The sequence below is a fragment of the Syzygium oleosum genome, unplaced genomic scaffold, assembly GCF_021117445.2.
Source record: "Syzygium oleosum isolate NSW1041296 unplaced genomic scaffold, Sole_v2.1 Sole_v2.41, whole genome shotgun sequence".
Lineage (NCBI taxonomy): Eukaryota > Viridiplantae > Streptophyta > Magnoliopsida > Myrtales > Myrtaceae > Syzygium > Syzygium oleosum.
In genome coordinates this window covers 537892-590675 of record NW_026607525.1, presented here as the reverse complement: position 1 = coordinate 590675, position 52784 = coordinate 537892, and the positions used below count along the sequence as shown (strand labels likewise).

Here is a 52784-nt window from a genome sequence, read left to right as displayed (position 1 = left end):
GGGTCCTTGTGCTTACACCACTCGTTATGATGTTTCTTGACCAATTAGGACATTCAATTTCCAAGTCGAGGGTGGTCATGGGTGGTCATGTGGCGACACTATCTAATATGTGTATTTCTAGCGTACTCCTCTCGCAGTGTAATTCTTTTTTTTTTATTATAAGAGGCGTTACCAAACCTTGATCTGAGAGGTTTTTTTTTGGTCGAATTTGATTTGAGGGTTTTGACCATCCACTTTTTTACCAACCCTTAAATCATGGGTGGATGAGGCTCCTAGTGTAAGTTTTTCTTTACACCGATGGTGTATGGTCTAATACTCTGTCTAAAGTTCTGGTTGTTGTTTGTTTTCTTTGGACTTTCGTTACTGAAACCTCCTCTTTTGCTCTGTATGTGTATTTCTCTTTTGTTTAATTTCTCCTTTTGACAAGCATGGTTCGGTCATTCTTTCCTTCCATAGTTATTAACAAGAAATCCTTCATGCCAATTTGTTTGGAGATTTTTGTTAATAGGTTGCCAAGTTGCCATTGTGGTGATTTTTGGCCACTGGATTAGAGTAGCCACTCGTAGGTGTTCTTTTCTGGAGATCACATGAGAAGCTCTTCGTGAATGTGAAAAGTGACATTAATGGCATTTGGGATCCCATATCATAATCTTGCTTTCTGCTTGACTACCTGGATCTCTTTCATGGGAAGATTTGTACTCTTTGTCCCACAGGTTTAAATTGCTTAATATCTAAGGTTTTATGCATTTCCTTTCACAACACTCGGATCCCGTTTTAATGTCTGGCCTCTATACTGATTTTCTTTCAGGTTCGCACCCTGGAAAAGGGTGTTGACATTTTAGTTGCCACGCCTGGTCGTTTAGTGGATATGATTGAAAGAGATAAAGTCTCTCTTAGAAAGATTAGATATTTTACTTTGGATGAAGCTGATCGTATGTTAGATATGGGCTTCGAGCCCCAAATTCGGAAGATTGCGGAACGGTTGGACATGCCACCATCTGGAGCAAGGCAGACAATGCTATTCAGTGCTACTTTTCCAGATGATATACAGGTTTATAAATGCTCTCTGATAAGCTGCCAGCATCTGTGGGGGGAGCTTAGTTATTAATTAATCCTAAAGTACGTAAAAACTGGATTTTATGGCTGATATATGTAACTTATCTTCTCTTTCCACATTGCAGAGGCTGGCGTCCGATTTTCTCTCTGATTATATATTTCTTGCTGTTGGAAGGGTAGGCTCCAGCACGGATCTGATTGCTCAAAAGGTTGAATTTGTTGATGATAAGGATAAGAGAAGCTATCTTGCGGATCTTCTTCGTTCCCAATCAAAAAATGGATGTCTTGGCAGCAAGGTACTAGAATTACCGAATTCAGTAGGCACATGTTCATTTATCGCAACATTGCTGTTTACTTAATTACATTCTGATTTACCATTTCATAAGAAGAAAAGTCATTCTGTTTTTTTTCTCCCCAATTATGTGACCGTTTCAATATGATACTCTAGTGACTTAGTGAACATAAATGGAATCATCGTTTGCTGCAGCAAGCTTTAACTTTAGTGTTTGTTGAGACCAAGAGAGGAGCGGATGCCCTCGAGAACTGGCTGTCGAGAAGTGGCTTTCGTGCTATAGCTATACATGGAGATAAAGTTCAAAAGGTTAGTTTTTATAATCTGAATTGCATTTATTCTCTTTATGGTACAATCTTATGCCTTTGCTGTACCTGGTGGCATCAAGTTGCCTAACCCATGTTTGTTAAAAATCCTGCTTGAAAGATCTTTTGTCTACGTTCCTTTGTTGCCTGCTTTTCTTGTGGGGTGTTTAATCCCTCATCTTCTTCTCTGAAGGAAAGAGAGCGAGCTCTGAGATCGTTCAGAAGCGGAGCCATTCCCATTATGGTAGCGACGGATGTTGCCGCACGAGGTCTTGATATCCCGCACGTTGCTCATGTTATAAACTATGACTTGCCCAGAAGTATAGACGACTATGTGCACAGGATTGGCCGAACAGGCCGAGCTGGTAAATCTGGGTTGGCAACTGCATTCTTCAGTGGAAAGAATATGTCACTTGCAACAGAGCTCGTGCAACTTATGCAAGAGGCAAAACAGGAAGTCCCTTCTTGGCTCAGTGAGTGTGCCGAACAGTCATGTAATGGTAGCCATGGCCGGGCTCGGAACCATAGGGCGAGCAGGTTTGGTGGCAATGACTTCCGAAGGGGTGCGAAATCTAGCTACAGGGGCTACTCTTCTTCTAGCGGTTACAGAGATGCGCATGCTTATGGTTCTAGTGAAGATTGTTATGCTCACCCTCCCAGCACCGATGTTTACGGCTACGCTGCTGCTGATTCGTACCATTCCGCAAGTCACGGTTACTATGATGGTGCTAATAACGATTCTCACGCTGGTGAGTCGGACGGTTACGGCACGAGTCATGGATCAATCGTGGCCAGAGGTTGGGAGTAGCCTCGCCTCGCCTCGGTCCCGCTTTTGCATCTTTATGTGTTGACACAGCACATTCACATATGGGGTATATATTTTAGCTTTGGCACCGTGATAGGAGAGCTATTTCAAGAACACATTACAGGTTGGAAACTGGGAAAACAAATTTGGGCTGTTCAGGCTTGGGCAGCTTTTTTACTGTCTCGGAGTTTTTGTTTGGGGGTTTTTTACAGAAGTAGCTTCCAACTTGTGTTCATCACACTTTACCTGACCTGTTACTGCCTTTACGAAAAGGCATGCTTCGTTCTCCTCAAGGATCTTTAACTTTTGATGGATGGCCCCATCTTGTGCTGATATATTGTCGTTAGAAGATAACCCACCTTCCTATCGGGTTCCCTGATTCTTTTGGTCGATCTTGTGAGGGTGATTAATCTTTTGAACGTGGTTCTTTTTGCGAGCATGCCTATGGTCGCGCGTAAGTTCGATAGTTGATGGTAAGTTTTACAAACCGGTGATTTCGCATCTGACGGTTGACGTGGTATTCTTGCGTCCGATGATGGAGACAAATTGCAACAACTTCGCCATGCAAAGGATCACCTCAAGACCGATTGTTCGAAAAATGAAAATATTCTCTTAAATATAAATTAAATGAATAATTTAAAAAATATTTTCTTAAATATAAGTCATTCATTTTCCGTGAATCTCTATTTGTTTCGCGGAAAACATTTTTCTCATTTTTAGATGTTTGGATCGTTTAGGAAATGTCAATGGAAAATTATGTTTAAATCATTAAACATAAATTTCTCCTTAGAAAATAGAAATTATTTTTCAAAATATGATTAAATATCTGTACCTAGACAAAAAATTTTACGTTTGGGCACAGAAACACAACGCTTGTTCCCAAGCCCTTGACAGCAACCTCCGGCTTAAGCCGAGTCTGCCGAGGTCCATCGAAACCAAGCCTGGATCCTAAGAGGCCGGGCTCGAAACACGGTGCCCAAGCCAGGGCCCACAGAGGAGGGCTTGAGACCCTAGTGCTTGAGTCGGAATCTCTTAACACCCACACCTGGGTCCATTAAGGTTGTGCTCAAGTCCACCACGCCTAGGCTCAAGACCCGTGCCCGAGACCACGTCCATCAAGGTTGGGATCGCAACCTTAGTGCTAGTGCTTGAGTACCCAGCGCCTAGGCCCATGTCCATCTAGGTTGGGCCTGGGTCCTTGGCACCCTTGTGCATGTCCATTGAGGCCGGGCTCAGGACCTCGGTGCCCGTGCTCGAGACCCCAACGCCCGGGCTCGAGTCTCGAGTCCATCGAGATTGGGTTCGGGATGCTGGCACTCGCCTAGGTCAATCGAGGTTGGGTCCATGTCCATCGAGGTGGGTCTTGGGACCTTGGTGTTCGAGCCAAGGACCTTGACACTTGCTCTCGGCACCCTGGAGCACATGCCCTAGTCCCTGGCGCTCGAATTGAGGTCCATCGAGGCCGAACCCGAGATCCTAATACTCGTATCGATGCCTTAGTTACCTATACGTAAATCACTAGCGCCCGAATAATGTCTGTCTATATAAGAAAATCAAATCGGATTTTCCTTACCCAGCGACGGAAAATATTTTCCTGTTCATTTTCAAGTTTCAGCTAAACATCAGAAAAATATCGTCATTGTCGTGAAAACTATTTAAAAAAAATGTCATATTTTTCGTAAAATAAATGGAGCATGACACAATAAATATGTATGTTGGTTTTCATTTTTGTAATAACCGATTTTATTTGTAGCACGCATGAGTGGGATTCAAAATGACCGAAATGGGTAATTCACCTTCACCTGGCACTTCCTCAGTTCCTACTCCTCCTCAGCACCCATGCCCGCCGCACGATCAAACATCAATCGACACACGATCCTACGGCGGCGCAAGAAGGCGGGAGGGGGCGCGTGAACGGCCGGGATCGTCGCGACGCGCGGTACCATGCACCGGCCCACACCCGAACGCGACCCACTCTATAATGGCGACCTCCTCGAGCGATTGACGATTCCAGAGGACCATCGGCCTCTCTTCTCTCCCTCCCTCTCCCTCTCTCTCAATTCGCCCCCGCTCTGATCTTCAAAATCCAACCTCTAATCTGCTCGCATCTCCGGCGAATTCGACGCCTCATCGTCGCGAATTCGCAGGTCCGATCCCGAATCCGGCGCGGCTTCTTGCGGCCCTCCGACGATCGCCGCGCGCGTCTAGGGTTTTCCCGGCTCCGAATCCGATCGGTTCGGCGCCGCCGCCGCTTCCGACGATGGACGGCAACAAGGACGACGCGCTCAAGTGCCTGAAGATCGGGAAGGAAGCGCTCGAGTCCGGCGATCGCGCCCGCGCCCTGAAGTTCGTCGCCAAAGCTCGCCGCCTCGATCCGAACCTGCCCGTCGATGACCTGCTGTCGAAGATCGAGGGGCAGTCCGAGTCGCAGCCGGAATCGACCAACGGCGGTGAAGGGCCGGCGCCGGACCGATCTGGCCCGGCGCAGCCGGATCAGCAGAGGCCGTCGGTCCGGCACCGCGGTCCGTCGGCCGGCTCCTCGTCGTCGTCCTCCTCGTCGAGCGCCGCGGCGTACACCGAGGAGCAGATTGCGATCGTGAGGCAAATCAAGAAGAAGAAGGACTTGTACGACGTACTGGGGGTGGAGAGGAGCTGCACCGTGGAGGATGTGAGGAAGGCCTACAGGAAGCTCTCCCTGAAGGTTCATCCTGATAAGAACAAAGCTCCCGGGGCCGAGGAGGCGTTCAAGGCGGTTTCGAAGGCCTTTCAGTGCCTGAGCGACGGGGAGAGCCGGAAGAAGTATGACGTCACCGGTTCCGATGAGCCCGTCCACATGGCTCGGGCGGCCAGGCGCGGCCCGGCGCAAGGGTTTAATGGATTTTACGAGGCGGAGTTCGACGCCGATGAGATATTCAGGAACTTCTTCTTCGGCGGAATGCACCCCGCGACCACGACGCAGTACCGAGGGTTTAGCTTCGGGAATGGAATGGGGCAGAGGCAAGCGGATAACGCGTCGAGTGGATTCAATCTGAGGATGTTGATTCAGCTGCTGCCCGTCATTTTGATCCTGCTATTGAACTTCTTGCCGTCTTCGGACCCGATTTACTCTCTATCGAGGTCGTATCCGTACGAGTACAAGTACACGACGCAGAGGGGTGTGAATTATTATGTCAAGTCCACCTCAAAGTTTGATCAGGATTATCCCCCGGATAGCTACGAAAGGGCGAGGCTTGAGGTGAAGATCGACAGGGATTACATCTCCATCCTGGCGCAGAACTGTAGGGTTGAGATGCAGAGGCGGCAATGGGGATTTATAAAGGAGATGCCGCATTGCGACATGTTGCAGAAGTTCGAGGGAGTGGCTTGATGAGCGTGGAGATGAGGTTGTTTTTCCATAAGTTTTTTTTGCATTTGCATGAATCTGGCCTGTGTTCTTGGCCTAATTTATATGAGTATTAACCTGGTCACTGCTGCTCATCTTGCCTCAGCTATGCAGACTCGTGCGTTTTGTTGTTTAGGATCTTTATTTAGAGCATGCACGAGGTTATCATTTAGGTGGCTCCGAAGAGCAACATTCTATGGATGCTTTCAGTATTTGGAAACTTCCCTGTTGAGAGGATTTAAATTATTTATTGGCTCTTCTTTGAGGAGTAGCATTTGTAATTGCTCTATTTTTTTTTTTTTTTTTGCTTTGAATTGCTTGATGTTGCTGCTCTAGTGCTCTATGTGGAATTGATGCAACTACTAGCTGGGCTATGATCGATGCTAGCAAGTAGTAGGAATACCTAGGTTTTTTAGAATTCCCATTATTTCTTCTAATGCGTAACACTGCCCTTTTGTATGGGGAATTCCATGTGTTTGGTACTTTTTGTTTTTACATAATCTATATGAATTTGCTTTGAAGTCACTGTGGTCCCTAGCTGAACATGAGTTTTTCCTGTAGCAACGGCTTTGATGATTGAGTGGCGTCTATTAGGGATTGCCAAGACTTTTGAGCTGTTGTGTCTGTTCTTTCGGGTCGAACTAACTGCTTATTCTTCAAAATTTAGTTTATGTTTGATGGGATAATCTTCAATTCTTTCTTGCATATATCTACGCCGAAAGCCAGATTTTCTTATCTTTGTTTCTGCTGTCTCTTTTGCAGATTGTCCAATGGATACATTTCTTCCATTGTCTCTCCCAAGGAGATGTTGGCTTTCATTTGCAAGCTGATGCGATGGACCTCAAAAGTAATTTTTGTTGTGAATGCGGAACTGAACTTCCCCCTTACCCCTTTAGCTAGTAATGCCCTGCGGCCCGGGGTTGAGACATATAATATGAATTTCTGCCATAGGTTATTCTTGTTTGTTTAACTATAATAGTTTTGAACAGTCAATGGGACTCCGCCTGAGTGTCGATTCCTCTGGAGTCGTCATTATATCGGAATTTAGATATGAAGCTATCGTAATGCTCTTAATTCGATCGAGTTCCTTGCACATATGGTACTACCAGGCTCTATTCTCCAGCTAACTGCCAGTATGGCTGTTTATATGGAAGCGGTTGTTGCTTTGCTGTGTAGAAGACTTGTCTTCATACAATAAATTTCTGTGGTGGGATGCCATGGACTATGCAGAAGATACTTATTAGCATTTGTTTTGCTGCAATGCAGTTTGTCTCCTGTTATAAACATATGATTTAGTGGGAAACATCATTAATTTCATCATGTGAGTTGTTTGGATCTGCCTGTTGGTTTTTTATGATTAGCTCTTGCACTAGGGTACGTTCAGCCCTATCCGTGAGGCTAGTAATCTCTCTCCCTCCTCTCCCCCCCTCTCTCCGTATGCATGTTCATCTTTTAAACGTTCGAGATCATGGAGAAAACAGCAGTCTTGATATGTTTTGATTTCTGCGATATACCGCATCAAACAGTTACAGGATTGGCAATGGTAGATCCATTATTTTCTTCTAAAGTTCAGAAACAAGAGTGAATAGGTCGATAGTCTTTCCTATTTTTCCTTTTCTGGGGCTGGTTATATCAAACACTCATCCCGGAGGTTGCAAGTTGGATGCTGCAATGAGCAGTGTAGGTACACTCAACAATCTACCCTGACAAGATATGATATGTTATGATTCATGATGAAAAATGTGATGAAGGGCATGCCGTGTGGAGTGGTTCGTCCTTCAAATCAGTCAGTAATCGGGATTATGTTGGATGTGAGCTGAATATGATATAAAGTGACCGGCCAAAGATCTCATATGAGATCGGTAGAGGCCCTCTAGGGCTAGGTCACGTCTGCTGCACTTCGATAGGTTCTTTTTACCTTCAACATCGCCGGGATAAAGAGCAGTGAGAGCTGTGGGCTTCTGATGGGTCGCCATAGTTCCGACTAACTCAGACGTAATGGAGTAAGCAATACGATTTTCTAGGCGAGTCGATGGTTTAACAATTGTGCAGTGAGGTTCCCGAATTAACAGCATACATCGGGTTTCAGAAGCCTAGCTGTGGAGGATGGCAAATCCAGATTTTGAGAAGTAAAGTCGTGGTAAAATTAGACGCATGCACTGGGATTGTACATTTCCAAACGACGATATTCGTTGGATGGAGATATGTCTCAAGGAATCAACAACTGAAACAACATTCCATTTTGACAAGTCAGACAGACCCTCGTACATCTTCACATAGTGAATTGCTTTGTGACAATAGTCAACGCTGGTTGTGACTCGAGACTCTTGTTTCTGACTCCAGAGTGAACCCCCGTTTTCGGTCTTAACGGTGCGTAGAACCGGAAGCTTGGCGAATCCTATTCCTTCGAGGTTAGAGCAAACAAGCCCAATGCACCTATTAATACGTACTGCAAGAGATTTACAGAGCGTCTTCAGGTAATGTTTGAAAGGCATTTCGACTGTATAGAGATGACGAGTAACGACGGCGACATCGAAGGAGGAGCTCAAGAAAAGACGGAAAAATTAAAAGACTCGATGTTCCTAAGGAGAGGCAACAAACCTTGATAATAGGCTTGTCGGTCATGATAATTGTCAAATACCCAATATAAGGTAAGTACCTGCGGGTTCAAAGGAAATTGCACTTTCACATTAGCATCATTGGCAGAAGAATTGAAGTATTTAGATGATTAGTCAAGCGTTTGGTAAGCTCTGTTTATCCTGATATGCTTCACAATGCTTCTATAACCGGTGAAACCACGGAATGCTAGGGTCTCTCCGGTTGCATCATTTTCAAGGAGACGACGAGTTCTTTTTTCCCCCTTAAACAACAAGCCAAGTTTACTTTATCAACTACGAAGTGAGGCTTGGAGAACAAGGCAGAAAGAAAAGTATTCTGGGATCCAAAGAGCCTGTATAGCATGGGAGACGGAAAATGCCGGATTTCTTTGCAAATGACCCCTAATTCCAAATGCTAAATTTGCCAACAAAATGTTCAAAGGAAAGGCAGAATTACCCAACGGCTCTCCCCATGATATGCTGCTGCTGCAACCAATGTTGGCCGGGCGCATACATGATCCTATCGTTTACATCGTTATTGTCACCTGATAATTTAGCCAAACAAAGAGATCACGAAGCTGGGTAAGGTGGAAGGCAAATAAGAACAAAAGGAGCATCATGCATAAGAATCACAGCAGGCTGCTCGTCAGCCACTCCTCATATTTTGATTGACTTCAGGAAAGAAAGCATTTCAGGGTGATAGATACGAAACAATGAAATTACAGCTCGGCGCTTTCCCTGGGAATGGTTAGCTTGTTTTTGCCAAGGTACAATTGGATGATCTCTAGTCTTGTGCTCTACCTTTTGTTAAAATGTCGACTTCGCCAGTGCCGCGATGCTCATGAACCTAAACAAAAGAAGCGAATTTTCGGCGTTCTATCAACTGGCTTTCGGGAGCACTAACAGGCCCTAGAGAATGTGATGTGCGAGTGCGCATGAGAGTCGAGAGAGAAAGAGAGCCTTACTTCAATAACTCGATGCACAATTGGAATATCACGTCCCTGGATGATGAAGCAACCATGTCCGCATTTCAGAAACAGAAAATGATGTTCAGTATCTATGGGCCAAGCGTACATGACATGCATAAGAAGTTAAGGATATATCCAGAAAAGAATTCATGAACTAATGTAGCTAGCGACCTATTGACACAATGCCTTCTTTTTTCTGCTCATCGAAGAAATTTCACAAAGACTTATCATGGTAAGGAAGAAGGGGGAACAAGCACACTTAAAGAGCGCATGCTTTAGGGAAGGATGAATTGCTCCTAAAACGAACCTACTGAGTCTCTCCTAATTAATTGGATTGTAGTTGTGATGATTTGCTTCACGGGTGGAATAAAATTCCATGAGATGTTTGTACCAGCCTATGATTGTAGGTCAATGGCCAGATGAACACCAACTAATATTACACTAAAAAGAAGTAGGTCCAAACCAACTGGGATGTTAGAGACCATTCGTTTCAAACAATTTTCTGCAACTAGAGAGACAGAGAGGCCTATGCCTCTTTTCCAGCAATGGTTTCTGATTTCAAGGCTTTCAATGATGCTGCAGATTGTAGACAAGTCTTGTGTGAAAGGGTTCCTCCTCATTTAAGTGCATCAGATGTCAAAAGCATTCAAAGGCATATCCAAACTAGATACAAAGCAAGTAAATTGGTTATAAATGCCAATTAAATGGACGTACGTCTATATTGAAAACAACAATATCTCCTGTCCGAATGGGATCCTTGTTCTTATGCAAGAATAAAATGTCACCCTGCAAGAGAAAGTTGTGTATGCAGATTAAATCACCAGGCAGACGAACAAGGTAAACTCTACTTGCTTTCACTGCAAATTTTTTAGGATCAGGTGGGACGAACAAAGCACTGTAAACCAGATCTATGCAATTTGTCCATAACATGTCACAACGTGAGAGGAGTTACTGGTTTTGCAGCTTTAATTTCTCTTCTTCTTGCAAAATTTTCATGATGCGCAAGTGAAGGGATGATGTGCGATGGATGGTGAGCAATAATCATCCAGATAAATCCCAGTTTCTAGTTTCTTGGGTGAAGTCATTTTCAAGCAAATTAGCCAGGCTATGGAAATCTGAAGGGTGGGTAAGCAAAAAAGTTTAAACTAAAAGTTGTGCTTTGTTACAGGCATGGGCATCAGAATCTATACCTTGAGAGATTAAAAAACTTAGTAATCAAGGAATGTTCTGAAGTCTGAATGGAAGAATTCATTCTTCATCGTCAGAGAAATAAGAGCAATTAGTGTTGATGTACATTCCAAAACAAAAAGCACCATCTTTGGCATTATAAACATCAGACATGATTATATACAAATCTAGATCAATTGCTTATAAAAACTACCATTGGAACAGGAGAAAGACAGCAGAACCTTGCTCCAATCAGCTGGTTCAAGTCCCTAACATTTACTAGTGCCAATAAAAACTATACTCACTCTTTTGAAGCCAGGTTCCATGCTTTCAGAGAGCACCACAACAACAGGCGATTCACTACCGGTAAAGTACATCAAGCCCATCCATATCATCAAGGCTGATGTCGCTATCATGCCTGAGAGAGTTGAGCATATCGGGAGCAAATTAGAGTTTCAGTATTCACATCCTAAATATCCTAGAGCACACACTCAGAGCATTGATTCAGAATGATTATGCCACCATATTAGAGCAAAGAATAACTAATGCGTTCTCGTCTCCCAAATAAAAGTAACCCGCTCTATACTGTAGATTGAAGCTCGACTTTCATCATGTGTAACAAATGGCACCCAATAAGTTTCGGAGAAAATGGAGAACTTCTAGTCGTTTACTTAACATGCGATGCTATGACTTCTAGTTGTTTACTTTAACACAACGATGCTATTCAGCAAACAGTAGGAGCTAATACTCTTGAAAGAGATTATAGCTCAAAGTAATGAAGCTTAGGGACATGTTTAGGCGTTCCACCCCTGCTTTCGCCAAAAAGCAAAAGAAACGGGAATTAGGATCAATCTTGACAAGCAGCACGTAATGTTCCCAATTGGACGTATCACAACTTGGATCTCATGTTTTGAGGGACTAATCAGACATCCCATCCGTAGCAAGAACAGTTAGGAAAGAAGCCTAGAGATCCTGCCGTAGAGGCATTCCATGGTGATGAGCTTCTCCATCATCGAGTGCACTTCATAAAGAAAAGTTAGACCAACTGTACGACAACTCCCCACAAAAAAAGAACAAGAACTAGCCGTGAACGCGACAACCGCGGATTCATCAATTTCTTATAGAAATGACGCGGGACTAATTGTGCCTTTGTAACCGACTCCCTTACAGCTCTTACTTCTAGGTGGCTACACTCTATCAGCAAAGCACAATGGCTTTGCAACAGGGCCTAAACTTTGGAGTACCTGGGAAATCTCCCGGCGGATTGCCGGTCCGGAGAATTCCTAAAAGTAGCCGCACTCTAATGACAACTAACGCCACCCGACCAACGCTGTCTCATCTCTTCAGTCTACAATTTAAATAGATAACAATCATTAGGATCAGTCACTGCCGAAAGCTACTATTCCAAAAGGCGAGAGAGGGAGATCTCGGATCCATCAATGCGCACGAAATCCATGGGACCCAACTTAAGCCCGCCGCGGCAAAAGAGAGACAGACAGACGGTAAAGCAGCAAGCAATGTACCGCACGATCTCATCACCCACATAACCATAAGTGAAAAACCAAGAACCACCCCCTTCAACTACCATTCACTCAATCACTCACTCACTCACTCGCAATGAACGAATGCCTCTAGAGTCTCGATTGAACAGTACAAATTACAACGAAAAGAATCCAAGAAAGCGCATGCTTCTCGACAAATGGACTTCTGAAAAGCTAGAGGGAGAGCAACAAACCAAGAGAGATGGCCTGAGACAGAGCTTGCCTGAGCTGCGTGGGCTTGAAGGAGTCCAAGGTTTCTCCTATGAAACCCATCCTCGTGTCAACCTCTGTTCTGTGATCCCTTTTTCCTGAGACCAACCCAGGAAAGCTCCGGAATTCCTTTGGGTGTGCGTTGGGTTGGTGCAAGAATGCGCAGAAAATTCAAGTTGACAGTTGCATAGAACTGGAGCTTTCTCTGTCTTTTTATAGGCTTGCGAGAACTGGAAAGCGTCTCTCGCTTCGCACGACTCATCTAGCCAATCACAAACCTTCGTTGTATGGACAGGATGGCCACGTGTCGTTGTTTGAGTGGCCGAGACACGTCCCAACCCAACTGGACGAGAAAATATTAGGTGGTCCGGGACCGCCAAGCCAGCGTGGTCCCGGACCACTCATGAAGCGCCACGTGGTCCACGTGGCGCTTGTGGGGCCGGCTCGCCCGGATGGAAATTTTGCACAAAAAAATAATATTCATTATTTCTCCTTAGCCCTGCACGCTAGCCCCTCTCTCTCTCTCTCTCTCTCCTCTGCACGCATTTATTTCTTCTCTCTCTTCTCCTCCTTCGTTTTCGCATCGAAGAGGAAAACCCACCGCTCTTTCCTCTCTGGCTTTCAAATTTATTTTGAATCTCTGCGATTTCGCTCTCAAATTTCGCTCGGCTTCCTCGTTGCTCCGGCGATCCCTCCGTGGCGTTGTTGCTGCTCCGGCGATCTTTCGCTCTCTGCTCAATGCCATACCGTCGAGAAAGGCGCCAGCCGCAAGCAAGGTTCCCCTCTTCTCCTCTTCCCCCGCGCCTGGATTCTTCGTCGATCCATTTTTTTGTGTGCCCGCGTTGAGCGGTTTTGATTGGTCTTTTTCTTTTACTTTTCTCTTTGGTGGTGGTGGGTTCGGTACAAAATGGGTGGGGAGAGGGAGTCCCCTTCTGGTTTTTTGCCACCATTGTTACTGCAAATGAAAACAAACCCAAGCATGATGCTCTGTTCTAAAGGTGCTGCTAGTGAATTTGCTTCGTGCTCTCGTTTGAAGGTTTGAAGGGATGATGGCTCCGAGCCAAGGGCAAGCGGCATTGCTGACATTCTGCTCCTGCATTAGCCTCACTAGTGTTGGCCTTGTTCTTGCAAATTGTTCTGGACATTGGTAACAACTGGTTTTGGATCATTGCATTAAGCCCCTTAGCGTAAGTGAAGATTGTTTTTCGTTGAAGAGTCCGATTTCTAGTGTTCCTCATTTCTGAAGAACAAAAATCATCTGTGAATATGCTAAACCCTTGATATGATATTTTGCAGTGGAGCACACTATTGGATGCGGGCATCGTGGAAGGAGCAAATTAAGGTAAAGATGATGGTGGCGGAAGATGCCTGGTTGGAGCAAGCATTTTGATGGCCATGTTGGACAGGGTGAGTATTACTGCGAGATTTTTTTTTTCCAGCTGCATCTTTTGTGTTAATGACAAGCAAAGCATGAATGTTTCAATTTCTTACTACTGTTAGAGATAGGTTGAATTTTGTGGTGAAATTTGTTTTGCCGTTAAAGGCCTTAGCGTAACAATCTCAACATTTTGGTTGAACGTTTCATCACTTGTCTTGTGAGGTTGGTGTTCTTGTTTCTAATATGCGCCTTTTGTTGGTGCCAGCCACAGTCAAGCATTGCCTTTGTCAGACAAGGATCATGAAGAGAGGGCAAAAAGATGTGAATTTGTGTCTGAGCTATTATGATCCACCGTCATCGACGATAATTTATGAGTAGGTGCAGAATGGCGGGTGATCTGGAGCTTACGTGACCGAGAATCCGGCCCTACAATCTTTATGGTTGGCCTGGGGTGAATTTGTTGTTTGCTGATGTATTAAAATAGGAAGCAAGGGAATAGGGTGTATAAGCTAAAATGTAATTCTTTCCTTGTCGACTTCGGTTTTGACCCGAGGAAACAATGTTGTGCATAGCTCCTGTGTGATGCTTGGACCTCTCAAAAGTAACGATATTGAAGAACTTTTCTTTATGTCTATGTACCATGTATTATTCATAAACATATCAAAGCACTATCGAAAAAGCAAGGAATATTGAGTGAGAATCGCTAAATTTTACTGTAGTTAGGACTTGGAAGTAATAGGAATGGAGTGGGGGTAGGATTTTCACGGCACTAGGCATTGCATTCAGGCGTTGTTATATTCATTTAAGTGGAAAGATATCATCAGTCAATGCTAGTCTCGCTTGATGATATCTTCCTCTGTTTCCAATGACCAAAATAAGACCAAATCACAGTGCATAGGAACGAGAACATTCCATGCCACATTTAAACTTCTGACTAGGTTCGAGTCCGAATTTACTCTCTGAGAAGTGAGTTAGCCACTCCTATGCAATTGAATTAGATGCACAAGAGAGAGGAGAACCGCCTAGGAAGAAAAAGGAAGTAGTATTGAGATTGATTAACCTACCTCTTCCAAAAATAGGACCCCTTCAACCAAAACATAAATATCATCAATGTAGTCACAGAAAAATGGATCCTCTTGGGACCACGAACAGTTATCAGTATGGACAAAAACCCCCCTACTTCTCATCTAAATCCCCCCAAAATTAACCATGGACATGCAAAAAATGGCAGCCCATGTTTATCAATTCGTAAAGACCTAAACTTAACCAACGCAGTGGTAGTCTTGTGTACATTATGTTTTGGGTTACATCTTTGACGAAAACATCAAAACATGTTGAGCAAACTCCACTCATCAGACTTGTCTGTCCAGTTGCCATTTTGTCTATGTGGGAATAAAAGGATGGCAGAGGGATCGTGTAGACCTCGCTCCTCCTGTGCTCAAGGCCACAAGCAACCAATACAGTATGAGTGGAACACCTCGCTATTTCCTTGAACTCACCGTGACCTGTATCAATGATCATATCGATAAGTTCACATGCAAGGCACCTTGCGCACCAAGGAAAAAACAAATGCAATAAGCACTTGAAAGAAAGCATCATAAAGAGAACAAGCACGGGATTCTAGAGCATAAAATGTATAATAATAGGACCAAAAATCTAGTAGAACATATATAACTCGCATACCTAAATCAATTTCTCTCAAAAGGCTTTGAACATTGATTGCAATTCCTCTTTTGCTCTACGAAAATGGCTATCTTCACATCCTGCATAAGGAGATGCAGCCCCATCAGAACCGAGGCTGGATCGGCTGCTGGACTGATGATGCTGGTCAGGAACTATAGTTGAGCTCATCCCTACACGTTCGTCCAGAAATGCCCGGCCAGAACTACTGGGAGTTCTTCTGGACCACCATCACAAGCACTATGCGAAATTCACCACTGTCTACCACCTGCATCCACCCTCGATTATGACTCCAGAATGATGCGTAACATACAAAATGGAATACCAGGAAAGTGCAGTCAAGTATCGTAAGAAATCAGTATTCAAGAGTCCCCGGTTTATGAGGAGGCACCGGACAAGACTCTAAAAGGATAAAAAAAAAAGCATATTGAACCACGGCGACAAAAAAACGTTAGTGAAAGATCATTAAGCGAACCTGATCACCACGCATTCGAAGCGACTCAAAATCGGACCTTGGTTCAAACATTCTGTCAAACACATGGTGCGCAGTGGACGTTCGAGCAATTAAAAGCTTCGAACGCACACCAAGACTTGAAAGAGACCATCAAAACACACTTGTCCAGCGACATACAGCCATAACAAGTTCAAATTCAATCAACTCAGAATTAAATTTTTCCATCTTAAAGGATTGAAAAAAGGGTCAAAGAAATCAAAACTTCCAACATATCTCAGTGTTCGATTGGGCGCATTGGCAGAGATGTAGAACCAAGCAAACAATTAGAGTAATGCAAGTTTCATCATCCGTACCTGAATGAAGTGAAAATGGGATCCCCAGATCTCGGCCGCCCCAGCAGATTAATGGGCGAAGGAAAGCTGCGCCGGTGTAGAGACGGAGCGAGCGACGTACCGAGCGCCGGATTTTTCGAGAGCGAGCGTGCGCTGGAGCAGAGACGGAGCGAGGACGACGGACCCAAACCTTGGCTTAGTCGGAGAGGGGGGAGCAACGAGGAAGCCGAGCGAAATTTGAGAGCGAAATCGCAGAGATTCAAAATAAATTTGAAAGCCAGAGAGGAAAGAGCGGCGGGTTTTCCTCTTCGATGCGAAAACGAAGGAGGAGAAGAGAGAGAAGAAATAAATGCGTGCAGAGGAGAGAGAGAGAGAGAGAGGGGCTAGCGTGCAGGGCTAAGGAGAAATAATGAATATTATTTTTTTGTGCAAAATTTCCATCTGGGCGAGCCGGCCCCACAAGCGCCACGCGGACCACGTGGCGCTTCATGAGTGGTCCGGGACCACGCTGGCTTGGCGGTCCCGGACCACCTAATATTTTCTCCAACTGGAGAGGGGGGAAAAACTCCGGGGCAAGCTCCCTCTGGGCCTAGGTTGCATAGGGTGTGAATAGTAACCATTCTACTCCAAAAATCAAATTCTTGCTAGAAATTGATTTCTGGAATTCTTGCCAGAAATTGATTTCTGGAGGAGAAATCTGTTTGGTAAAACATGACTAATCTCGCTCAGAAATTGATTTCAGGCAATCTGTTTTGATTTGTTGATTTTTTTGCACCTAAAAAAATTTAAATTTTACTCAAAGTGGGTGGCCACATGTATTATAAGCCATTACGTAAAAGTTTTGAAATTTTTGATTTTTTTTAAATTTTTTTAGGCACCTAAAAAAATTTAAATTTCACTCAAAGTGGGTGGCCACAGGTATTCTAAGCCATTTTGTGAAGTTTTGAATTTTTTTATTTTTTTATTTTTTTGGGCACCTCAAAAAATTTAAATTTTACTCAAAGTGGGTGGCTACAGATATTCTAAGCCATTCTGTGAAGTTTTGAAATTTTTTATTTTTTTTATTTTTTTGGGCACCTCAAAAAATTTAAATTTCACTCAAAGTGGGTGGCTACAGATATTCTAAGCCATTCTGTGAAGTTTTAAAATTTTTTATTTTTTTTATTTTTTTGGGCACCTAAAAAAATTTAAATTTCACTCAAAGTGGGTGGCCACAGGTATTTTAAGCCATTTTGTGAAGTTTTGAAAAATTTTATTTTTTATTATTTTTCTTTTTTTTGGGCACCTCAAAAATTTAAATTTCACCCAAAGTAGGTGGCCACAGGTATTTTAAGCCATTTTGTGAAGTTTTGAAATTTTTGATTTTTTTTGGGCATCTCAAAAAATTTAAATTTCACTCAAAGTGGGTGGCCACATGTGTTTTAAGCTATTCTGTGAAGTTTTAAAATTTTTTATTTTTTTATTTTTTTAAAAAAAATTCACCAAATTTCATATTTTCCCGAAATCTGACTTTTTTTTTTATTTTCTGGAAATTTTTATGAATTTTTCTAGAATTTTTCAATTTTTATGCATTTTCTGAAAAAAAATTTGTGAGAAAATAGGGAGAATGCATTCCGGAATCAAGAAGTTACAAAAAGTAGCTTCACTTTTCTTGCCAAAAACTCATTCCGGAATCAAAAATGCATTCTGGAATCAAGTATTTTTAACAAACGCATTTTTATTCCAGAATGCAAAAATCGCTCCAGAATGCATTCCGAAATTTTTTTAACAAAAGCCATTCTGTTCCGGAATGCATTCCGGAACAGAATTTTTATTCCGGAATGCATTCCATGTGCACCCTTAGAGTTCATTGGCACTAGGAGAAACATATATAACTCCAAACTATACCCGTCGTGATATATTTACCTTAAACTTTTTCTTGTGACACAAAAAATCCTAAATTTGTACTTATGTGACATATTTAGCCTCTGTCAAAGTTCCGTTAGATGGTTTTTTAGCAAAAAAAATATCGTTTTTTATTTCGCTTAACCCACGTGGGCTCTATGTTAACACTATTTGCTTTTGTGGCAATCATGTAAATAGATTTTTAATGGTTTTCATTAACAGAACTTTGACGGAGTGTAAATGCGTTACATAAATACAAATTTGAGATTTTTTTTGTGGCAAAAAAAATTCATGGTAAATGTGTCACAATGAGTGTAGTTTTAAGATTTTTTTGTGGCTTTTACCCTCTAACTTATTGCACTTTGTTCATATTCCCATAATGGTCTCTGTGTGCCTACACAGTGATGACGTGTCTCTCGTGCTAGCAATTTCCAGATAAGTCGGTCGATCCTCTAATCGAGGAATATCGAATCGTTAATCACATATGTTAAGATCGAGCGCATTAAATGGTGGAAATTAATTTCATCGTCTCAAATTGTAAAATCAACTTAACTTGAATGGACACGACTTAAATTTACCTTAGAAAGTACTAATCGAGATAGATCAAAAAATTACGGGATGAAAACCAAAAGTCATTACACGAAACGTATCGAAATTGATCTACTTTGGGATCAAATGCGACGATCCACGAAAGATGTACAAGCCTCGACAATCAATGAATTCATTTTACAAACTTCCACTTTGTACTTAGAAAAGTATGTTTCATCGGTTTCGAAAATGTTTTTCATTTGTTTGGTTTTTTTGGGGGGGCCTAAACGGCGCCGTCTTGGGCGTTCACCTGAGCTCCAAAAGACGCAGCCATCATCCAGAGAAAACCTGCACATAAAAACCCTTCCTTTCGGGCGTCTTCTCCTCCTTCTCCTTCGCCCCCTCTCTTCACCAGCAAAAACCCTAGCCCCTCTCTCTCTCTCTCTCTCTGCACGGCCTGTGCTCATCGACAATGGTAATGCTCCCCATCTCCTCTTCGCCTCGATCGCAGCCCCCTTCTCTCTCTCTCTCGTATTTTGTTCAATTTGCTTTCTTTCTTCGTTGGTTCACCCGTTACGCGGCGTTCCTCACGGCGCGCGCGAGTGATTACCCATGCTTGTTGTTGTTGTTGGTGCAGACGGGCGAAGCGGTGAATCCCAAGGCCTACCCTCTCGCGGACGCTCAGCTCTCCAACACCATCCTCGATCTCGTCCAGCAGGCTGCTAACTACAAGCAGCTCAAGAAGGGCGCTAACGAAGGTGGTGGATCTTTGTCGCTTTCCTTGGGGGATTTTAAGGAATTCAGTACTGGGTGTGTCTGGTTTTGTTGGGGGAATTAACGGGTTCTGTTCTGTTTTGTTTGGTTGTTCTTTTTTTTTTTTTCTTTTTGTGGGTGTGTGTTTCTTCAGCTACGAAGACGCTGAACAGGGGTATCTCCGAGTTCGTGGTGATGGCTGCGGACACCGAGCCGCTCGAGATCCTCCTCCATCTCCCGTTGCTTGCTGAAGATAAGGTGACTTGCTCGCGCAGCATTCGTCTTTCTTCTTTTTGACTTAATGAGCTCCCGAGTTTTTCGTGAGTAAAATGATGATAGTTTCTCCGATAGAACTGCTGAGTAAGAGTAGTTTTGGTTCTTACTGGAATTTGTTTCTTTATAAGAGAAGCTTGATAAGATGCTTTGGATTATGTCGTGTTTGCTCTTTTTATCCGTCCGGGCATCGATCCCTCGTTTAAAAGTTTGCGACTTTTGGTAGGTGGGATGGGGTGATCGATTAATATGAAGCTACCACTTTCGATTTATGCTCTTATACTGGAGACTTTGTTCTACTTATGTAAAGTCCCTGCTTTTAATTCCTAACTTCATTGGAATAATGATGGGCGGTGTTCTCATTGTTTGGAAATGGGTTTAGGGAGATTCTTTCAGGCTCCGCATGGTTCTTGGAAACTAAACTTCACTGTCATCTCTATCGAATGCTTTGGTTAATGAGGCATTTAAATTGTATCAGAAGATTTGATGAAAGTTGAATGTCTTCTATATCTGTGTTATTTGTTAACTCTTTACACGAGGCCTGTAACAGGAAACTGTGCGTACCAACTGAAGTATTTTAGGAGGTTGGACCGTAAGAATCGGCTTACGAGCCCTTATAGTATCGGATTAAATGACGTAGGTTGAGCATTCTAGTTTTGTTATTGATCTGATCCCTTTAGGCTAATCACCCTTGTATTGCCAGTAATTGTTCAGTTCCAAACATCTTCTATTAATTGTGATGGTTTGCATAGTTAAATAAGTCAAAGTGGAACCATCGGTAATCACTGTATTTCTATTGCTGGAAGCAAGTTGATTGCTTAGATTGTGCTAGACGGCCTTCTGCTCATTGGGTTAAGTAGGCATGTGGGAGAGGATGTTGCGCTGCTTCTATTGTGGCCTAGAACTTCATAATTTAATTTTTTTAGCAGGCATTTGTAAGTGAGTATTGCTGATCAGGCATGTGAAGTGAATGTTGCATATCAGCTGATCATGCGTGGAAGGATGTTTTCTACTTCTTGTACAGTTAGACCGGTGGTACTTGTTTGGTTTCCTATCTGTGACGTGCTGTCAGAAACAAATAGTAATTTCAGGGTGATAGTGATTCTGCTTGGTCTCGGCTCTGCAATTAGCTTCAATTTTTATATGTGGTCATTGTATCCTTTTTTTTTTTCTAGTTGTCAAAGAACCCACCGATTGCGTAGTTCTTTCATGAAAAGGATAACTTTTATCCAGAATTATTGCTCCTGTTGCATAATGTCCTTCAAAACCTTGCTTAACCTATGTTGTCTATGCCAGTTGCTTGTTTAAAGAGTTAGTTAATAGAATGTGTAGATTCTTTCGGAGAGTTGTAATTCCCTAACCCTTTTACGACAGAGAGATTCATATAGTGGTTCTTCCTTGGAAGGTTATAAAAGTGTTTATCTCGAAAATGTATTCGGAGGATCTAATTATTGCGATTGTTGTAGCTACAATCATGACTCTAGCATGCACCTAACATATTAAATGATCGATTACTTTCCCTGATTTTGTTTTTGTTTTTGAGAAATAACTTATTTTTAGGAAATTCATGGTCTAGATGTGATAGCTACTGCTATATTTGCATTCTCCTAACTTTTTCACAGCAAGTAGACCCTAATTCAAATGTTGAATGAAATGGCAGAATGTGCCCTATGTGTTTGTACCTTCAAAACAATCACTTGGTCGAGCATGCGGGGTCACCAGACCTGTCATTGCCTGTTCCGTGACTACAAATGAAGGGAGCCAGTTGAAGTCTCAGATACAGCAACTCAAGGTATGTTACTGCCTTCTCATTGTGTTGCCTCATAGAAAAAGGAAAAAGAAGAAACATATAATCATAATGCTTGAGGTTGTTTTCCAGCCTGATTGTTTGCGAAACGCAGGATGCAATCGAGAAGCTCTTGATTTGAATCTTTGTGAAAGGGCGAATCGGTGTGATGGGCCTCTTGACTCTGTTGCGCTTTGGGAGGCTTTGACTGAAACAGTTGCTAGTAGAGAGAGATTGTGTGTTTCCCGGGGCTTTTCTTCTTCTTCTTTTTCTATTTAATATGACGATTATCCTTCTGTATCATTTGAGCATCAAATTCGTGAGCATGTGCTTTGGGTTCAGCTCACATCTCGTTGAAGTCAGTATTGAACTAGGCACTAAGCCAATGGTATGATAGCATATGATCATTTGCGACTCTTGGGCATTCTCTTCATGTTGAGAACTATCAAGGCCAGGATTTTCTCTGCTGGGTTGAGCTTTTTCCCTCGGGGAGATATCAATTTAGCATGTATTGTCCAACGTTTTTATGATTCAAGTTCGACATGAAGAGAAATCCGAAATATGTTCAACATAATTTATGCAAGTTGTTAATAAAGTGAGATTACAAGTTCTTTATCGGCGAGTAGAAGCAGAGCCAACTAGGAAACAACTGAAAAAGTATTCAGTCGTGACCTAGAATCATGTCACAGGTTGACGTGGCATGCGTTTTTGTCGAAGCCCAATCACAACTTGACACGTGTTGATGACCTGGACTTAAATAAAAAATAAAATAAAAATCAAGCTGGATTTTTTCTCTGTGTTCCCCATCTCCTTTGCCACCGCTGGCGAGCTCTCATCCATCCACAACCATGTGTTAAGGGCCAACGGGGGGGTTTCGATGACGCCGACGGTAGGGCCTCAGCCATGAGCACCCAGATTTCCATATCTTTGGAGTTTGGCCATGAGCGATGACAATTGAACCTTAGCCACGAGCGCCCAGATTTCCAAATCTTTGGAGTTTGGCCGTGAGCGATTACGGAGTGGTTTAGATGAGGCCGACGATGGAGCCTTGGTCGCGAGCACCCATATTTTTAGATCTCGGAGCTCAATATGATGTTGCGCTGGAATCCTTCTTGCTGCTGCCCGGTTACCTCCACCTCCAACAATCGACATGAACGACGGGGAGAAGAGGAACCTAGATTTCCTCCGTTTATCTCCCAAGCGTCTTCCACTTTGTGGAATTTTCAGCCTCAGAGTAATTAATATATATATTTTTTGGCACCATTTTGTTCAAGGAAGTGGGCGTGCCGGAGTGGTTATCGGGCATGACTAGAAATCATGTGGGCTTTGCCCGCGCAGGTTCGAATCCTGCCGCTCACGCTTTTTACTTTCTTTTCGTAAAAATTCATTTCCTGCTCCTTTCTTTTCGTAACCTTCCCAAGCACGTATTAGTTATAAATGAATGACAAATATGCCAAAGTTCAGTGAATATTACTCATAATTGCATGCTGGTCGGACCATTTATGTGGATTACGCTTTTTCTTTTTTATGCTTTTCCCGCTCCTTTCTTTTCATAACCTTTCCAAGCACATATTAATTATCATTGAATGAAAAATATGCCAAAGTTTAGTGAATATTACTAATAATTGCATGCGGGTCGGACCATTTATGTGGATTACTGGCTATCCTCCAAATCTTCGATCTACCACATTGTGTAGAGTGAATCTTTCTTTTCATATTATTTGAGCTTACTTCTATTTTTAACTATTATTATTTTTTATTGATTTTGCCATCCGTACACTTTCAATTATCTTTAATTTGAACTTTTGAAATCTTTCGAGACATATAAATATTGACATATAAAATCAAATTATTGTTGTGAATTTTTCGGATTTAAGGTATTTTTTTTTTCATTTTCAAGTTATCGAGGGAAATTAGTTGGAAGTTATAAGTAAAAAGAAAGAAAAAGTCCGCTCCAAAGTCGTTTATAAAAACTCCTGAACTTGATATCATCCAATATATTCATACTACATGCATGCCTTATCATTGTGGTGTTTGGATGCTTGACATGCGTACGCGAAGGTTAATCTATTTAAAAGAGTGAAAGGTTTTTCTTGAAGAAAAAACTAATATAACCATTATGAGGATGGAAATGCTCTAACAGACATTCTTTTGAACCAAAACTATAGTATAGATAAGATTTGAAACCAATCAATAAATCATAACAAAATAAAGAAGAACTAGGCGTGCGCTTCTAAGGACATTCTTGGTTCTGGAGGACATCATACTAAGTTTTCAATACATGCAGGTTGTAATATTGCCGGATTGGATGCCGTAAATGGACGGATGAACTCTTGCTATTTGTCTATTGCAATTACAATGAGGAATAAATTGTTGTGGTGGGTGAAATAGTTGCTGGAAACGGTGATTGTCGAGCCCATCACGGTATCGACAAGGCCTCCACGCAATTTGACAGAGAGTTGTGGTCGACTCAGGTATGCCTCAGAGCTTACACAGTCACTTTAACACGGCCTTTTCCACATCCATTCCTCCAACGGGCCAACCAAGCCCAAACCAACCAGTCATACTAAAATTTTTCCTTTAAAAAAGTGACAAGTCTAAGTCCTCACTTATAAACCAATTTCCGGTGGAGAATGGCGTATAGAATGGGTAGAAAAAACCTTAAAGTTGAGATATTTTTTTTGTAGTTAGATTGTAAATTAATGATGTAAAAGATTGCAACTTCGTGGATGAGATGAGAAAGGGAGGAGAGAGAATTGCAGGAGAGGAAGAGAGTAGGGAAGGGGTTGCCTGGACCTCTTAGATTTATTATGGTTAATGCCGTCTCCAATCCTCTTAGTTTCTTGTCTATAACTGTTTCGTCCACATTTTTGCCCTATTCCCTCTGTAACTTTTAATGATTTGATAATAACTCAGACCACTCATTCTTCCATGCTTCCACTTGTCACATTAGTGTCCCATTGAATTTTCTGTAACAAATTTATTATATTGATGTTTTTTAAAGAACTTTGACAAAATTGATTAAATTTTGATCTCATATAATTTTTTCGTCCGACATCAAATTGATTCGATTTTTGCACCAATGAAAATTTGGTGAGTCAAATTTTCAATGCCTAGTGATATAAGTAATGATCACACGTGAATGGAAGTTGTAGGAAATTTTATTATACCCATAGGTGGACTTCACTCAAATTTAATATGGTGGTATGATATGTTGAATTGGAGGATGGAGAGGAATTGCAAATTGGCTAAAGACATACTATATGAGTGATCCTATTTCCACATCTTTTTGCTAAAGCAGATCAAATTATATATGACTCAAAATTTACTATGAGTGCCACTTTCCTAACTTGGTTTAAATCAAAATTTAATTTGTATTCTTTCTTGAACCAAACTTGAAGAGAACATTTACTTTTTCCTCCAAAATAACAAAAACAAAAAAACGATTAAAAATTAGAAAAAAATGAGGATTTCATTGATTAAGAGAGAGATGAAAGGGAAAATAACCAATGATTGGGTGTGTAGGAGTGGTTATTGAGCATCACTAGAAATCATGTTAGCTCTGTTCGTACAGGTTTGAATCTTGTCGCTCACGCCCTTTAACATGAGAATCGGAGGTCTTTACATCCACTGTGTGTTTACGATGTGAGATTTTATCTAATCTTGTTGGAAGAAAGGAGGTTCATTGAGGTATTTTCTTCTATTTTGTTGTTCATTGACTCGGCACTTGGGATGACCAACTTTTGTCTCGTAGCCCTACACGAATTAAGGAAAAATTATTAAACAACATTCACAATTGAATACTCTAATCCCCTCATTACTAAATGCAGCTACCTTCAATTTGATGAGAGAATGAGCTGATACACCACCTGAGATCTCAATCTCTTTCTTTATTCTGGACACGAGGTTAATAAAACCCTGAAAATTACCAAGCATCAACTTAGTATCCCAAATTAGGCATGTTAAGTCAATATTCTATGCAAACTTCACCTTCTGCTCGGGATTCAATTCCCCTGATGTTTCCACAGTGTTTTCACTCATTTTTTCAAGATATAAGGAGTTGCAAACAGAATAGGAGGAAAATCATAAAAGATTGGAAGCAATCTCCACATAGCCTTGTCTTCTGATGCGTTGTCCAACAAAGACCGAGACTTTAGACACAATCTTTATACTGATCTAGAGAAATTCAATCATCTGTGCTTCCACTTGTCACATTAGTCTCCATTTTTCTTTTCTGTAACAAATTAATTATACTGATATTTTTAATTTTTTTTATAAAATTGCCTAAATTTTGACTGCACATAACTTTTTCATTTAACATCCAATTGACTCGATTTTTGCGTCAACGGAAAACTTGTTAGTCTAATTTTTAATGTTTAGTGATACTAGTAATTATTGCACGTGAAGGTAAGGTGGAGGAACTTTTTATCGTACCAGTAAGTTGACTAAACTCAAGTTTAATATCATGTACAATATGTTTAATTAGAGAATGTAAAGGAATTGTAAGTTGGATAAAGACATACTACATAAATGAGGGTAAATGAGGATGGTCCTATTTCTCAGGTCTTTTTTGCTAAAGCATATGCTATTTGTGTTAAGCGACCAAATCAACCTTCAACTTTATTAGGCATGTTCTAATATTTACTAATATCTTTTTAAAGAAAATTAATGATTTCTGAGTTGCTACTTCCCTATTATCTCGGTTTAAATCTAAATTTTAATTTTTTATTCTTGCTTGAACCAAACTTGAAGAAAACCATTTACCTTTTCTTCCAAAAAAACCAAAAAGAAAGATTATAAAAAGACTTAATTGAGGATTTCATTTGATTTTTCCTTCAAATCTATAAACTTAAAACTTGAGAAACGTTAGTAAGACAAAAGAAAAGAGAAAGATCAAGACAAAACTTTTTTTTTAACAACTTCTTCCTTGTACTACATGCGAGCAAATTTTAAATGCTTTTCTTATTCTCTTTCTGAATCTTGAATAACTTTTGTTATTAGATAAGAATAGCAAAATGATTAGCCGTGCCCAAAAGCTAAAAGACAGAGAGAGAGTATGGGTGGAAAAGACTACTCGCGTGTATGGGGCACGCTCCCTTTAAAACTCGAAATCATAAATAAATAAATAAATAAATAAATAAATAGCTGTGTGACGGTGGTTTTATTTAATGGATAAAGTTAGGAAGGAGGTGGTGAGTAGTAGTCATGCAAAACATGAGAAAGTTTACGTTCAAGTTGCTCCACGGGAAGCAACTCTATCAAGTTCTCAATGACCTGTATCCAAAGAATGCCGGAGTTACAAAGAAAGAGACAAAAAAATTATTTGATGATTGAAATCCTGTTCTATAAGGGTGTACAACTAAATGTATACTCACTTTATCGTAAGTTTTGTGTTCTTTGATTTCTTGACGCGCTCTTTCCAGTTCAAGATTAAGGTGTGGTTTGAAATAGTCGCACCCACTCAGTACACTCATCTCGAGAACCATTTGCTCAGTAAATCCTTCAAAGTTTTTGTTGTTCTGTAGTAGAGTCGAGTACTTGAATTCCTTCCCTTCCCCAGACTGTTGCATTAAGAAGATTATCTGAAAAATTAAACATATCCAACCACAGAAAACACTTAATAAAGTGGGTCTAAAAGGCTATAGTTTGCTTAGGGGTTGCGTGTGTAATGGATAAGATATAGCAAGAAGCAGCTATAGGATAACTCACTCGGGACAGCCAAACAGTATAAGATCCGTGTCATCTGTGATCACGGCATGAACCCGTTCATTTTTTGCTAAGAATGCGAGTTGTGCATTGGCCTCATAAGGGGCGACGATGTAAGAAATTTTCCTCTCCTTTAAGATCTGCCGCATGCAACCGTACCAATCAAAATGCAATAAAATCATCAGGAATGATACTTTAACTTTAACCACACATTGCACGAGCACGAGTATTTTTCATACCTTTATGAGCACGTATACCATGAATGGTGTGACTTCTATGGCTTTTTATAACTGTTGAACGCTTCATCAGTTTTTCCCTCTGACTCAAGCTTAACAGCATTAGCAAGTTTTTTCTCTCTCGACCTGTGTAAGCAAGATTGTTAGTCCTTTAGTGACTCTACACATGATTGCAAACTTAGAAACATCTGAGAATTTGCTCAAAGCCAATAACATAAGTGGACAAGTGAATGCACTAAAGATTCGAAAGAACAACTGAAAATTTTGGGTTTCAGTTCAATAGTAAGTGATTCTGCTGATGAGTTATAAAAACATTTGCTCTAGAGGCCTCACAATTTCCGTTTTTAATTGCTCCAAAGCACCAACAGCCATTGCCTATGCATGCATTGCAGCCTGATCCCCAAATGTTTCCATCCCCTCCGGCATTGGGAGAGAGTTCACTAGTTGCTCCACAGATGTCGGCAGTGGGGAGGGACGACATGTAAGGATGCAGAGCAAGAAGGTATGTCATGTACTCCGATAGGAATTTGCTTCCTCTACAAGCATAGGATTTTTCGACTTCCAATGAGTGGGGGTTTCTGTTGCAATGTGGCTGATGCTCCTAGTAAATGTTCTCATGATGCTACCGCTCAGTTCTTGCTACCATTGACGTAGGTTAGATCCAACTAAGCTTCTTAAAAGATTTCCCGAACTCCGATTAGCAACTTCAGTTTACCCATCGGTTTGTGACAGGAATGAACCAAACTGTATATCGAATATGGGGAAAGCGATTATGATATATATAAACTGGAATTAACTCACAAAGAGTCTTTTGATGTAACGGCAAGCTTTGCTCTGGAACTCCAAAGTTAAGCGAGCACAGGCTAAAGCACTACCAACATAGGTGACCTACATCCAAACTTTCCGCATATACACGAAGAGGCTCAACGACCCTTTTCATCCAACACACGCTACAATTACCTAAACATGTAATAAATCTACAATGCAGAGTCACGACCGTTTGACTGTGTCAACCACGACTAGGCCTAAACTTGAAATTCGTTCAGGAGCAAACGCAAATGGTAAAAGGGAAAAGGGAAAGTTGGGAACATGACAGGTCCTTAGTTATTCTTTTCGCCATTTACTCTCCTCTTGCCAATCTGCTTTCCATTAGATTATATTACATCTGAATAAATTTCTATCCGATAGGATTATAAATGATGCGGTCCGACCTTTATTGCTTAAGGGTGAATTCATTAACAAAATCAAGTTTGAATCAAGTGACTGTATGACATCTACAGCCCAGCTGAATGGAGCGCTGGAGCAATAGCCGGCACCACCACCAAAAACTGTTATGGCAAGACAATGCTATGAGCAGAATTGTATATCCAAGTAAATACCTAGAGCAAATAAGAGTTGTAGATGAAGTACTTAAAAAGACATGTATAGTTCTGCATATCTTATTGGCATAACAATGCTCTCAGCTTTGTGAAAAGATGAACACACTTCTATCTATAGCGGCAAACGACTTACATGGCACAGCTGGTGCTGACGTAAACATTTCTTAATAATATATAAATCATTTTTGAATTTTTTTCTTTCTTTTTACTCTCTTTTTTTTCTCTCTTTTTATTTCATCCTTTTTTTAGGTAGCCGACGAGGGCAAGCGCTAGCGAGGCCACCCTCGCCAGATCTGGCGACGCCTGCCAGGGCGGCCTTGCTAGGCGTCGCCAGATCTGGTGTGAGAAGGAGTGGGTTGAGAAGCTTGATGCTTCTGGGTCTGCGAAGTTGAAGTCGGGAGAAGGAATGGCATGAGATCTGGACTTTGAAGCTTTGCCCGAAACGTTCGCTCGTTGGATCCAAACCCCAACACGAAGCCAAAGAAAATGCAGAAATGCCCATCGTCGGCCTCGCCAAATTTGGCAAGGGCAACCCCAGAACGAGGAGGAAAAGAAAAGGAGAGAAAAAAAGAAAGGAAAAAAAAAGAAAAAAATTGAAAATTATTTAAAAAATGTCCATGTGGTGCCAGCCGTGCCACGTAGATCGGCCGATGTTTACGCCAGCAATATTTGGCCAAAATTAGCCGGAATGATTAAAATGGCTTTATGCCAAAAGGTTTCGGATAAAATTGGCACAATTGAAAGGTTTAGGACTAAATTGTCCCAATGCAATAGATTTATAACTTTTCTAACATTTTTCCTCTTTCCTACATATATTGTTCGTATATTGTTGATTGTAAGACATTGAAAAGTAAAGTTATTGAGTAAAGACTAGCCTCGAGTATTTTCTCTCTCCCTCTTTCTTAAATATCCTAAAATATTTACAAAATAAGAACATCGATGATTGTGTAATATCGAACATTACATGAGGTATTTATTGGCTTTGCAAGAAGATTGTCTAAGGTTTACGCCCAAAAAAAATGATGATTGTCTAAGGCAACAAATCTTACAATGAAAATCCTAATTATCTCTAACATACTCCAATGTAAAGAAGTCCAATTGAAATTTGAAGAAAAGATCCAAAAAATGCTCGGTGGATGTGTCTTAGTGAAGACAATAGCAGTATGAGAATTGGTTCGGTAGGCTAGACGAACCGATTTGGTTTGCTAACGAGAGAAGACTGATTTGTGAAGGCTACATGATAATAGGCCGATGTGATTGTGGCAGATTAACTTTGAGTCTTGTGGTTGCTGACATGGCACTCTACGAGAAAAAAGGCGATGGCAAATGCTCATTTGAGTTTGACGTGACAAATATGCGTTTGAGTCTTAAAGGTGGCCATGAACATAGCGGTAACGTGAAAATTGGGTAATATGGTTGATTGTTTAGCACTCATGCATACATAGTGCACGAACCCTAATGCAATGACACATGGTGGCGCGTGGACCAACGGGACAAAATACAAGGATATGACTAGTTTAAGAGTCGTCGGCTAGGTGGACACAGACACTAGTTCGGCTGACGTTGGAACGATCATTGTGAAGAAAGACTCGATGATCGCTTCTTCCGACAACAAGAGCTTAATACCAAGATAAACATACGCAGAAGAGAGTCGTACGATTTTTGTGTGGTTTATAACGGAGAGTACATGTTATATTTTTTACTTTTGCAAGATGACGACTATCTAAGCTAACAAGACATTACAATATTAATTACAATCAATTAAGATCAATATATGTACAATGCTAAAGGATATAGAGAATTAAGAGAGATATGGAAAATCTCATTTGTATATTAACGAGAGAAACAGAAAATTAAGGGAGATGTGATGAATCTCTTAATCATATCTAACACTTTGGTCGAAAAATAGTGATTTAGTGTTTACTTTGCATGAAAACTTCCATGTCGTCATAAAAATAATGCCGAGCATTCCATTGCTCAAGCAATGAAAGTAATCGCGCGTACGCGTGCCCGAAGACTAGTGATCTCTAATGCCAAGTTTATGCCATCTCTAAGCAAGAAATCATTTCGGATCGACCCCTCAAGGAATGTGTCATGGTCTCAACTTCTGCAGGACATGGGAAACTGACGTTGAATTTTTCTTCGGCGAGCAAAGATACCGCAGTTCCTTACAAAATCTTGTTTCCTTCCACGTTTCTCGCCACACGAAGTCCCCAAGTAACTCAGACCCCCCATTGACATGAAGCAATGGCGCTACGTCTCTATCCCCCATCGTACAGTTCAATGAGAGATTACATGTGTGCATCGAGCGAGTTGAAATCACATTGCAAGCATCCTCTGAGTCTCTCTCTGTCTCTTTTGCTCTCTCAAGAACTGCATTTCCGATCCAAGGCACTCCACCATCCGAAATATATCCTCTGACCGAGGGTGGGACGTGTCGCCCGATGAGAATCCATGTGAGCGCAACGAACCATCGGGATCACCCACATCCGCCCAGCTGAATCCTATCTCCTTCCTCACTCCCCTCTCTCTCATCCCTTTCCTCACTCTTGCCGCCTCCTCCCACAGTCCCTTCTCGGCATACAAGTTTGACATCAACACGTAGGACCCCGATTCCGTGGGCTCCATGCCCGTCAGAGCATCCACGATCCTCTCTGCCATCTCGACGTTCCCGTGCACTCTACAAGACCCGAGCAAGCTCTGGAGCACAGACAATCCCGGGCCTCCTGGAATGCGGCTAGCGAGCTCCTCTGCTTCGTTCAACCTCCCTGCACGGCCTAACATGTCCACCATGCATGAATAATGTTCGGGCGATGGTTCGATCAAGTACTCCTCAACCATCGAGTCGAAGATATCTTGGCCTATATCAACCGTTCCCTTTCTACCGCAAGCGGTTAACACCGAAAGGAACGTTATTTCGTCGGGCTTTATGCCTTCCTTCTCCATTTCCCTGAATAGTCTTATCACCGACTCACAATCTCCATGCCTTGCATAAGCAGAAATTATTGCTGTCCATGCAAATTGGCTCTTTACAGGAGTTCCGTGGAAAACCTTAAGAGACTCAGAAATGCTCCCACGCTTTGCATACATGTCGAGAAGAGCACCTGAAACAATCGGATCGGTGTCTAGTCCGAGTTTTGCCAGATGTGAATGGCATCTTTGGCCATGCCTCAAAGAAATAGCCTCTGCAGCTCCTATGGCACTCAGAACACTGCCGAATGTGTATGCATTAGGCTGTAGCTCTTTTGTCGCCGAAAAGAAAGTCTCGACTGCTTCCTGGCACTGTCCATTTTGGGTGAACCCAGATACCAAAGCATTCCAAGATATGATTTCTCTATAGTTGAGCTCTTCAAAAATCTTCAACGAATTTTCCATGGTTCCAAATTTTGCATACATTGTGATGAGGCTATTGGAAACATTCAACTCTGCGCAAAAACTAGTCCTTAAGCAGTATCCGTGAATCTTTTCACCTTCTTTGACCAAATTGTTATTTGTTATGAAATGCAGAAGTCCAACGAATGTAACATCATTTGGGTAAACCTCATCCACTCTCATCTGATTGAAAAGAGACACGGCATCTTCATCCGTGGAGATCATTGTAGTCCACGAGACAACATTTCGCTCGCTCATGTTCATGAATACCAATTTGGCATCCTCCGTGGCCTCAGACTTCAAATAATTAGAGATCAAAACATTACCAACTGAGACTTGCCTCTCATATCCAACTTTTATCGTCATGCCGTGAATCTGTCTCCCAAGCTCCCAATTTCTCTCATAGCCACAAGCCGAAACAGCGCTAGTAAATGAGACATGATCAAGTTTCATGCCTTCCCTCACCATTTCAATAAACAACTGTATCGCCTCCGCCCCATAACTTCCTTCTTTCGTGTAGCCCGATATCATCGCATTCCACGAAACTATATCCCTGCTGGGAATTTCATCAAACACCTTCCTGGCATGTTCCAGCATGTCCTGTCTCGAATACAAAGTTATAAGAGCGTTGCCCACAAAAACTTCAGTATCCAATCCAAATTTAATCGCTAGACCATGCAACTGCAGTCCGAACAGGAACCCTTCGTAATCCAAGCAAATAGCAAGCAAAGTAGTGCATGTCACCGCATCGAAACCAACCCCACTCGAATTCATCCTAACACCGAAACCCAACGCGTCTTCACCATCCGGGAAACCAGATAGAACGGTATTCCAAGAAACGGTGTCGGGCCGCTCCAAGTTCTCGAAGATGTACAGAGCTCGGTCAAAGTTCCCACCTTTAGCATAAGCATTCATCAGAGAGTTCGAAACCGTGGTGAACGAAACAAACCCAGAAGAGATGGCCAAGCCATGGACCTGGCGACATAGCCCGAGGTCTCCATTGCAGGCCTTGAGCGCCAGGGAGATGGTGGCTTCGTCGACGTCGCCGGGAAAGCCCAGCTGGAGCTGCTTCTTGAAGAGGGAGAGAGCTTGAGTCGGGTGGCTCTTGCGGATGGAATCGACCATCGAACGGTTGACGGAGAATGCATTATTGGAGCGAGGACTTTGGTCGAACGGTGGAGATGAAGGTGGTCTAGCCAAGAGAGATTGGTTTGAACGATACGAACGTGGGCTTGCTACTCTGTGGAGCGTCCTGGTTTTGAGATGGCGGGTGATCATGAAGGTGCAGGTTGGTGAGAGAGAATGGAGTGAAAGCTCTCGTCAATATGGAGGAACACAAACCAAAGCCCACCAACGTAGTATTCACACGATGGAGTAATGTACACGGTCCATGTCTTTTTATATGAATACTATGATCCGTTACATCGAGCAAATATCAGGTTCTCCTGAAGTGAATCTTTTTGGTACTTTCAGAAGTAATTATATTATGCTTCGAGAAACAAGAATATCTACCTAAATTCTTTTCCAATTAGATTAAGTCGAATCAAGATTAGAACTAAGCTCCTTTTAAACTTTAGTTTTTCGGTGGGGCCCTCCTTTAAAGCTGTAGCTGACAGCCTGAGATTTGAGAGTGAGTTTTCATGTCTCGCTAGATTAGGAGTCTCCCAGGTAAAAGAATGTCAAATTTATCAATGATTATGGGAGATCGTATTTAGGTTGATATTGATTTGATTAGGAAGACAAGAACCCATCAAAGATGCAATTCTTATGGATGAATGCAAAATTGATAACTCACCGAGCTTGATACAAGAATCAAAATGTTACAGATCGAAAGAATGGCTAATCCTACCAAAACTCTCTGAAGTCCTAGCCCAAATCACTGTCCAGGAGAACATTTCAATTGATTTACAACTCCTCCAAGTTTACCATGCTGGAAACAGAATCAAGTACTTTACACATCTCCAGTGCCTGTGGATGACAAAAATCACTGGCACGGAACTCTTTAACGACGCCATTCACTTCGATCACGCTGCAACCGGGTAGCTTCTTCATTCGGGCGTCCGAGATCAACTTCCTTAAGTGATTAGCCTGATTCTCCCAACCAGCTTCTTTATAAATATTGTACGAGAGTACATGAGTCCCGCTATCAGTTATGCCCATATCAGTAAGCTTCTTCCAGATCCTATTCCCGAGTTCTACATTCCCATAAATGCGACACGCGTGTAGCAATGCTCCCCACACATTAGCATCCGCTCCTCCTAGTCCTCCGATCTTCTCCTCCATGAACTTTTCGGCTTCCTCCACCATACCCGACCTGGCCAAAAGGTCGACAACGCATGCGAAATGCTCCGACTTTGGCCTAATGCCATGGATGTTACCCATCTCTTCGAAAAGCTTAAGGCCTTCTTTAGTCATCTTGGCATGAGTACATGCCGTGAGAAGAGCAACAAACGTGGTCTCTGTGGGTTGAGTCCCATGTGCAATCATTTTCTTAAATAGCTCAAGAGACTTCACTACGTCTCCATTCAGAGCGACCCCGGCGATCATAGCGTTCCATGCTTCGGCGTCCTTATCAGAAATATTGTGAAAAACTGACAAAGCCAAATCCACAAGACCACATCTCGAGTACATATCGACCAGTGCCGTAGCTAATATGCGGTTCGAAATGAAATTCACCCGCTTAGCGTATGAATGCACCCATAACCCTTGAGTAACAGCACCGAGATGTGCACAAGCAGTGAGTACACTAACGAGAACAGATTCATTAGGTTCAAAACCCACTTCTTGCATCTGCCTGAATAAAGAGAGAACCTCCTTGAAGTCGCTGACTCGAGAGTAAGCTGCCATCATGGCGCTCCAGGATATAACATTTCTCTCAGGCATTTCGTCGAACAAGAGCCTCGCATTCTCCAAGTTCCCCGCTTTCCCATAACCATCGACCAGTGCAGTCCATGTGACCACATCCCTCACAGTACTTCCATCAAACAGCTTCCGCGCACTCTCCAAATCGCATACCGACGAATAAAACTCGATCAACGCGCTAACCACAAAAGGGTCGGCACGATACCCGAGCTTAACGACATGTGCATGGACCAGCAAACCAATAGCTTTCGAATCGGGACCCATAAAGACGCAAGCTTTGATCAGTGGCGGGTAAGTATAGTTATTGCCCTCGACCCCAGAATGCAACATATCCGAGTACAACGACACCGCCGTAACAGGGGACCCGGATTGCACGTGACCTCTGATCATGGTGTTGTACATGAAGGTGCTGCGGCAACGGAGATGCTCGAAAACGGAGCAGGCGTAAGAGAAGAAAGAAGGGTCGCCGGAAGTCGCGGCGGCGGAGAGCAGAGGTCCGATGGCGGATGGGTTTCCGGGGAGGTGGAGCTTGAGGACGTGGGCGTGGAGTTGCTTGAGTTGGCTCAGAGCTGTGCATGCTCTCGCCAGGGAAAGGAGGGTGGTGGTTTGGCTGGCCGTGATGGCCTTCTGGGTCATTGGCAATGGTCCGTCTGGTTCATCTTCTTGGTGTCACTCCACTCCAACGAAAGAAGACCATGTTTTCTCTTCGCACCAACGTGGTGAACTTCTTAGGTGGACCAAATCCCCGGCGTCATTGAATGTTATGGCTTGACTTGAGAAGGGCTATAGAATTGTCTAGCTCGCTTTAGTATAAAAAATTTTCTTCTATTTATTTAAATATCAAATTAATATAAAAATGATCACTTAAATGTCTCCGACTATAAATTTAGACAAGAAAATATAATTAAAAATTTTATGTGAGGTGGCATTTTAAAAAAAAATCAATCCACAGGGACAGAACCTTGTGTAAAACAACGTCGTTCCTTCAAAATTCCTTTTACATCTTTGTCATCTTCTCCACTTTCACCATCCTCAACACCGCCGCCCATGGAGCCACCAAGCACCACACCCTGCACAGCCACCTCCTCTACTACTTCGATGAGTTCACCAACCGCCGCAAGAGCTTCGCCGTCGACCCATCCATCTCCCTCGAGAAATCCCGGCCTCCGCGACAATACATTGCCCTCCAAGCCTTGAAGCATGCCATCATCTCCGACCCCAACAACTTCACCACCAGCTAGGTCGGCTCTTCCGTTTGAAATTTTACATCAGCACCCACCGTTGCTTTCTTTCCGTTACCGGTCATCGGAGTCACAGGATTTGCGACTGAGAGAACCATAATAGAGAGCCCCAAAAAATGCACCACCGACCTCACTAAAAAAAATCCTCTCTCGAGGAGTTTGAGAAGTTTTATCATTGGTAATCCTTGTCCATCACTTTCTGAACATCATAGCCATCGCCGATCGAGCTGTTCACTGCCTCATAGTCTCGATCGCTCCTCTATTCTGTTCTATTTTTCAAATTAGAGCGACCGAGGTGCTTTGTGTTTGCTCGATCCTTCTTTGCCGGCGCCGATCATCATCTTTTACGCCTCTAGGACATCAGCTCTCTAGTTTGATCACCGTTTGTGACCAACAATCGCACCTTCAAGGCCATATCCACCACCACACGTAAGTCATCTGTTTTGCCCTACTTCTCGGCCAAGGACCATGAAGTGCCTCAAACTCGTTCATTACTCCCTCGTTAGCTTCGATCTCCGTCATCCACACTCCTAGGAGCTTCTATAACCAACTTGATGACCAACCACGACTAGGATTTGCTTACTTGACAAGGTAATACTTCGCCCTCAATTTTGATAAGCAAGAGACTGAGACGACGTCGAGGGAGACAAATCGAAAAGGTTATACTTCGCCCTCAAGCTCGTTCATTCCATCTGCATCAGGGGCCAAATCAAACAGGTTCGGATTTGGGGTTGTGGTCGATTAAGGGTTTTTCAATTTGGGAATTTCCTTGCAAATTGCAATTTAGGGTTTAAATTTTTGGGCAAAACACATAGATGACATTATTTTGGGCTATATATGCTGATTGAACATGTCGGTGAGCCATGCCAAATAGAGAAAGTAATAAAAAAATGGTCACGTAGATTTCCGGTGACGATGGCACTTAAGTGATTTTTTTAAAGTGACACTTAAGTAACACAATCTTTGAGCTGGCAGGTTTTTAATGGGCTGATGACGTGGTATCCCATCTCCACCAAATATTTTTCAAGAATAAGACTTTATCAAATAGGTCAGTTCGGTTCAAGCTACTTTGCCTCTTCGGACGTCTCATATTTTGTTCTATTCTTATTCTCTTTTATTTGCTAGTTAATGAGGAAATTTGACTGAATTTTTACATCTAACAGTTCTCTCCTTTTTAAATTGACACAGTTCTTAATAAATGGAAATTGATAGATTCTATTTTTGAAAAGATTCAGAAACTCCTTGTGCCTATAGGTTTCGACAAAATGAGTATTGCTAAAAATTACTTGATAAATGCTTTTTTTTTTTGCTAAATTACTTGATAAATGCTTGCTAACTATATCCAGACGTATTTTTTGACCAGTGAGATCTAGGGTCAAATTCTTTTTGGATAAAAAATTAAGTAGGGTACCTATAATCACATTATTATTCGCGGGTAGCGATGACTCGAAATTTGACAATAAGACCAGTTGCAGTAACATCTCTAATAATAGCCGTGACACAGCAATTGTTGCCACTAATCATATAGTTTGCTGTAGTAAGTCATTTATAATCATTATATGCACAATAAATGATTTTATCTATTCCAGCATGCCTCTTTTTATATTAAAGTCTATCAATACTAATCTTGACTGCCGTTAATTGCGATCTCACTCTCAATCTCAAGAAAGGAAAAGAAAATGTGAAATACGAATCGGAAAAGGGAGTTGATAAAATTAAAATAGATGGTTTTTATCTATCACGAGAGAAAGGGAACGAAAATAAAAATCACTAATTTACAAATAATAAAGTGTGGAATAGAAAATTGATAGCTTTGTTATTTGAATCGCTCAAGATAGCTTTGTCATCTTAATTTTTTATCCCCTGCAATAACCCCCCGGACCTCCAAAACTAATGACATAGCCACTTCGAATTTGTTTCATATGGTGATGGTTCACCAAACCATAAACATTGGATCTATCCACCCACTCCCTCGTGTTATGCGAAGGAGGTAGGGATTTGCCATCCGATCGAACCCAATGGAGTCGTCGAAAGATGGCGGCATGCCTCAAATTATCATCAGGCATGTGACCACTTCCCATTGGGGGACAGATCCCATCGCTTCCAGCTGAGCCAATTCCACCCCAAGCTATGTATTGTGAACCATCGCGCAAATATGAAAATAGTTCCTTTGGCCAGTAGCCTACTTTAAACTTTGCCTTGAGCACAACCAACCACCAATTCCCAGTATTTCGATCCTGATTATAAAGAGCTATTGATAATAAGTGCTAATGGAAAAAATTGCAAAAATTATCTAACATGGATGCAATGATGGATTATATGTTTATATGGATAACTTACAGTAGGGTAGAATGATAGCGAAAAATTTTAATTTTAAGAACAAAACTATTAGTAGCTAATATATTTTAGCAAAAAATCATTACCTTAAGTACCATGAAAAAGATCAAACATACCTGTTCGATATCAATTGCAACCTCATATAGATCTCCACCATAAGTAGAAGTAGGTTTTAATATAAAACCGGGGGTTACTACCCTACTCACTTGGACGAAACCCGGACATAGTGCATTATAGCACCCATTGCGATAGCCATCACCTTATGAGGACAACGCTTTAGTCAATGAGATTCAGATAATCTTCAATTTCTAGTTTGGATTTCGAAAATAAGGGAAAAATGCTTTAATTAAGAATAAACGATCATTCACAGCTCACCTGTCCAATATGTGAACAACCGAGAAATGGTATCGCCAAATAACCGTGGAGCAACCTAGAAAAATAAGAGATTTTTCTCTCAAATCATTTTACCATATATTAAACTTATTATGTCCAAAAAAAATTATGGCATTAACTTACTTAAAAAATCACTTACCATCCAACCAGCTATGATCATGCTAACATTCTCCGAGGCACCGGATACAATCCACACATGATGTGAAGTAAATTGATCAGGAGCAGTAGTTAGATTGTAGACCGTCACATGTCCACCTCCTCCATATTTAATATTTTCTACCATGAGGTCTGTTAGAGAAACCACCTACAAATGATAATTTGTAAGTTAAACCACCTAGAAATGATAAATAATCTCATATTCACCTATGCCTACCGATCTTACTTTAAAAGTTGTATTGATTTTCTTTTACTACACAAATCATGGAAAGAATAGATCTTGAGATTGTACTAAGTGGACATTTGATATGTGGTCTCATAAAATTCAGAGACACATAACCTCATTAGTAGATTGGAAAAGAAAAAATCACTGATGTTATTGTATATGTGTAGATATGCATATGAGCATGGGAGAGAGCGATAGTACATGTTGATTTGGAGAATGAGGACTTTGCCCCATTGCCGCGACAGATGGTATCTTGGGCAGGGACCTTGCGCTCACCAAATCTTCTTTTGTTACTCGACGAATGGGTACCGTTCCAATGGGGCAAAGCTCTCTCAACCCAGATCTTACCGATTTTGCAATCGGAGAAGTTTTGCGCAAGCTCACGTGTAGATTCGGCTCTTTCTACAAGAAGAAAAAACTGATCATAGAAGTATCAAGTAGACCATTTAACCTAAATTATTCAACATCGGTCCACATATTCATCAGTTGATTTGAGAGAAAATGATCAATTTTTACCTGAACTTTATGATTCTTCAGTAGGGGATGATCAAGTGCTGGTTGCTTGTTGATATCAACACAGTCAATTGTGTCTCCTTCTTTAGTCTTGATAAAATCAAACAGAGTTAATCAATCGCAGAGTAACAATCGTATTTCGAAGATTAACCGGGTAAATTGCAATACCTACGTGAAATTTAAATGGGATTATTGCAAAAAAATAGGGGGTTGAAGGAAAATTACCGTAAAAGTCTTGATGGATGGCTTGTTCATTATTCTAACCTGGCTTTCCAAATCTAAATCATCCTCGTCGGAAATATTTGCCATCTCACGTGGAGAAAGACTGAAAAATAGGAGCAGCAACAGCACAAGTTCCAGATTCAGGTTCATGGTGATGAAAAGAAGCACAAAGCGAGGCCCTCTTCTTCAATCAATATTATTTGAGTTTGAGCACTGCAATGAGAAAATCTTTATTCTGCAAAATGAATATTATATACCGTGGGGTGTGAGAGGGATACACTTACTAAAACACCCATTTATTCTCCGTCTTCAACAAAAAAAATGTATTTAGTCAAAATGTTTTTGAAGATTTGATCTATTTGACAAAGTGATTTTTTATTTTAATACAATAGTGAATTATTTAACTTACAAAGCAAAATAAAATTATTCAAGCAAGTGTGGAAATTGGTACAAATTTAAGGAGTCGTGAATTGATTTGTTAGAGATTCAGTTTAAGTTTGATTTACGATTTTGTCCCTCTATTAACGTTAAGCCATTGTAATTTCACCATGGGCTTTTTGATGGAACTTAGTAGGAAAAGTTCTATGAGTTTTTTTATTATATACTCGCAAATGGGCAAGAAACTGACATTTAAAAGATGGTCAAAGATAATAGTTTTTGATTCCAAACATAGTAAAAGATAAATGTTTAAAAGACTAAAAGTTTCCTTTGAATAATGCATGTTTGCCACATGTCTCATTCTTTAATGATCATATCACGCATACTTATTGCAGCCAACGGTATACTCGACGAGAAAATATACATATCAACTTCAAAACAACAAATTTATTCATTAAAAAGAAAGACATTTAAGGTGTGACTAGAATTAGAGCATGCTAAAGTTTTTCCGTAAATTAATGCAAACTCCTTCCACGTTCATTACATGCATAACTAGTTCTAAGGCCTATCTATTGTCCATGACTAAAGTGTTATGTAATAAAGGTTACAAATTCAAAATGCAATGAAATTAACAAATATATATGAAACTGAAATTGAAAGAAGAAACCAGAGAAATGTTATATGCTACACAAGATACCTTTAGGTAGGGATTTATCGAAAAGAAACTTCTTGGGGGAGGCCAGGTAAGCCAACAATATATAATGAAGAACTTTTCTTTAATCCAAATAAATAAAAATTTCAAGTATTTAGAGAAAAAAAAACTTTTAATGGTTTGATATATTTGAGAAAGTAAATTTTAATTTTTGTGAAGGGACAGATTATTTAACTTACAAAGAAAAATAAAAGTATCCAAGTGAGTTTGGAAAGTGCTAGAAATTTAAGAAATCTAGAGATTCGGTCTATGTTTGAATTATGATTTTATCCCTTTATTAACATTATGCCATTATTGTACTATATAAATGAGCACACGCGTCACATGTGTGCAAGAAACTGACATTTGAAAGATGGTCAATGGTAAATGTTTTTTAATGCAAGCATGGTAAATGATAAATGTTTAAGAGACTAAAACTTGTCTTTGATTAATGCATGTTTGCCACTTGTCCCTTATGGTCATGCATGCGTAATTATTGCCATAGCCAACATTATTCTCGACAACTAAATATGCATATAAACTTCAAAAACAACAGATTTATTCATTAAAGAGATAGGTAGTAGAGCATCGAGATGCTAAATTTTTTTCCGTAAAGTAATGCATGGTTGCCATTTTGAAAAGAGTACATGACATTTGTTTGCAAACTCCTTCCACGTTCATCACATGCATAACCAAGGCCTATCTATATTGTCCAAGACTAAAGTGTTATGCAATAAAGGTTACAAATTCAAATTGCAAATGAAACTAAAAAAAAATAGAGAAACTGAAATTGAAAGAAGAAGGTAGAGAAAAGTTATATACGACACAAGGTACTTCTAGGTATAAATGGATCCAAAAGAAACTTCTTGGGGCGGCCGGGTTGACCAACGATATATAATGAAAAACTTTTCTTTATTATAAATGAATATAAAATTCAAGTATTTAGATAAAAAGTTTTTAAAGAATCGATCTATTTGAGAAAGTGAATTCTAATTTATATGAAATGACAGATTATTTAACTAAAAAAAAACGTTAGATATTTAGTTTACGTTTGAACTACGATTTTATCCCTCTATTAACGTCATGCCATTATAATTTCACCATAGACTTTTGGTGGAACTTATTAGGAAAGTTTTTCGAGTTTATTTTACTATATAGTAGCAAATGAACGTACACGTTACATGCGTGCAAGAAATGACATTTGAAAGATGGTTAAAGATAAATGTTTTAATTACAATCATTAAAAACTTTTTCTCTAAAAGTTTAAGAGACTAAATATTATCTTTGAATGATGCATGCTTGCCACTATTAAATGCATGTTTTCCACTTGTCTCATTCTTCCATGGTCATATCATGCATAATTATTGCCGCAACCAAGGTTATTCTTAACGATCGGGTATACATATGAACCTCATGACGACAACTTTATTTATTAAAAAGAAATGCAGTTGAGGTATGACTAGAAATTATAACATCCAGATGCTAAAACTTTTCCCTAAAATAATGCATGGTTGCCATTTTAAAAAGAGTACATGCTAGACATTTGTTTGCAAACCCCTCTTTTACGATCATCATATGCATAACTATTTCTAAGGCCTATCTATTGTCCAAGACTAAAGTGTTATGTAATGAAGGTTACAAATTCAAAATGCAAATGAAATTAATAGAAAAACAATAGAGATATTGAAAATTGAAAGAAGAATAAATGACGGAAGGTACATCCAGGTAGCAATGGATTCAAAAGGAACTTCTCGGGACCGCTGGGTTGGCCAACAACATATAATGTGGAAATTTTATGTAATCCAAATGAATATAAATTTCAAGTATTTAGAGAAAGAGCTTTTAAATATTTTGATCCATTTGAGAAAATGAATTTTGATTTTTATGTGAGACAACAGATTATCTAACTTACAAAGAAAAAGAAAAATATTCAAGTTTGGAAAGAGCTAGAAATTTTAGGAATCATGAAAGTAAGAGATTCAGTTTACGTTTGAATTGTGATATTGTCCCTCTATTAACGTAATGCCATCATAATTTCACCATAGGCTTTCGATGGAGCTTATGGGGAAAAGCTCTTTGAATTTATATTAATTCTTTTGAAATTTTTTAATTTTTTAATTTTTTTTTCTTTTTCTTCTTCCATGTACGGCGAAGGTCGTGAGGCCCTCGCCGACCCTTGCTAGACTTGGAAGAAAACAAAAGAAAGAAAGAAAGACAAAATAAAAGAAAAAAAGAAGAAAAAATAACTAAAAATTCAAAAAAAAATATTATTAAAAATTGTTTACGTTAGCCCCAGCCTTCCTATGCGGCACTACCAGCATCCACGATAGTGATTTCCGATTGAAATTGGTCGGATGGACTCAATTGGCAAACTATGAAAAGGTTTATGACTTAATTGGTAAATTTTTTAGGGTCGAATCAATTGGCAAAATTGAAAGGATCTTTTTCGGATCTTTTCGTCCTGTTTTTGTTTTTGTTTTTGAAATTTTCTATTTAATTTTATGACTGAACTGAGAAAAGTGCAATATTAATTTAGGACTTTTTGGACAATTTTCCTATTAGATGAGTCCCAACTCCTTGACAGTCAAATCTTAGTAACGGAGGAAGCAACATAATATGCTTTGGTGGCTAGCTCTAATAAGCCACCGGATGAAAAATGGAGCTACTAAGTTTGAACTATCAAGGTTTGGGCACTCCCTTGACAATCCAGAATCTTAGAGCCTTCGTTGCTCAAAAGAAGCGCAACTTACTTTTTCTGGTGGAAACTAAGAATCATGGAGCAATTGCAAAAAGAGTAAAGAAGCGTCTCAGTTTTTAGAATCACTTTGTTGTTAATCTAGCGAATTGGAGGTGGGTTAGCTATCCTGTGGGATGATTAGGTAAAATTGATATATAGAGTTTGCTTCAGCAGATTTTATGGACTTAATTTGTAATTTCAGGAAGATAAAAAGTGGATGAGAGTTACATTAGTGCATGCCCCTAATGATTATCAAGAGAGATCCCTTCTATCAATCTTCACTAGATAAGCTTTCTTAATTCCCTTCCTTATGTTTGTTTGGAAGATTTTAACGAAATACTTTACTACTTGGAGAAAGAAGGGAAGAGAAAAGCAAAACACTATCATCTAATGGCTTTAGGAGATTTTTGAACTCTTGTGTATTAATGGACATTGGATGCAAGGGAAGTGCCTTTACTTGATTAAACAATAGAGAAGGGGAAGACTTTGTAAAGAAGAAATTAGATAGGGTGTTGAGCAATGTGGAACAGAGGGGAGAAGGATACTAGAAGAGCCAAAAGTTACGTATGACGCTCACTTTAGTGCCAAAAATTTTCATCGACTCACTTAAGTGCCAAATCAAAGAAAAAACGATCACTTAAGTGCTTCCGGCGAGAAATTACGTCGCTTTTATAATTCAAAATTTTATTTGAGGTAGCATTTTCTCGTAAAAACCAGTCTACGTGGATAAATAATTGTGTAAAAGGATGTCGTTCCTCCGAAATTCATTTTACATCTTCTTCGCCTTCTTCTCCTCCTTCACCATCCTGTCCACCACCGCCCATGGAGCCACCACCCACCACACCCAGCATTGCCACCTCCTCCGCTACCTCGACGAGTTTGGCAACCGCAGAGAGAGCATTGCCGTCTACCCATCCATCTACTTCGAGGACCCCTGCCTCCACAATGCCTACATCACTCTCCAAGCCTTGAAGTAGGGCATCATCTCCAACCCCAACAACTTCACTGCCAACTGGGTCGGTCCCTTTGTCACGCCCCGAACCCTACGGTGCGCACGCGACAACCCAACCGAGGTCGATTCGAGTGCGACGTCCCAGGACGCGTCGCCGACCCAACGCCCAACACAGAGATCAAGCACATGCGGAAACAATATAAACGCCTGTACGATTAAACACACATGACCAAGGATAACACATACTACGACAACATTAAAAATATACACTTGCATTAATATTGGGAAACATATACACTATCCATATACAGCATGAGCCCAAAAATCAAAAGCGGGTCTATGGCCACTACTGACAAAAAGGGGTAAGTGGCCCAGGCAGTCAGGGGTACTAGAACTAGGTGGGGCTCCGGTCAAAAAAGTACTGGCCCGACCTAACTAGGATCTAAGGTCTACTCTAGGGCTCCTAGTTTGAGTTAGAACTCGACGAGTCGGAAGAACTCTCGAATGACTCCGGTTCAGACTCCATAGACTCCAACTCGGTATCGATCTCGAATGACTCTTCGTCTGAACCGTCCTCCTCATGTGCGGCCTCCAGCTCGAGGTCCTACTCCATCGGCTCTGGTTCATCCTCCGAATCCATCGGTTTCGGGCCTGGGTCCCCATCCTCCGGCTCCTCCTCCATTTGCTCTGGTTCGTCCATCTCCCAAACTTCTGGCCCGTGCTCTAAGTCAGCACTAGAGCTCTCCTTGGACGCATGGTCAGGGCTCGCCAAGTCCCCATCGGGACACTGAGGGTCAACATCCCCTGACTCACTAAACGGGACCTCAAAAGATCGAAGCGGTCCGTAAGTCCCTGTGAGATCCCTGATACACCACCCTATGTACATGTGGGACTGGTCAAGTTGCTCACCCGCATCAACCCAAACTGTAGTCAGATATCTAACATATGTATCCCCGTTCCCTACGGGGTACTCCGTCTCCTCCCGGTCTATCTGGTAAGGGATCCCAAAACGAATAGGTACTGCAGACATTTCAAGGCCGGGGGTCTGAAAAGTTAGATTTATACAACAGTGAGAATAAATCTCAACGAGTAGGCCCCCTAAATCTAAGCTAGGCTAACATGCATTTCCTGACGAGCACTAAACAACACATAATCCAAAACATAAATGACTTAGGCCCTCGGGCCCAAATCCAATATTTAAGTGACCCTGCAGGTTAGGCACTTTATAAATTCACAATAATAGCACAGAACCCAATCGTGGCACGTACATAACATCACTTGGTCACAACGCATGTCAGGCATATGCTCATGCTCATGTTCATACTCGTGCTCATATCTCATCAATGCACTTTCGCACACTTGCACTCTTGCACACTTGTAATTTACCAATTCTCCTCCGACCCGCGTAAAACACATCAGGTCTATCACTTCGAGATCGATTTCTGGCCCGCGTAAAACACATCAGGCTCATGACACAAAACCCGCGTAAAACGCATTAGGTTGGTCATCTTCCGGTAGTCCGGGCATCGTCCCGCGTAACACGCCTCAGGACGGGTTCAATACCCCGTGTAAAACGCATCAGGGCTTTATGTGATCACACATTTACATACACCATTTATTATCTGAACCCCGCGTAAAACGCATCAGGGCAATTAGGTGATCACATGCTCATGCCTTTCGTGTGCACACGCATAATGTACATGATATGCCAATACTCAGTATGCACGCACAAGGCCACAATATCCACACTTGGCATTCGTGAAATTCACACGGGGCACTCAATATGAATTGGCTATTTATTCCCATAATGTCGCAACAAGCTCAATAGACCAATCAGACCAAATCAATCGCAACAAATAATTTGGCACCCCAATTTCACGCAATTAAAACACCAAAACTACACATGCCGATAGTTTACCAAGCAATTCACGAATTGGCCATGCCAAGCACATCATAAGGCATTACACAACCACAATCAAGCCCTACTTAATTCAGCCTCCTCATGGGCCGATCACAATTCCTTTGGCGATTCGCCCTAAAATCTCGATTAACCGATTATGGCCCGAATCAATCCAATACCAAATCAGCCATGAACAGTCCACCCTAGGCCATTAAATTATCTCTAAATCATCACATTAGGCCACAAGAATCACCGTGAAAACAGCCACTACTCGGTTCACAAATTACACCCACCAATTTTACATTTTCGCCCCGAATCACGGCGCCTACGGTCAGCCACCACACAGCACGATATGGGCCACTAAACCTTAATTAAATCATCACACTAAGCTCTCAAATTAGTCACAATATCAGACCCTAACATCCTCCACAAATTAACCCCTAAATTACCCTAATTAACCCCTAAAACTCATCTAGAAATGTACATTAGCCTAATTAGGGTTTAGGGTTGTACTCACTTGGATTCCTAAGCTCTCAATTGAGCTGAATAGGTGGGGAAAATGGGCGGGCTGAGCTGAGGCACGACGGCTCCTCGGTGGCGCAAGCGACGGCGGCTCCTCGGCGGCGGTTCAATCGGCGGAGAGGGGAGGTGATGGTGCTAGACAGAGGCGCAATTAGAGGGGGAGAGAGAGAGAGAGAGAGAGAGAGAGAGAGAGAGAGAGAGAGAGAGAGAGAGAGAGAGAGAGAGAGAGAGAGAGAGAGAGAGAGAGAGAGAGAGAGAGAGAGAGAGAGAGAGAGAGAAAGATGGTTGGGTTGGTGGTGATGGAAGGCGGGGTGGTGGTGGTCGGCGGTGGCCCCGGCTCCGGCGAGCCTCACGCGGCCGAGGGGGGGAGAGAGGGAGAGCTCGCGGGAGAGGGAGAGAGGAGGGGAGTGGCCGGAGGTGATGGGAGGAAATGAGGGGGAGAGAGAGAGACTAGAGAGGGATATACACATTGCTAGCTAGTGGGGTGGTTGAACTACTAATGCACAAAAGACCATCATGCCCCTAATCCAAGGGTTGAGGTTGATCCAAGTCCAATAATGGAGGAGCAATCTTGTCCATAATATTCTGAATTATTGGGGCTGATTAGACCATAAATTAAACCCCAAATATCCACCCATTAATCTCAAAATTCGGAACACTATAATTAGGCCTAGTGGCAAAATTGTAATTTTCCAATCCCGGGTCGAATTTCCAATTTTCGACTCTATCGAACCCAAATATAATTGGCCACACAAAAATGACGTCATCCTTGCAAAATAGTCGCGTACGCCCATGAAATTCGACACCGAAGTCCGGACTCAATTCCACGATCGATTTCGCTCAATTTGCGATTTTAGCGTCTCTTACTAACGGGCGGCTGTTTAGGGGTTATGCGTATCGACCTAGGGTTACTCGAGTCGCGACGGTCTCGATTTCCCAGAGAACACGAGGATTTATCACTAGTTCCAGGGGTCGCGATCGTTCGGAATAAGTTCGGGACCGTTCGCCACATGTACTCTCGGTCGTGCGGAATCACCCGCAATCCGATCGTACATCGTTGGCCAAATCGAATCCGTCACACTCCTTGGATCGGCCCACATTGGTACAAAATAATCACTCGTTGCTTCTCGGAATCGGACTCAATTCACGATCGAGTTCTTGGATCCATGTACCGTTTTTCCAGTTGGCCTTTCCCTATTGGTCAGTATCCCGAGAATGATCAGTTCCGGGCGAGACTTACCAAAACGAAATGAGAAATACATCAATTTCATTGATTGCGAAAGTGGATCGAATTCAGGACGTTACACCCTTTGTCTAAGATTTTTTAAAGTAACAGTTAAGTGATTTGAATAAAAAATTTTGGTATTAAAGTGAGCACGCCGTACATAACTTTTGACACTTTTAATGTCATTTTCCAATGTTTGTATAGAAATGCATAGAAAATTCTAAAATTTATCATTAAAGTACAATTGAGTTTTAAAACTTTTAAAAAGTGCAATTAAGTCTTAAAATGTATCAAATTGATGCAATCAAGTTATTCTGTTAACTCCGTTTAACTTGGCTAACAAAAAATGTTGACTTGACTTTGTTTATATTTTTTTATCTCACTTATGTGGCAATAACGTGACTAAAACATGAAACTCAAAACTAAAACGACATCATTTTAGTCCAAATATTATTTAATTTATATTAAAATAAGCAAACTTAAAAAAAACACACACACACACAAAAAAGGAATCTAAGTGAGGGTTGTTGGCCTTTGGCTAGGGCTCGGCGACCCCCGCAAACCATTCGCCCACATCGCCGGCCCTCCTCAACGATGGTGGGATGGCGGCGGCAAGGGCTTATCTGATTTTTTAATACAAATTTTATTTAATTTATATTAAAAATAGCAAACTTAAAAAAAGAAAAAAAAAAGAAAACGCAGTTTAGTCATGTCAGCGCCACAAAGGATAGAGAAAATAAAAAAACTAACGTCAACATTTTTCGTTAATCAAATTTGACGGAGTTAATGGAAGGATTTGATTGCATCAATTTGACAAGTTTTAGAATTTAATTGAACTTCGAAATTTTTAAGACTCAATTGTACGTTCGTGACAAATTTTTAAACTTCTAGTGCATTTATCTCATATTTTTATGTACACACAGCATTATTCTACACGTGAGAACCACGTGATGCAATAAATTGCATGTACTGCGTCTATATGTATCGAATGTAATTAATTAATTTGCCTATAAATGATATGAGCGTAGTGTTTGTGCTAAACTAAATCTGGACAATCGAAATTAATAGGTCCTATATAAATCCCATTAGGTTCGATCCATATTGAGTTTAATATATAATAGATCCATGGAATATTTGCTCACAACTAGGTCAATATATCGAATCACGATAACTTAATATTATAGGCTCGAACAGATCTCACGCGATTACACCCGATCTATTTATTCAAATCTAGACAAGAATATATCCCCATATAATGGATCTCAAGCAAGGACATTCATATCGGATTTGACTGATCTGCAACTTTTCACATAAACCACACGATAAATGGTTGTGATTATGGCAGAGTCATTCTTGGGAATTGAATCATATTGAAAAATATATCAATGCATCAAGCGGTTAGTAACTACTTACAGAAAAAAGGTAAATATGTACATGTAATGTAAGTAGTAGTTTTCTATATCATTAATAACTTATAACTAAAAAAGACTTTGCAATACAGCAGTTGGGACCTTCCTCCTTGATAGTGATCATGGGACGTAATTTCTTCATCATACTAATATGGTTATATGTGGGCAAAACAAGTACTTACCGAACAATTAGTAATTTTTCTCATTATTTGGCTGGTACTTTTATACTAAGAATAGTAAGTTCGAACTCTCTCTATGGCCGGCGGACAACTTGTCAAAATCGACAGTGATTTCTCACGTAAAAACATCTTACACCATTTCAATAACTAGTACTTTCTTCAATCAATCACCAATCTAATAGGAAAGAGTATTAACGATGATAGCTTAATAACATGACTAGTAAGCTTTCAAGACAAGAAATTAGTAATTGATACCATAAAAATTCAGCGACATTCACAAGTGTGCCTAGTGACCCTTCCTTGATAGAAAGGTAAAAATTGAAAAACTTTTCTTATAGCCACAATAACCTTCATTCCTTGCTAGATGGGAATGGCATCTTTGGCCATGCCTCAAAGAAATAGCCTCAGCAGCTCCTATGGCACTCAGTACACTGCCGAATGTGTATGCATTAGGCTGTAGCTCTTTTGTCGCCGAAAAGAAAGTCTCGACTGCTTCCTGGCACTGTCCATTTTGGGTGTACCCAGATATCAAAGCAATTCCAAGATATGATTTCTCTATAGTTGAGCTCTTCAAAAATCTTCAACGAATTTTCCATGGTTCCAAATTTTGCATACATTGTGATGAGGCTATTGGAAACATTCAACTCTGAGCAAAAACTAGTCCTTAAGCAGTATCCGTGAATCTCTTCGCCTTCTTTGACCAAATTGTTATTTGTTATGAAATGCAGAAGTCCAACGAATGTAACATCATTTGGGTAAACTTCATCCACTCTCATCTGATTGAAAAGAGACACGGCATCTTCATCCATGGAGATCATTGTAGTCCACGAGACAACATTTCGCTTGCTCATGTTCATGAATACCAATTTGGCATCCTCCACGGCCTCAGACTTCAAATAATTAGAGATCAAAACATTACCAACAGAGACTTGCTTCTCATATCCAACTTTTATCGTCAGGCCGTGAATTTGTCTCCCAAGCTCCCAATTTCTCTCATAGCCACAAGCCGAAACAGCGCTAGTAAATGAGACATGATCAAGCTTCATGCCTTCCCTCACCATTTCAATAAACAACCGTATCGCCTCCGCCCCATAACTTCCTTCTTTCGTGTAGCCCGATATCATCGCATTCCACGAAACCATATCCCTACTGGGAATTTCATCAAACACCTTCCTGGCATGTTCCAGCATGTCCTGTCTCGAATACAAAGTTATAAGAGCGTTGCCCACAAAAACTTCAGTATCCAATCCAAATTTAATCGCTAGACCATGCAACTGCAGTCCGAACAGGAACCCTTCGTAATCCAAGCAGATAGCAAGCAAAGTAGTGTATGTCACCGCATCGAAACCAACCCCACTCAAATTCATCCTAACACCGAAACTCAACGCATCCTCACTATCCCGGAAACCAGATAGAACGGTATTCCAAGAAACGGTGTCGGGCCGCTCCAAGTTCTCGAAAATGTACAGAGCTCGGTCAAAGTTCCCGCCTTTAGCATGAGCGTTCATCAGAGAGTTCGAAACCGTGGTGAACGAAACAAACCCAGAAGAGATGGCGAAGCCATGGACCTGGCGACAGAGCCCGAGGTCTCCATTGCAGGCCTTGAGCGCCAGGGAGATGGTGGCCTCGTCGACGTCGCCGGGAAAGCCCAGCTGGAGCTGCTTCTTGAAGAGGGAGAGAGCTTGAGTCGGGTGTCTCTTGCGGATGGAATCTACCATCGAACGGTTGATGGAGAATGCATTATTGGAGCGAGGACTTTGGTCGAACGATGGAGACGAAGGTGGTCTAGCGAAGAGAGATCGGTTTGAACGACACGAACGTGGGCTTGCTGCTCTGTGGAGTGTCCTGGTTTTGAGATGGCGGGTGATCATGAAGGTGCGGGTTGGTGAGAGAGAATGAAGTGAAAGCTCTCTTCAATATGGAGGAACACAAACCAAAGCCCACCAACGTAGTATTTTGTTGAATATCTAATTCGATCCTATCAACGATGCAAGAAAAGTAATGAAAATTCGCACAACACAAGAATTTACGTGGCTCAGTAGGGGAGATGTTCCGCCTACCTACGTCCACGGGGAGATGAGATCTGTTTCACTAATAACATAGAAAAGTGTACAGCCGCTCTTTCTCACTCCCTCCTTCTCTTTTTTTTTTAGAGACATGTTTCGCCCTAAATATATATAGCGAAACCCTACATGGCACAAATTACAAAATTGCCCACATAGCCTAAAATATTTAGCTTTTCCATATAACAGAATACAAGACATCATCCTCAACAATCTCCACCTTGGCTTGGATTCTGTAAAGCCACCTGTGAAAGAATATGAAATATAGATATCTTCATCCCCGTACCTCCATAAGAGGTACACTCCCGCACTTATTGAGTGCGTCCCTCACCTTCAACAGCGAGTTATATTAATTGAGCCCAAACAGGACCCAAACTTCTCAATAGTGACTGGCTTGGTAAAACAATCTGCAGGATTGCTATTCGTGTGAATCTTCCTCAAGTGAATGCTGCCATCTGACACAAGCTCCCTGATTTTGTGAAACTTCACATCTATATGCTTTGTTCTTGCATGAAACACTTGATTCTTGGCGAGATGTATGGCACTCTGACTGTCACAATGTAACACCGTACCTCTTTGCTCTAAACCCAACTCACGAACCAACCTAGTCAACCAGAGCCCTTCCTTAGCAGCTTCTATAATTGCCATGTACTCTGCCTCTGTAGTAGACAATGCAATTGTGGACTGGAGCATC

The 52784-nt window shown here is 41.3% G+C and overlaps 6 protein-coding genes, 3 long non-coding RNA genes, 1 other non-coding gene and 1 pseudogene across 11 annotated transcripts in view; 6 read left to right on the top strand and 5 right to left on the bottom strand.

The window, feature by feature from the left end:
• The window catches only part of LOC130136022 (DEAD-box ATP-dependent RNA helicase 37-like), a 4441-nt gene extending 1604 nt beyond the window's left edge, over positions 1-2837 (top strand). Inside the window, exons 3-6 of the mRNA XM_056305997.1 lie at positions 809-1051; positions 1182-1352; positions 1544-1657; positions 1847-2837. Of these exons, the coding sequence (XP_056161972.1) occupies positions 809-1051; positions 1182-1352; positions 1544-1657; positions 1847-2461 (1143 nt within the window). The 3' untranslated portion in view covers positions 2462-2837. The remainder of the gene's footprint in view (positions 1-808; positions 1052-1181; positions 1353-1543; positions 1658-1846) is intronic.
• Positions 2838-4462: 1625 nt separating this feature from the next.
• Positions 4463-7160, top strand: LOC130136055 (chaperone protein dnaJ 49-like). Its single transcript, XM_056306063.1, has 2 exons — positions 4463-5841; positions 6603-7160. Exon 1 carries the CDS (start codon positions 4719-4721, stop codon positions 5823-5825), a length of 1107 nt encoding a protein of 368 aa, XP_056162038.1. The 5' UTR covers positions 4463-4718; the 3' UTR covers positions 5826-5841; positions 6603-7160.
• An 800-nt stretch (positions 7161-7960) lies between these two features.
• Positions 7961-12521, bottom strand: LOC115664135 (uncharacterized). 2 transcript variants are annotated; one of them, XM_030586082.2, is made up of 8 exons: positions 12308-12521; positions 10878-10990; positions 10120-10191; positions 9403-9438; positions 9239-9284; positions 8895-8982; positions 8442-8499; positions 7961-8289 (listed from the first exon to the last, which is right to left on the bottom strand). In XM_030586082.2, exons 1-8 carry the CDS (start codon positions 12384-12386, stop codon positions 8239-8241), a joined length of 543 nt encoding a protein of 180 aa, XP_030441942.1. In that variant the 5' UTR covers positions 12387-12521; the 3' UTR covers positions 7961-8238. The 2 variants fall into 2 exon arrangements, with proteins under 2 accessions (XP_030441942.1, XP_056162039.1); XM_056306064.1 differs by lacking the exon at positions 10120-10191.
• A 178-nt stretch (positions 12522-12699) lies between these two features.
• On the top strand, positions 12700-13660 carry LOC130136027 (uncharacterized). Its single transcript, XR_008815108.1, has 3 exons — positions 12700-13099; positions 13360-13510; positions 13620-13660. It is a non-coding gene; the product is annotated as an uncharacterized LOC130136027 (long non-coding RNA).
• A 28-nt stretch (positions 13661-13688) lies between these two features.
• On the top strand, positions 13689-15411 carry LOC130136028 (uncharacterized). Its single transcript, XR_008815109.1, has 3 exons — positions 13689-13730; positions 13967-15201; positions 15365-15411. It is a non-coding gene; the product is annotated as an uncharacterized LOC130136028 (long non-coding RNA).
• A 21-nt stretch (positions 15412-15432) lies between these two features.
• LOC130136029 (uncharacterized) lies at positions 15433-16297 on the bottom strand. Its single transcript, XR_008815110.1, has 2 exons — positions 16189-16297; positions 15433-15649 (listed from the first exon to the last, which is right to left on the bottom strand). It is a non-coding gene; the product is annotated as an uncharacterized LOC130136029 (long non-coding RNA).
• Positions 16298-18895: 2598 nt separating this feature from the next.
• LOC115664887 (uncharacterized) lies at positions 18896-21815 on the top strand. The gene is made up of 5 exons (XM_030586768.2): positions 18896-19054; positions 19217-19337; positions 19487-19590; positions 21266-21397; positions 21507-21815. The coding sequence occupies exons 1-5, from the start codon at positions 19052-19054 to the stop codon at positions 21531-21533; spliced, it is 387 nt and encodes a 128-aa protein (XP_030442628.1). The 5' UTR covers positions 18896-19051; the 3' UTR covers positions 21534-21815.
• Positions 21816-22668: 853 nt separating this feature from the next.
• Positions 22669-22750, top strand: TRNAS-AGA (transfer RNA serine (anticodon AGA)). Its single transcript has one exon. It is a non-coding gene; the product is annotated as a tRNA-Ser (tRNA).
• A 7829-nt stretch (positions 22751-30579) lies between these two features.
• Positions 30580-33425, bottom strand: LOC130136030 (pentatricopeptide repeat-containing protein At4g32430, mitochondrial-like). Its single transcript, XM_056306004.1, has 2 exons — positions 30717-33425; positions 30580-30635 (listed from the first exon to the last, which is right to left on the bottom strand). Exon 1 carries the CDS (start codon positions 33360-33362, stop codon positions 31032-31034), a length of 2331 nt encoding a protein of 776 aa, XP_056161979.1. The 5' UTR covers positions 33363-33425; the 3' UTR covers positions 30580-30635; positions 30717-31031.
• A 564-nt stretch (positions 33426-33989) lies between these two features.
• LOC130136039 (pentatricopeptide repeat-containing protein At5g66520-like) lies at positions 33990-35582 on the bottom strand. The gene has a single exon (XM_056306016.1). The coding sequence runs from the start codon at positions 35580-35582 to the stop codon at positions 33990-33992; it is 1593 nt and encodes a 530-aa protein (XP_056161991.1).
• Positions 35583-50270: 14688 nt separating this feature from the next.
• On the bottom strand, positions 50271-51979 carry LOC115669760 (pentatricopeptide repeat-containing protein At4g32430, mitochondrial-like; annotated as a pseudogene).
• Positions 51980-52784: the final 805 nt, after the last annotated feature.

Excerpts from the sequence above, each read along its gene's own strand:
- LOC130136055 (XM_056306063.1), top strand. The coding sequence starts at position 4,719 with ATGGACGGCAACAAGGACGACGCGCTCAAGTGCCTGAAGATCGGGAAG.
- LOC115664135 (XM_030586082.2), bottom strand. The coding sequence starts at position 12,386 with ATGGGTTTCATAGGAGAAACCTTGGACTCCTTCAAGCCCACGCAGCTC. Across the intron at positions 10,991-12,307 it reads GTCTCAGGCCATCTCTCTTG|GCATGATAGCGACATCAGCC; the intron begins GTTTGTTGCTCT and ends CAACTCTCTCAG. Across the intron at positions 8,500-8,894 it reads ATCATGGGGAGAGCCGTTGG|GTACTTACCTTATATTGGGT; the intron begins GTAATTCTGCCT and ends TTGAACCCGCAG.
- LOC115664887 (XM_030586768.2), top strand. Across the intron at positions 19,591-21,265 it reads CGTTGCTTGCTGAAGATAAG|AATGTGCCCTATGTGTTTGT; the intron begins GTGACTTGCTCG and ends ATGAAATGGCAG. Across the intron at positions 21,398-21,506 it reads CTCAGATACAGCAACTCAAG|GATGCAATCGAGAAGCTCTT; the intron begins GTATGTTACTGC and ends TGCGAAACGCAG.
- LOC130136030 (XM_056306004.1), bottom strand. The coding sequence starts at position 33,362 with ATGATCACCCGCCATCTCAAAACCAGGACGCTCCACAGAGTAGCAAGC.
- LOC130136039 (XM_056306016.1), bottom strand. The coding sequence starts at position 35,582 with ATGACCCAGAAGGCCATCACGGCCAGCCAAACCACCACCCTCCTTTCC.